This window comes from Olea europaea, chromosome 8 (genome assembly GCF_002742605.1).
Source record: "Olea europaea var. sylvestris chromosome 8, O_europaea_v1, whole genome shotgun sequence".
Lineage (NCBI taxonomy): Eukaryota > Viridiplantae > Streptophyta > Magnoliopsida > Lamiales > Oleaceae > Olea > Olea europaea.
Window position 1 is genome coordinate 13,818,115 of NC_036244.1, and position 72,089 is coordinate 13,890,203.

At 32.9% G+C, this 72,089-nt stretch overlaps 4 protein-coding genes across 6 annotated transcripts; 1 reads left to right on the forward strand and 3 right to left on the reverse strand.

Moving 5' to 3' along the window:
• Positions 1 to 15,230: 15,230 nt before the first annotated feature.
• Positions 15,231 to 17,642, reverse strand: LOC111398315 (pentatricopeptide repeat-containing protein At3g20730-like). Its single transcript, XM_023025233.1, has 4 exons — positions 15,781 to 17,642; positions 15,628 to 15,688; positions 15,338 to 15,427; positions 15,231 to 15,251 (listed from the first exon to the last, which is right to left on the reverse strand). The coding sequence occupies exons 1-4, from the start codon at positions 17,640 to 17,642 to the stop codon at positions 15,231 to 15,233; spliced, it is 2,034 nt and encodes a 677-aa protein (XP_022881001.1).
• A 5,924-nt stretch (positions 17,643 to 23,566) lies between these two features.
• Positions 23,567 to 29,912, reverse strand: LOC111398879 (E3 ubiquitin-protein ligase BOI-like). Of its 3 annotated transcripts, none has more exons than XM_023026026.1 (4): positions 29,374 to 29,912; positions 27,148 to 27,322; positions 24,372 to 24,709; positions 23,567 to 24,203 (listed from the first exon to the last, which is right to left on the reverse strand). In XM_023026026.1, the coding sequence occupies exons 2-4, from the start codon at positions 27,251 to 27,253 to the stop codon at positions 23,670 to 23,672; spliced, it is 978 nt and encodes a 325-aa protein (XP_022881794.1). In that variant the 5' UTR covers positions 27,254 to 27,322; positions 29,374 to 29,912; the 3' UTR covers positions 23,567 to 23,669. The 3 variants fall into 3 exon arrangements, with proteins under 3 accessions (XP_022881794.1, XP_022881792.1, XP_022881793.1); XM_023026024.1 differs by having other exon boundaries at positions 24,372 to 24,736; XM_023026025.1 differs by lacking the exon at positions 29,374 to 29,912 and adding an exon at positions 27,404 to 28,913 and having other exon boundaries at positions 24,372 to 24,736.
• A 23,343-nt stretch (positions 29,913 to 53,255) lies between these two features.
• On the forward strand, positions 53,256 to 54,386 carry LOC111398316 (S-protein homolog 5-like). The gene is made up of 3 exons (XM_023025234.1): positions 53,256 to 53,345; positions 53,495 to 53,552; positions 54,034 to 54,386. Exons 1-3 carry the CDS (start codon positions 53,256 to 53,258, stop codon positions 54,384 to 54,386), a joined length of 501 nt encoding a protein of 166 aa, XP_022881002.1.
• An 11,145-nt stretch (positions 54,387 to 65,531) lies between these two features.
• Positions 65,532 to 71,763, reverse strand: LOC111398880 (homeobox protein knotted-1-like 6). Its single transcript, XM_023026027.1, has 5 exons — positions 71,070 to 71,763; positions 70,620 to 70,739; positions 70,272 to 70,383; positions 66,328 to 66,563; positions 65,532 to 65,830 (listed from the first exon to the last, which is right to left on the reverse strand). Exons 1-5 carry the CDS (start codon positions 71,397 to 71,399, stop codon positions 65,669 to 65,671), a joined length of 960 nt encoding a protein of 319 aa, XP_022881795.1. The 5' UTR covers positions 71,400 to 71,763; the 3' UTR covers positions 65,532 to 65,668.
• Positions 71,764 to 72,089: the final 326 nt, after the last annotated feature.

Consider the following 72,089-nt stretch of genomic DNA (forward strand, 5'->3'; position numbering starts at 1 on the left):
ACTAAATTGATGGAAAGATTTTTTTTTTTTTAACTAAAAGAGATAGAAAAAAATAAAAATGAAATCTTTATTTTTTTTTTTTTAACTAAAAGAGATAGAAAAAAATAAAAATGAAATCTTTATTTTTTTTTTTTTAAAATAGATAAAATATAAACCCTCCTCCTTTATCTGGGCTTGGGACCGGCTGTTTAAATTTTCAGTAAACAGAGTTAAAAATTGTACACAAACAATTTATTATAGCGTGTACAATTTTTAAAAAAAAATTAAAAGTAACGATAAGAAAATAAAATTTTCATCAATATAATTAAATCAAATATCACTTACTTGACGACATGCAATTTCGACATATTTATCTTGTAGTCGAAAATGAGCATCTTGCCAATCCTTAACGCATATTAACGCTTCTAAAATATTTTCTTTCAGTCGGCTCCTGATCTCGTTCAAAACTCTTTTATCTGCACTAAAAGCAGACTCCGAAGCAACAGTGCTAATCGGAATGTCAGCAGATCTTTTGCAATCGCAGATATAACTGGCCAACGTCGTTCATTCCTTCGACTGAATTCAATTATTTCGTTTGAACTTTTTTTAATTGTTTTATCAGTTGGCATATTTGGTTTGAAATAATCAATTAATTCAGCAGACAATGTATTATGGCTTGAGCCCGTAGATGTTTGATGAGAATGAGATACAGATATAGACGACACGGCAGTGGCAGTAGATGAACACATTGCAAATGAATCATCTCTATATGAATTAATGCCTTGAAATAAATTAAATATTTCCGCATCTTCTTCTTCAATTTCAGCGGAAGGAGTAGGTGCAGATGGTACCCGACTAATATTGGTACCCATTCGGTTCACATATAATTCATACATTTCACATAATGTTTGCTCTAAATTTCTATATGTGATAGGTGTATTAAATGTTAAGGTGTTTGAAATTTGATCAATTATATATTTAGTTCCCGATAAATTATATCAGGGGTCTATCACGCATGCTAAAGGAAGTAACATAGGCAAGTCTTCTCAATATTTTCTAAATTTTAATTCCATAGCAATTATAATTTCACTAAAATCAGAATCATTTTTGTATTTATGAAATGTTCTTGCAATTATATAAAGACGTTCAAGCACTATACAACTGGTGGGATAGTAAACGCCCGATAAAATCTTAGTGGTTTATAAAAAGATGTAAAAAAAATTTTAACTTTCAAAACTATTTGCCAATCACGTTCAGTCAACATATCCTCGTCATCACTTCTAACATGTCTATTGTTATAAAAGTCAGTTATTAAATGTTCAAAACCTTCACATGACTTTAATAACAAGTAAGTAGAGTTCCACCTATGACCTACGTCGCTAACAAATGTTTTAGCATTTTGCACTCCTATTTCGGTACAATAATTCTCAAATGCTTTTTTTCTACTTGAGGAAATTGTGATATATATTAGTGCGCTCCTGATATTTTGAAGTACATCCTTTATATGTTTTAAACCATTTTGAACAATTAAATTCAAAATATGACATACACAACAAATATGAAACAAATACCCACCAAAATCAGGTTGTAATACCCTATGCAATTTATCGACAACTACTCTATTAACACTAGTATTATCAAAAGTAAATGAACGAATTTTACTTTCGCAATGATATTCTCTAACAATATTAATAATAGCATTAAATATATTATTAGCGTTGTGAGGTAACTCAATAATTCTAAAAGCAATAATTTTTTATGCATGTACCAAAGTGGGTCTATATAATGTGCAGTTATAACTATAAATGCTCTTTTATTAATCTCTTCCCATATATCCGAAGTTAAAGATATGACACCCCCATATTTTTGCAAATCCATAATTAATTGTTGTTTTGTTTCAGTAAAATATTGTATTGTATCGGAACGAAGAGTGTTTCAACTTACCCCAACGTACCTTGGCTACAGATATTCTTTCACATACGAGACGTAGTGTTGGTTGTCAATTAATGCTAAAGGCAACACAGCACCAGCAACAAGTTTCACCATTCCGGTTCGAGTTCTCTCCTCCGAATACACCCATATGGATAGGGGTGCAGCAGAACCATCGGTGTCTGGACTACCAAATTGTAATTGTGTTTGACAGCTTGGAATAAGTCCGTGTTTGGCCGCACATACTTTATAATGGCGGTTGAGATATGTGGTACCAATTTCTTTTTGTCATGTTAATTTTTGTTGGCAGTATTTACATACTGCTTTGGATTCTGGGACTCCATTGACGATTTTTCCCGTTGAAATCAACTTAAATTGATCCCAACATTTTGCTTGTTTTTTCCCCTTTTGCTTTTCCCTCGCATCAGGAATGTTTAATTCAACTTCTTCTTCCTGATCGTGTTCCGCTTCGGGAACGTCAATATCATCCAAATTAATTAGATAATTTGGATTGTCGCTTACATGATAATGAAAATCCAAATCTGAAATATTTTCAGGTAGGGGTACGTCATTTAGACCTTCAAATTGATTCCGAAAGTGACTTTGCGATGTCATAGGCGATTCGTTTCCTCCCACACCGAAAAAGTTTTCGACAAATGTTCGTGAATTTATTTGTTTAATTGTAATAAGTAATAACTAGTAAAAGAATAATTATATAAATGTAGTGAGAAATGAAAATTGGATGAAATTTCAATAAATATAGTGAGAACTGATAAATGAGAATTGGATATTGTATAAATTGTATATAAAAATTACACAACTATCAACACAACACAAGAGAGTTGAGAGAAAGAGAATTGAGAGTTGAGAGTGAATTGTAGAAAATTTTGTGGCTAAATGACACTATTTATAGAAGAAGAAAAGGGAAAAAATAAAATAAAAATTAAAGGACCGAAACGATCATAAATTAAAAAAAAAATTTCAAGGACCGAAACGATCACTTTATAAACGAGCCCACGAGCTGGGCTCGTGGCTAGTTAAAAACGAGCCGCTCGCGAGCTCGTCGCGAGCAGCTCGTTTAATTTGCTTGGCTCGCCCACCGAACCGGCCTGCTCGGCTCGCGCTCGGGCTCGTGTTTTTACGAGCTCGAGCCGCCCACGAGCTCCGTTTTCGTGAGCTGAGCTGCCCATTTGCCACCCCTACATGCATGTAAATAAATAATTGTCAAATTCATTCATGAATATGGAATTTAATTAATTTGAATCAATGAATATAAAAAAAGAATTATTTATATACATTTAGATAAAGGGTGTGTACATGAACCAAAGTGAAATTTAAATGAATATAGAAAAAGAATAATTTATATACATTTAGACAAAGGATGCATGCATGAACCAACATGGAATTTAATTAATTTGAATTAATAGATATAGAAAATAATGATTTATATACATTTAGACAAAGTGCGTAATATCATAGATTAAATGAATAATATCGAAAATTAATAAGTATATATGAACTTGAATAATTTATCTACTCTTGTGGTAATTGATGAATAATTTATTTACTCCTAGTATAATTGAATAGCCCGCAAAACATATAAAGTGTACATGAACTTGAAGACTTGATGTGATATTTAATATATCTATCTATAAATAAATGTTAATTACTATGCATACACATACATAAATAATTGAATTATAGTACTTCTAGGTTAATTATATAGCCCCAAAACATATAAAGTTTACATGAATTTGAAGAATTAATTGATTGAATTATAGTAAGGTATACATAAATAAATGTTAATTATTATACATGCACGTAAATAAATAATTGAACTGTATAAAATGTTCATTTCATGTAAACAATTTTTAACTATTTTTTATTTAATACATCATCAAATATTAATTTTACGGTATTTATAAAGTATTTTAAAATTACGTGCAACGTACGTCCACCCGTGACTAGTATAGCTAAAAGTATTATCAAAATAAATGATGAAAATTGAGTTGGCAGTTAGGTAGTTAAATGTCAACATTTGTGAACCCCATTTGGACATTTGGAGAGAGGAGAAAATGTGTAGCCGTCTTCTTTTGTTAACATGCTCGTGAACTTTTACTTTCCTTCTCGTGATGTAGGGATAATTAGGGTTCCTTCTATTCTTTTTCAAAAATTGGACATCACAATTTTTATTGTAGCATATTCAACAATATCTACATGAGTATGACATTTTGTTCATGTCTAAAATATTGGCCTTTTTATACAATAGAGAAGTGAAGTGGTGGAGAGGATTTGAGTTCTAAACGAGCGAAATGAAATGTCAAGAATAGAGATATAAGAAAAATGGATACAAAATGACAAAGGAGCTTTGACTAAGAAAGATTTCACTTACTCTGGCAAGAAAATTTTGAAAGCTATTTATAAAAGCAAGGCGAGAAAACAAAATATCTTCAAATTTTGATCGTGCTCATTCCCATCCATTAGTTGATGTGATGGGTGATCAACCTATCAACCACCTATCCAAAGTGTGTGGTTTGACAAAGGGTTGCTTTCGTCCGAACTATTAGCAACCATTCCCCTAATAACCATTGTCAAGTGACGAGACCCTCCTCATCATATCATGCTATATTGTTTTTTGAAGTTTTATCAACTAATTCTGTGGGCATCGGCAGTTGATCAAACTATGTTTAACTTCTTTTTTCCCCATTTATGTTTTGTTAATTCAATTGAGATATTTTTTTTCCAACACCCAAACAAGCTCTTAGTTGTCCTATCAATCAATAGAGATAAACTTTATCAGATGTAAAGTTATAAGTTCACAATAATTTATTATATATATTAATTTTCTTATTTGTCCTTCAAATACCTTCTATTTATTCTGTTCATCATTATATATATATCACATTTATACTTCTCCCATACTTGAGGACATATACAATCTTTTAACACAGAATTAAAAATCGTTACTGGTTTTAGTATATTCAGTCAATATTCTTCAATATATAATTAAAAGTATTATTAAAATAAATAATTAAAGTTGAGCTGCCAGTTGGTAGTTGATATGTCTACATTTGTGACCCCATTTGGACATTTGGAGAGAGTATAAAATTTGGTAGCCGCCTTCTTTCGTTAACATGCCCGTGAACTTTTGCTTTCTACCTTGTGAAGTAGGGATAATTAGGATTTCGTTTGTTCTTTTTCAAAAATTCGTTTATTCGTTCGTTTTCGGATAATTTTTGTTGTAGCATATTCAACATTATCTACATGAATATGACATTTTGGTCATGTCTAAAATATTGGTGTCTTGATTATATGATATGGAAGTGAAGTTGTGGATAGGCGTTTGATTCTAAATGAAATGAAATGTGAAGAATAGAGATATATAAGATTATAAGAACAATTTAAAGTCGAGCCTTGAAATATCTGATAGGTAGCGCTCTAAGGTTCAAGAAAAGTTAGTCTGATTTGTCGAGTATTTATATCTTAAATGTCAATCTTGTTAAGCTCAAATCTAGTCTTTATCCGTAAATTTTTGTTTTTGATTTTCTCGAACATATTCGTGATATACAAAGGACAAAATCGGTGAATGTCTTAATTACAATATATATATATATATATATATATATATATATATATATAAATAAAAATGAGCAATTAATTACCATGTCAAATTCAATTGATTAATCCTACAAAATGATCTAAAATAGACACAAAACTTTGCTTGTGTTCTTATAGTTTCAAAACCCCGATAAGAAGGGCTGTGGTATGTTGACAAATAATGTGATGCGTACATTTTACAGAGACATCGCCTATTAACTATGCGCAGAGTTAAATTCTAGTAAAAATAGTGATAAATCGAAGGGAACGACGAAAATTTATTGAACAATAAAGAGTGGAACTTCTTGTATCTATTATGTGTATATATCATCTTAAAACAATTTTGTTGGAAATTATGTTGGTGGAATGATACCGAATTTACGGGTACCAAATATGCATTTTAGATATCGAAATTGCACTTACCGTATATGCAATAGACCGTGTATGTAGCTTATCATATTTCCAGGCAGCTCGCCGTATATGCAACATATCGTATATACAGGTTGTATACCGAATTTGCACAAACTTGATTTAAAGCATACAATAAGATTAAATATTGAGTTTTCTCATGCCGATTTATAATATTCGTTAATTACACAATAAATTAAATTATCATAAATCACAATATATTAATCTAATTTAGAACTAAATTATATTAAGTTATGTAAAACACGTTAATTTAATAAATCTAAACGGGAAAGTTGAAAATTAACAGAAATTTCAGAGAACAAACTTCATATAAACTTTTAACCTGAAGCCTGTGTAAACACAGTGTTCTTAAAACAGATTCGTCCTCTCATCGTACGTGCTTGAGTTTTAATCCGAGCGTCTATTTCCCAGAATACAACGGTATATAGTAGAATCTGAGCACCGTAGATACTACTCTGACGAACTGATCTAGTATCCGAACAATATCACCACAAGAACAAGACCTTACTGGACAAGGAATGCAGAAAAGAAGAAACTGTGTATGCAGGAATGTAGGTGAGATTTTCGAGTGTGTTAGATTGCTGGAGAATGAGTCTATTTATAGGCATACTGCCCATTAACATTGTGACCATTGGGAGTCCATTGAAGTTACTGCTCATTAACACTGTGACCATTGGGAATCCATTAGAGTTTTTGCAGTTTCATAAACTCAAAAGTCATTGGAGAAAGCAAAAAAAATTGCAAAACGTGGGCTCTCCGAAGGGGCGAATTTTGCCTTGTTCGGTCTGAAATTCGTGTGCGCAGGTCACGCCCGCACCCAAGTTTAAGGTTTGAAGGCTATTTCGGTCCGAGATTTGCACCCCCTGCGGGCGCACGTGGAGAGAGCCTCTATGCTACACATGATTACACCATTTCAAAGTGTAGGCATATATAAAGTGGTTTATGCTTTCTTCATTTTCTTATGTGGGACAAATGTCACTTTTCCCACATAAACCATCTTCCAATGGCCAACTTTGAACTCTAATTTCTCATTCATCTGTTAATCAATTTTGGCAAGTAAATAAATGGTTTCGATGCTCTCACGGAGGATAACACAAATCAACTTTGATCTTCCAAATCAGACCAACGGGTCCCACTCAAAAATTTTTTGTTTGTATCTATCAGTATATAAAAACTGTGTGGCCAATAGAAACCCATAAGCATTCACGGATTGGCTTTGCTTTTAGGACCAAAAGATTTTATGTTTTTGCAAATATTATTGTTTTTGGAGATGACATGAAATTTTGATACTTCCCTTTTCTTTGTTAGCCCATAATGCAAGCTATATTTTTTGCCCTATACCCACCGTGGGAGTTGGAACATATGAACTCTAATATGAGGTATTGTCAATTTGTCATAAATAGTGACAATGGCCCTTGTAGCCAATATTGGGCAGGGTATGCGTGTTAAGTACACGTACATACCTACATAATGCATAATTGAAGAAAAATGTCTGGCAAGCAACGTATATGGGGTTCTCCGATATATATATATATATATTTTTTTTTAATATCCAGGTATCCCAACTTACACCAAACTAAATACTGGACCCCCAAAACTCTTGTCCCTAGAACCTTGGAAGGGGTTCTCCGATATTTTATATGTACTTAGGGATGACAATTTGGCTAGTAGGCTCGAACCGCCCGTGACCCAGCTCGAAAAAGGCTCGAGCCCCCCGACTCGAGGCTCGAGAGAACCGAGCCGAAGCTCGGGTCGAGCCCCATGTTGGGTTGCCAAGCAAAGCCGAAGCCGGCCCGTGTGGCTCGCCGGCTCGAGCTCACGAGCCTATACTTATAAATAAAATAAAAAAATAAAAAATTTAAAGGCAAGCTGTCTTTTAATAATAAAAAAAATACCAAAATCAAGCTGCCCCGACTCGACTCAAAAAGGTCAGAGCCGAAAGTTCATGTTGAGTCTAATTTTTTTGGCTCCGGAAAAAAGCTCGATCATTTTAACAAAGCCAAGCTCGAGTCTTGAATTTCGACTAGCGAGCCGACTTGGCTCGACTCGTTGACATCCCTATATATATAGTTTAGGTTGGGTTCACATGTCTTTTTCTGTCAAAATATTTTAGAATTGTCACTCACTTGACTTTCAATTTGTCTAGTAATCTCAAGTGCTATTTAATCTTTTTCCATCATAACATGTTTTCATTGTTATGCTTGCAGTTTAAATTGAATGATTGTGTAAAAATAACTACGAAAGAACAAAGATACGAAGGTTGTGAGGAGGGAGCGTTAGCCACATATAAAGAGTTCTATGGGGTTGTTTAGCCTTTTTTTTTATTACGTACTTCAATTATGCTACACATTCATGCTCAAATTTAGATGGGACGTATCAACGCATGATTAGACAGTTTGAAAAATTAAAACAAAAACATCAAATCATTTTCTGACACATCAATCTATCTCTTTACTATCTGTTTTTAAGTCTGACTAAGTGATTTTATTCAAGGCTTAGTATCCCCATGGCCCCACGCAATTATGGATAGTTTAAAATAAAATAAAACAAAATGTTGTAGACTCTTTAGATTACCAATTTATGAGAGAGAGGAACAGAAAAAGCCCAGTAGTGAAAAAATAAAATAAAATAAAATAAAATAAAAAATAATTAATTATATTCAAATATTCTTCAAAAATAACTAAATATCATGTATTCCATTAAATTCAAAATGTCCGCATACTAACTTCATGTATCTCTTGAATTCAAAACCAAGAAAAAAACTTGCATTGTAATTTGTTTCTTTTTCACAGGGATCTCTATAGAAATAACTTGTTTTTGGAGTTTACTGCAATGAATTCTGATACATAATACACTTTTGGACATTCACATGTTGGACTTGTGCACAAGTAAATGTGACGATTTTGAAAGGAATCGATGAATGTAAGAGATGTATTTCTGAAGTTCGACTTGTGAGTTTTTATGTGAATATTAAGATATATAACAAGAACAAAACATGTATCCACTTAGAATTCTCGTCAACTCAACTCAATCCGATCAAATTAAGGGTCAAATTGAGGATCAATTCGATCATGGCGTCCTTTCGTTTTTTTGGCAATGTATTGTTAAGAAAATTTGTCGTTTTGTGAATTCTCAAGTAAAGAACACTACTTTTACAAAATGCTTAAAGAGAATGCCATTTTTTCCAACAAAACAAAAATGTTCATTTAAAAATAATTCATCATCACTTTCCAGAAACGGTGTAATAAACTATGAAAGATGTACTGAATAGTGCACCATCTACAATGGTAGATTCCACTTAATATGACAAAATCTTAATTATAATATTTAGTCCCCTAACTATATTTGTATCATTCTCTACATAAACTAACCAAAATTTAATCTTATTCAGCTATCAGCAACCAAGAAATATAATAAAATACCTTTGCTTTCATAGTAATACAGACAGAACTTAAAATCTTCCTGCCTATGAGGAAGATTTTGCGCGACGGAAAGGATGATTCATTTGGATCGATTTGAGAGTCCAACTACATATCATAGCTAGAATTCATGTTGTATATTAGGAAAAGGATTGACCTCATTGCTTTTCTCACGCATGCGCCGAGCCCCTTTTCTCTTTAATCCCATGAACGAAATGTAAAACCAGTGCCAACAAGTCACCATAAAGTAGTGGAAAATTCGGGATCACTAATTAATCCAAATGATTAACTAATACTAATCTAATACAATTTTTCTGTATGCTTTTTCAAATTATGTTGTTATTGCAGGCTTACGCAATCGATAACTTAACATAGGTCACCGAATTCAAGAGAAGAGATTCGATTCAGATCCCAGGAAAACTCATTCAAACTTTTCAATTGTCTTTCTTAATACTTCCATGCTAATCCAGCTGCAGAACTAATGCAACAGGATTGGCCTCTACATCCTAATCCAGGTGTCATTAATGCTTAATCCAGTAAATTCATAATATATAAGCAAATATTCTCTGAACATTATTACAAGGATTAGTTGGCACCCCTGATTTGAATCATAATATATTCCTAGATTTCACAAATCTAATTGAACAGATAGTCTGTTGGTGGTATTCAATCATGGATTTATATCATTTCAATTTATTACTAGGTGAGTACTAAAATCGTCCCCATTCTTTTACGTATATATTACATAATAGTTGAGAACAAGTACAGGTGGTGTACTATTCTTTGTTGTTTATCATAAACAACACATAATCAGTTATAATGTACAATTAAAATACCACATGTCCAGCAGGCACACAAGATTTCTGAACTAAACTACTACCTATTGTGTACAAGTAACTACAAAATGACAAGCAATCAAAGCAGAAAATGACTTATTTTGCTTATTTTACGGGCTCATGTTTTGGATACAATGAAGATGCCAACAACAACAGGACAATATTAGAACAGAGAAGATCTTGAATGACTTAACTAAGAGAAAAGATTAATAGTACTTTGTTGTCTGTAGCAAAATACATCTCACAAGTATAATTGATCGGGTCTGATTGATTTGTGCCGGCATAAGATACTGCTTTGTTCAGTATGAATGCTGCTCGCTAGTTGCCAAAAGAGGTAGGCCAACATTTTGTACTGCTTCTCGGTGTATCCTACTCGGAAGTTGATTATACAAACAAAACAAAAAATCATTGTTAATTATGTAGGACAATTTTATTATAAGTAGAATAGAAGTTTGTTATTAGTATAGTAGGATTTTTTTTTTTTTTTAATTATTATTTTTTTCCCTTTTAGATAAGTATTTTGTTTCATTTTAGGATTTTAGATTTTTTTTTCTCCTTTTTAGTAACGTTGTTCAGTTTCCTTGTATTGGTAAGATTAAGGAATTTCCAATTAAATTATTATCTTACAAAATTCAAGAATTGATTCCGCTTCCGCACTGGTTGCATTACAACAAAATGTGAAATCAAATTTTAACTAATTCATTTAATTTTTGAGCAAAGAAAGATGGACTCTTTAATGCCACAGATTATTGATGCTGTGATATAATGGAAAATGCTTTTTCCGCAGCATTTTATTTATTATGCGCAGAAGCACAAGAAAATATGAGGCAATAGTATTAAGGTGATTGCCTAAAATAAATCTGACAATTTTAAGTGCAATGTATTGTTAAGATGGAGGTATTCAAAGTTGAATAGTTATGTTAATACTCACAAGTTCAACCATCGATGTCCAGTAGCTTTGATAGTACTGGCTGGATCTGCCACTACCTTGTCCATCACTGATATCAAGAAGTTGCCTTGGAGCGATACTCTTTCCATTCAGTAAGTCCTATTGTCCACCTAGAAAATGAAACAGAGGACTACATTCCAATAGCAGAGAATGAAATTCTCTCTTTGACGTTCCTAATATTTGTAGGTATAATTACTATAAGATGCTGTTCATCAGATGTCAAATCTTTCAGCCACTTCTTTAAATCAAGAATGATATGATTACCAGCCAATTCTTGATCCTCAGGCTGTTTTAATTGTACCTCAAAGGAGGGCGAAATTCAGCTACTGGCTTTCAAGATATTCATGCAGAGTTCTTCTTCATTAGACTAAACTTGAGCTGCTGTAAACATGTAAAAAGAACAGAATTAAGCACTTAAGAGTTTAAATCTGTGTTCTATCAGTTCTGGTTTCCCACTAGCGGAGTCTGAATTTCAAATTTAATTACTAACAATAGCAAAAGCATCAATTCTTCCAGTTCAAAATCACATTCTTCTTTGAGAAGTTGTCTGACAATGCCAGATGCTATAGTATTCTGTATTTCCAGGTATTCTTTGTACCAGATTTTGTCGATCACCTATTATATATGGTGCATGTTTACCGGTGACCATGCACCTCAATCAAACTATGACCTATATCTCTTCTAATCTTTCTTGCCACAGCAACCTCCTGGAATCGTGTTGCAGAAATTCCATAATATTCAAATTTTGACCTATTTGAAAAGGTAAAAATCCTATATATATATATATATATATATATGAAAATTAAAATGAGCATTTAATTACCATGTCAAATTCAATTGATTAATTCCACAAAATGATCTAAAATAGACACAAAACTTTGCTTGTGTTCTTATCTAGTTTCAAAACCCCGATAAGGAGGGTTGTGGTAGGTTGACAAATAATGTGATGCGTACATTTCACAGAGACATCACCTATTAACTACGTTCAGAGTCAAATTCTAGTAAAAATAGTGATAAATTGAAGGGAACGATGAAAATTTATCGAAAAATAAAGAGTGGAACTTCTTGTATCCATTATGTGTATATATCATCTTAAAACAATTTTTTCCCCTTTTTTGTCATTTTTTGTTTGTATCTATCAGTCAATAAAAAATGTGTGGCCAATAGAAACCCATAAGCATTCACGGATTGGCTTTGCTTTTAGGACCAAAAGATTTTATGTTTTTGCAAATATTATTGTTTTCAAGAAACTGTGTATGCAGGAATGTAGGTGAGATTTTCGAGTGTGTTAGATTGCTGGAGAATGAGTCTATTTATAGGCATACTGCCCATTAACATTGTGACCATTGGGAGTCCATTGAAGTTACTGCTCATTAACACTGTGACCATTGGGAATCCATTAGAGTTTTTGCAGTTTCATAAACTCAAAAGTCATTGGAGAAAGCAAAAAAAATTGCAAAACGTGGGCTCTCCGAAGGGGCGAATTTTGCCTTGTTCGGTCTGAAATTCGTGTGCGCAGGTCACGCCCGCACCCAAGTTTAAGGTTTGAAGGCTATTTCGGTCCGAGATTTGCACCCCCTGCGGGCGCGTGGAGAAAGCCTCTATACTACACATGATATTACACCATTCCAAAGTGTAGGCATATATAAAGTGGTTCATGCTTTCTTCATTTTTCTATGTGGGACAAATGTCACTTTTTCCACATAAACTATTTTCCAATGGCCAATTTTGAGCTCCAATTTCTCATTCATCCGTTAATCAATTTCGGTAAGTAAATATATGGTTTCGATACTCTCACGGAGGAGAACACAGATCAACTTTGATCTTCCAAATCGGACCAACGGGTTCCACTCAAATTTATGCCAAAAGTGACCCATTTACTTATTTTTCCAACATATATTGAAGGACAATAGTATTGAGTTGCTTACGTCGAGGATTTGAAACATAATTTTTATCTATGATAAAATCTAGGTGCATGTTTGGTATTGATTTCTCACTCCAAAAAATCAATTTTTTAATCGTTATTTCACTTTCAAGCCGTCATATTTTTTACTTCTTTTCTCATAGTAACACCCGTTTTTCTCTCTAACGATCAAAAAATTAATTCTCAAAATAACTATCAAACAAACCCAAAATCTATTTGTCCAGCAAGCTCTCTTCATAAAGTGTTGCACGGTAGAAATTAAATGTTCATTTTTCATTTATTCCGTAATGAATTGTACTTTCACTAGATTGAACTGTCTTTCTAAAAAATGAAAACAATGTCTTTCCTTTCCTGGCAGAAGGTTGACCTTTCATTTGTAAAATTTAAAAATGACATAAATTTAAAAAAATAAATAAATAAATAAATGAAGAAGAAGAAGAAGAGGGGACGAAGCAACAACAATACACATTATTCAATAAAAAGATGATCTAGTAACAATAATCTCAGTATAGATAAGTCGATAAGACAACAACCATACAATAATAAAAGATTAGACAACAACAATTCAACATTATATATATGTATATAACAAATAAGTGCATACTATGTGAGGGTATTTCAAGAGTGAAGTAACATTAACTGTGAAAGTCGAGCAACTAGAAATGAGCAACCACGTTTGAAATTTATCAAAACAAATAGAGTTAGAATTTGTGTTAAATTAGAGTTAAGAAATCTATGGATAAATTAACTTGGTAATTTCACTAATCATGCATATGATCCAATATGGCTTTGCAACGGATGCAAATCAATAATCTTTTAAGCATAATCCAGTAAATTCATAATATATAAGCAAATATTCTCTGAACATTATTACAAGGATTAGTTGGCACCCCTGATTTGAATCATAATACATTCCTAGATTTCACAAATCTAATTGAACAGCTAGTCTGTTGGTGGTATTCAATCATGGATTTATATCATTTCAATTTATTACTAGGTGAGTACTAAAATCGTCCCCATTCTTTTACGTATATATTACATAATAGTTGAGAACAAGTACAGGTGGTGTACTATTCTTTGTTGTTTATCATAAACAACACATAATCAGTTATAATGTACAATTAAAATACCACATGTCCAGCAGGCACACAAGATTTCTGAACTAAACTACTACCTATTGTGTACAAGTAACTACAAAATGACAAGCAATCAAAGCAGAAAATGACTTATTTTGCTTATTTTACGGGCTCATGTTTTGGATACAATGAAGATGCCAACAACAACAGGACAATATTAGAACAGAGAAGATCTTGAATGACTTAACTAAGAGAAAAGATTAATAGTACTTTGTTGTCTGTAGCAAAATACATCTCACAAGTATAATTGATCGGGTCTGATTGATTTGTGCCGGCATAAGATACTGCTTTGTTCAGTATGAATGCTGCTCGCTAGTTGCCAAAAGAGGTAGGCCAACATTTTGTACTGCTTCTCGGTGTATCCTACTCGGAAGTTGATTATACAAACAAAACAAAAAATCATTGTTAATTATGTAGGACAATTTTATTATAAGTAGAATAGAAGTTTGTTATTAGTATAGTAGGATTTTTTTTTTTTTTTAATTATTATTTTTTTCCCTTTTAGATAAGTATTTTGTTTCATTTTAGGATTTTAGATTTTTTTTTCTCCTTTTTAGTAACGTTGTTCAGTTTCCTTGTATTGGTAAGATTAAGGAATTTCCAATTAAATTATTATCTTACAAAATTCAAGAATTGATTCCGCTTCCGCACTGGTTGCATTACAACAAAATGTGAAATCAAATTTTAACTAATTCATTTAATTTTTGAGCAAAGAAAGATGGACTCTTTAATGCCACAGATTATTGATGCTGTGATATAATGGAAAATGCTTTTTCCGCAGCATTTTATTTATTATGCGCAGAAGCACAAGAAAATATGAGGCAATAGTATTAAGGTGATTGCCTAAAATAAATCTGACAATTTTAAGTGCAATGTATTGTTAAGATGGAGGTATTCAAAGTTGAATAGTTATGTTAATACTCACAAGTTCAACCATCGATGTCCAGTAGCTTTGATAGTACTGGCTGGATCTGCCACTACCTTGTCCATCACTGATATCAAGAAGTTGCCTTGGAGCGATACTCTTTCCATTCAGTAAGTCCTATTGTCCACCTAGAAAATGAAACAGAGGACTACATTCCAATAGCAGAGAATGAAATTCTCTCTTTGACGTTCCTAATATTTGTAGGTATAATTACTATAAGATGCTGTTCATCAGATGTCAAATCTTTCAGCCACTTCTTTAAATCAAGAATGATATGATTACCAGCCAATTCTTGATCCTCAGGCTGTTTTAATTGTACCTCAAAGGAGGGCGAAATTCAGCTACTGGCTTTCAAGATATTCATGCAGAGTTCTTCTTCATTAGACTAAACTTGAGCTGCTGTAAACATGTAAAAAGAACAGAATTAAGCACTTAAGAGTTTAAATCTGTGTTCTATCAGTTCTGGTTTCCCACTAGCGGAGTCTGAATTTCAAATTTAATTACTAACAATAGCAAAAGCATCAATTCTTCCAGTTCAAAATCACATTCTTCTTTGAGAAGTTGTCTGACAATGCCAGATGCTATAGTATTCTGTATTTCCAGGTATTCTTTGTACCAGATTTTGTCGATCACCTATTATATATGGTGCATGTTTACCGGTGACCATGCACCTCAATCAAACTATGACCTATATCTCTTCTAATCTTTCTTGCCACAGCAACCTCCTGGAATCGTGTTGCAGAGTCAAAATCCCCAATTTCAGAATAGAAACTTGAAGCTTGTAGCCAAGCAGCAGGATGCTCCGGCTCAAGATCCATTAGTGTTGCAGCAGCTCTCTTTCCCACTTGTTCATTTTGGTGAATTCTGCAACTCCTTAACATTGAGCTCCATATCGCAGATTTTCCATCCCTTGGTGCTTCTTTCAGCAACTGCTCTGCTTCATCTAGTAAACCTACACGACCCAAAAGATCAATCATACATGAATAATGCCTCCTATCTGGGAGTATCCCATAATCATTTTGCATCAAATAGAAGAGCGATTTTCCCTCTTCTACTAGTCCTGAATGGTTGCACCCCATTAGAATACACAAAAATGTTATTTCATCAGGTTTTAGACCATTTTGGATCATTGCATGAAACATCACCAGACATTCCATTCCCATTCCATTTCGCGCCAGTGCACTGATAATAGATGTGAAACAAATGGAATTTGGTAAGGAAAGCTGATTGAAAACCTGGCGGGAAAATCTAACTTCACCAGATCTAGAATATGCATCAATCAAAGAACAAGAGACTGCATTATCAGATTCATAACCAGATTTTATTGCATGACAATGCAGCAACATGCAGCTGGTGGAACTAGCAAAAGTAGACATCGCCAGTGCTTTCAGAGTTGAGGAGAGGCTTACTTCATCATATCCAATCTGTTCATCAATCATCAGACCAAACAACTCAATCACATCATCGATTAGACCACATCGAAGCAAAGATGTCATAAGTGAGTTACAACACTCGAGAGCTCTCTTTGGAACATTCTCAAAAATATCCACCGAGCTCTCGATGTCTCCACATTTTCCATACATGTCAATCAATGCAGACAGAACAAGGACACTGTCGATGTCTAAACCCAATTTCAAAACGCAACAATGAATTTGATTCCCAAGTATTATATTCTTTGTTGCACCAGCTAACTTTAAGAATCCTAAGAATGAACAAGCTGACGGCTTCTTGCCCCAAAAATGCATTCTTTCAAAGAACTCAAGAGCATCAATCAGAAAACCATTGGATGCACACACCGAAATCATTGAATTCCAAGAAATGACATCCTCTGGTGGAATAACTTGAAAAGATTTCCAAGCATCGACCACACTCCCACAAGCAGAGTAAAAATCCACCAAAGCATTGGCTACAAACAAATTTGATTCAACCAATCCTTTCTTAGTGACACAACAATGCAGCTGCATTCCTTCGTCTAAACACCTCTCATAACTGCTACCCCGAATGAAATAACAAAAACTAAGACCATTAGGCTCCACAGCCTCCAATACCATATTTCTAAGCAACCTTAACATCTCTCTCGTTCGACCCATATCACAAAACCCACGTAAAATCACATTCCATGTAGCCAAATTTCTCTCGGGCAAATTATTAAACAATTTTAAAGCAATATCAAGAACTCCCATTTTCATATATAGATCAGCAAGTACAGAACTTATGTAAATATTCATGCTTAAGCCCAAAATAATCGCTCTACAATGAACTACAAGTCCTTCTCTATACAGCCCTGCATTACAACACACGCTCAAAACAGATGAAAAAGTTGACGGATTCTCAACAATTCCCTCCGAAACCATCTGATTATAAAAATATAAAGATTTTATAGGAAGCCCATTTCTATAATGTCCCGAAACCATAATGTTCCATGTAACAACATCGCGTTTGGGCATTTCGTAGAACAGTTTGAGGGCAGAAACAAAAGATCCAGCTTTTATTAAATTATCAATGGCTTTGTTATGCATGTAAATATTTTTACTAGCATGACGATGTTCGCATAACGAGTGTAACGGTAAAACAGAATGTGGTAAAACTAGGAGCGTGTGTTTCTGAGTAAAAGATGTTATGGTGCTTGCAAAGGATAAAATTTTCTGGGTTTTCATTGGTTATACATTGTTAGGAAGGTAAAAACAGAATGATATCCCAAAGTACAACTGAATATCAAATTTGTTCTTGTTGGAAAGCAGGATCAGTTTTCTGGTCAGCACAGAGCAGAAATGTCAATTAATATGCAGAGGGTTTGCAGTCTAATTTTTTGTTTACAGGTAGCAATTTCATGTAAATTATATCATTGGAAGCTTTTTATATATTTTTATCATATTTTAATAAAAGTTAAAATTGAAGTATAATCCGTTAAAAAGTTGAATAGTAACAATTAACAAATATTTGTTAAGTCCTTGTTTGATTTTGTTAAAAATAAAATTTTTAGTGAATTTTAATACAAATTAATGAAATATATATAATTGAGAGGTTGATAAAGTGATGATCATTAAATATATGATTAAAAATAATTAATTACTTTGGCTGGAATTTTTAGCTAAGTCAGTCTAACAAGCCTTGAAATTCGAAATTGGAAAAGAAACTTTTTGAAAAAAATAAAGCCCTGTTTGGCACCCATTTTTATCAAAATGCATTTTTCTCTCTTCTTTTCAACCACACATTCTTTATTAAAATAATATTACACGTAAATCAAAAACTTTTTCTTATTTTTCAACCACACATTTCCCATCAATTTACTATTCAAAAATTCATTTTCACATAAAAATTCCTACCAAACACCCTCTAAATAAAATGGATCTAAGTTGATCAAATCAACCTAGTCAAAACCGATAAAAAAAAAAGTACTTGACAAAGTTTGACTTTATTATGTAGATTAAAAATTAGATTTTTAGTAGATTTTAATAAAAGTTGATAAAATGTGTAATTAAAATTAATTGTTGATTTTAAGTTGAAATAAAACCTTCTACCAAATATGTTTTTTCACCACTATAACTTGATTGTTTAGATTGCACACTTTCCAAGCTTTTATTTCTCGTTGGATTGAGCTAGACGTATAGCTCTAGCTCTTACAGACCCCTTATAGGGGTCTTACATGGGGTGGCGTCGATTTTATTTTATTTTTTCATTTTTATTGCATTGGGGTCCGCGTGTGAATATTTGCCCTGTACACAGGATTTTATTCTTTCTCGTCCGTTAAATTGACAAATTGTGAGGTTGTCTCAAAATGTGTGTAGAGTTGTACTAAAAGAATCTTTTTGCATTAATATTGAAAGTTTAAGGATAATAATTTAACTATTTACGATGAAATTAATCCCATGCTTGGAGCCGATTTTTTTGACAAAAAATGATTTTTATTTCCGTTAGTTTCGAAAAGTAGCCATCATTTTCTACTGCACCTCTAACAAGTGGGGCCAAACTGCTCTATTTTACTTAAAATTCGTTGAAGAAGTAGCTCCAGATCGGTGCTAGAACACAAACTATCACAACAAACATGTGAACTAAATTCTAGTAAGTTTGTTCCCATATAGTCATAACTTTTAACCATTTTTGTCTTTAAATAGATTTGAAATTAGGAATAACCTAAAGTTTTTCATCATATGAGACTTTATTTCGCGAAACTAAAGTACTCAAAGGATATTCTCGGAGCATTTTCCCCAAGAAACATAAGCTTCTTAAACATCATCCTTATATTCAGAATGTTACGTTGACAATGTCCAGTGAAGTTTTGATTTTGACCTCAAAAATTCTTGAGGCCATGCACATGACAAAAAAATAAAGCCATAAGTACATGAAATATTTAACAACTTGTATCGATACTGACGTGACAAAATGTAAGTGGACCTTTTTTTTTCCTTTTTTTTCTCTTCTTCCAATGATATCGCACCATGATTGTCTGTAAGGATTTTGGGTCAAATTTTTTTTTACTTATAGTATGATTCTGAGAAAAAAAGACTCTTGCACATTTTCAAGATATGATTAAGTCGACATCCTCTTGACAAGCTATCCACGTTTCTTTCGAATGCTGGAATTTTTTGCACGAGTCCTTCAATTTATTGGATCAAATTGGGGAATTATTACTGTGTAATTCCAAATTGACTGAAACCTAGAAGAGAAACGATGATATTATAGATGAAAGGTGATCATTTATCCATGACATTTTTAATACCAATAGATTTGGGACATCTATTTTGACCTCAACCAATGCTTCACATTCAAACTAGCGAAAATAATGAAGCTTTTGCGAAGTAATGAGCAAATTTTGAAAATAAAAAATTCTCCAACGTTAAGTTTTCTAGGAGTGGACTTTCAAGAAATAAATCTTGCAAGTTGCAACATGGAATGTGTCACACAGGCTTTTATTAGTGTCAATGATCACAAATTTCCGATCTTATATTGTTCCATTCTTTTCCCTTTGAAAATTTCAAGATTTGGTTCCAATATCAAGTTACTTACTGTAATGTATCTTGAAACAAGTTCTTGAAGCGTAGGCAGCCTCATAAAAACCTAAATTTGGTTAAAAAAAATAAAAATAAAAAATGGCAATCTTCCATTAGTGATTGATTTTGAAGTATGGAAAGCATCATTCAATGTCAAAAAGATCATAAAGAGTAATTCTATTTGCAGTCGTTCACTGTCATAGTCGTCTTACGTGGCATCAATAATTAAACGCTACATGTATGTCACGTAAAATGACTTATTCACAATAATATCAACCTCGATGTAATTGTAGCAAAACTGAATAAAAAAGGGACCTGATTGATTGAGGCCAAATTCATTGACATACGGTGTATGAACTATTTCAGCTAGGTCAGATGTAGAATTACCATTGTCTAGCAGAAATAAATTTTAGGGTAATTATAGTTTTAAAAAATTATTAGGATAATTATATTGGTACCACATTTTTTAAAAATAAATAACTATATTTCAATTACATTAAAGGTTCCTCACCTTTCCTTCTTGTCTCAATTATGTCCCCAAGTATATAAGGGCCCTTTGCAGTGCTTTTGTAAAGCTAAAAATTGTTTTTGAAAATATTTAAATAATTTTCTTAAAAGTATTTTATCTAATTAGAAGAGCTTTTAATGGAAGTACACCCACTATGGCTCCCTCAGAAAGCTTTTTACAAAGCCCTGCCAAACAAACCATTAAAATAAGGAACAATTACTTAGTCGCGCATGTGTGTTGGTTGTTTAAAAATATGAGCACAAATAAACAATTTTAGCTCTCTAAATAGAATTTTTAGATGAAGACCTTCACCTCGAATAAGATGTACTGATCAATGAAATGTTGAAGATAAGAATGAAATGAAAAAAATAATTAAAAAAAAAATCAAGAATACAAGTATAAGAATTAGTAAATGTTAATGACTTTTAAAACATTTAAAATGAGGTATACTTATAAGAAAGTATGATTCGATAGGAGTTATTAGTTAGTAGAACAAGAACAAAGTCCTAATGAAACATGACTTCATCTTTGGTAGGATTCTCACAGCACTGCGATCATTCGCAATTAGGAATCCAACCAAGGCTTACGGCTCGATCACTCATAGTTATGGTTGAGTGATTACCTATTCATATTTCCCTTTGGGTCGATCGCTGGACATAACAAAAATAAATAAATAAATAGAAGCATTAAAGTTTAAATAGAAAAAATTGAAGTCGTAAACCTTCAATAAAGAGAAAATTATCATAAGTTTCAGTAAAACTAAATTCAATCTAATAAAAAAAAATCTAGGCCATCATTTATTAACTGGAAAATGTTAACAATTGTGCTATGTTCAAGGGATTTTGCCACTAATTTTGTCAGACTCGTAGGCTTGACAGAATTTCATTGGCAGTTGGACACAAAATAATTTTAACACGTCCAAACATATAAAAGTTACGGGTTGAATCGAAGTCTACATAGGTCCAACCTTGTCAGCTCCAAAACTTCAGTAGTCATCCACTCGAACTATGTTGCCATAGTAGAAAATTTTTCTTGAATTTTTTTTACGTACATATACCCTAATAAGGGTTTGCACAAAAAGGGAAGCTACAAAAGGTCAAAACATGGAGAAAGATGATCAAGAACTCTCTATAAACAATGTTGACAGGATTTCAGAATTACCAGATCCAATCTGTCATCATATTATGTCGTTTCTCCGGCGAAAGATGCTAGAACTACTACTTTTCTTGCCAGAAGATGGAGATCCTTGTGGTACTCATCCCCGGTGTACAATTTTGATCAGGATTTCTTTCCCAACGATCAAATAATATGGAAATTCTTGGAAGAGACTTTGGTACGTCGTAAAAGGAACTTCAACGATTTAAGCATCGAAAAATTTAGGGTCTGCGTGCTTATGAGCGATAATATCGACTTCAGAAATATTGTTTGGAACTGGATAGGATTGGCCCTGAGAAGAAATGTGAAAGAATTGAGCATTATTAACTCGAAAGGACACTATCCTATTACCTATAGTCCCTCCTGCAGAGTGTTGCCGCCTTTACTGCAAAATCAATCACAAAATTGGAGATTGGCCACTTCTGTTTCATTGAAATTTCAGTTTCTTTGGGTCTGCCTTCACTTCGAGAACTAGTTTTAAGAAATACACTGATGGGTTGCATGACATTGGAAAAGATAATTTCCGGTTGCCCCGTACTTGAAAAATTACATCTTCAATCATGGAAGGGAGGGCTGGAACTTAAAATTTCCAAGGAGGCACTCACTGAATTGCATATTTATCAGTGACAAATTGTTAAGCTCATCATCAATGCGCCGAAACTTCAATATTTTGCCTATGAAGGGTGAAGAATGGGGCGATTTGAGATTGAGATTTGGTCCTTCGGAAATTTGAGATGTTTGGGATGATTGAAAATCTGCTGCGAGGAACTCTGGGTGATGAACATTTTTCTTCTTCTTCTTCTTCTTCTTCTCCTTCTTCTCCTTCTTCTTAGCATGTTAGGCTAAACGATTTTTATACTAGAATTGCGATGAAACTTGTATCATGAACCGATTTCTTAAGCCTTTTTAACCTACCCCATAGGCGTCCAGAATATATCTTGAAGCTATAATCTCATATTCTCTCAACCGACTTCTAGCAAAATTGCAAGACATACAAGATCACTGTTACGATGGAAGGAGCGTTATTTTGGCACGTAGGGGATGGAAATTCTACGTGATACGGGATCATATGGTCATAATTCTACGCAATGGTACGCCAAATTGGAAGACGTGTGAAAAATACCAGAATTCAAAAGAAACGTGTCTGGCTTGTCAAGAGGATGTAGACTTAAATCATACCTCGAAAATCATGAAAGAGTCTCCTTCATCGAGTCCACAGCCTCAATGATCTGGAGGTCAAAATCGAAACTTCGTCAGAGAATAATGGTCAGAAGCCGGAGAAAGCTCTGGGTTGGATTTTTCCAGGTCTAAGGAAGCTTGACATGGTGTCACTTGACTGTGTCAAATGGCTTGGAAGAACATTATGAATACAAGAAAGATTCTTCAACTAAAGATTCTTCAACTTCTTGGAGGCATTTCTGGGATTTCATTAGAGGAAGATTAAGTTAGAGGCAACAGTTCGTGAAAAGAAGATGGATTTTCACTGAGGTATTTATAGGCATTGATTCCAAGTTGGAAGAATTGTTCATGTTTTTTTCATTCATTGAGCATGGTCTTGTGCAAAAATTCTACACATTGCTGTCTCTGATGAACAAATGAATTCTATTACTCCCGAGAAGCATAATCGATTTTCCTTTTAAACACAATAGATTCATGACCGTTCCTTTAAGATGCAATGCAGAGAACTTAACATGGAAACTAACTTCATAAATCTTCCCCGAGCTTCATGTTCACAAGCTAGTTTAATTATCATCAATCCAGCGTACCAAACATATTATTAGCATTTGGCTTCATCCAAATAACAAACCCACCAATCCATTTGCACACTTATAAAATTTGATAACATACATTTAGCATATGAGAAGTGAAATGCCAAATCAAAACATAATTCTTTACAACAAGTACACCTCGATATGAGCAGTGGTTATCAACCGGCACACAGGACACAGATGAACAGAACCTTCACAATCTTTACACAGACAGAGGTGTCTACAAGGCATTAACAATATACGCGCATCCTTCATTTTACATAATTTACATAAAAAATTATTCTTATCTGATTTAGGCTTGCCCGATCCACCTGGTAAGCCGAGGTATTTGTTTGGATCAACGAAAGATGCAGCATCATCCATGTCACTATCTCCGAATCCTTCTTTCCCTTGGTTAGAGTCTTGCATTGCCTGTTGGAGATTGGTTTTTAGTATGTCACACATTGACTCATTATTCTTAGCCATATAGCACCAACTCTGGGCTTCAGCTGTAACTTTCTTCATACTCTCAACAAGTTCCCGGTTTTTACGAGTTATGCTCTCGAACTCAAGGTTTTTCTCCTGCAACTTCTTACCGACTCGATTCTCTAGAGCAATCAACAAAGAAGTCGTGTGTCTTTGTTTCATGTCACTTACCCCTTTTGCTATATGTTCTTCCTGTTCAAAAGAAACTAAAATTAGTGAGCAGAAAATCAGGATACAGCAAGTAGTAAGAAAAATTAAATTATGTAGATTAAACTCGAATGAGGAACTTCATTTGGATAGAGAAAGATGGTTGGCCGTATAACTAAACAGTTCATTAAAAAATGAAATAGCGAAAAGTACCTGAATTCTGATATAGTTTTTGAGTTCTTCATTCTGCTGGTCGAATTCTGTTTTGATGTCATTTATGAGAGACGAAATAATTGACGATGAAGCCATCATACTTCCACTTGCAGAAGTAATAGAGGAGGAGTTATGCTCATCGTCATCATAAGACAACCTCAATCCAGTCGAAACAGGATTCTGGTTCGAAATGCTTCTCAGTCTATTAGCTTCATCATGACAAGTGTCGTTATTCAAGTAAATTTGAAGGTTCTGGCACCTCAAGATAGCTTCTGTGTCCCAGCCACATTCATTATGTGGGAGACCTGGACTGCCATGCTTATTTTGGAGAAAATTTACTGATTCGACATGAAAATCAATCAGCACTGTGAAACAAATAGAACAGAACACATCAAAGAGTTCTCATTTATATTAAAAGGCAATCAAGATTCAAAAGATGAGGCGATTAATTATTTTTATTCCAAAACCCAAGTAGTACAAATATCATCCCTTATACAGATTATATTGCTACACATGGAATGAATACCCTCTTGGAGACAACCCTCCTTGAATAAGCGTCCCAACTCTTAACCCACATTATCTAAAATATATTAAAAAAAAGCTTATTATGCCTGATTTGGGAAGGATACTTCCTATGCAGCCACATCATGCCTGATCGAAATAGATGTGGACCAACAACAACTACTAGAAGCTAAGCAGTAAGCAATGAAAATTATGATAGATATTTGGGTCAAATGTTTTTCAATTGTCATTGAACTTACCCCAAATATTTTCCAGTTGCCATTGAACTTTCAAAAATTTTTCGAGTTGCCAAACGTTATCCCATCCACTACTCACCGTTTTGAAAATGCACACCACTAGCGATTTTGGTGGTCTGGCATACACTAACGTCAAAAGCATGCCACATTGCCACGTGTAAAAAATTGTCTAATAATCATCAAGTCTGTTAACTTTTGAAACGGAAAATGGTGGGAAGACAGATGGGTTAAAAATTTGGTAAACTCCATGACAACTCAAAAAACTTTTAAATTCAATGGTAACTCAGATTCATTTTGGAAAGAATAATGCTAAGCGTACATTGTTTGATTGACATCTTTGTGTACAATCACATTGGAATTCAAAAATTGTTTGACAGGAAACCCTTTTTTTTCCCGCTCCAAAATTGTTCAATCATGTATCGCCACGTGGCACAATATAAAAAATGATGTAAAAAAGGATCTAAATTTAGCATGATTGATTTGAAAAAGTTCGATGCAAACTTGAAAATCATATAAAATTTAATGACAGCTCGAAAACATATGAGAAAATTCAATGAGAATTGAGATATTTGACCTAGATATATCAGACATATGAGTAGGAAGTAGGTTATGATTCATTCAGAATTATTTTCTCGTTGCTTCTAAGCTATCGAAGTTTTCTATTTTACTATTTTGGGAACTTTCCAATATTGTTATACATAATTATGTATACGACTAGCATTTCTCACTAATGTGGACCCCATCAAGGTTTGGCATCTCGATGTAAGCTCTTCACCTCGTAATGTTGTGTCTCTTCTGAGATCAAGTCCATTATGTTTTAAACTATTCCCATGGTGAGTTCATAGCTATTGACCTAACCAACTAGCTCATCTGAGACATCCCTCCTCGGGTGTATTATTCTAAAAATGGAAAATTTGACACATTTGGCATTTTTGAAAATTTCAAGTAGATGAATAAGAATCTTGAGAAAAATTTTCATCTGTTAGATTTAATAGATCCAGTGACGTTAAAATTCTTGCTACATTTTTTTCTCTTAGTTCAATAATTTTTTTTTTTATTTTTTTATTTATTTATTTTTTTTTTTCCCCCCCTTCTACATCACCAACTCATCCAATAAACATGGGCTAACTACATCAATCCATTTTTGCCACTCCATTTAGTCTAATGCTATTCAAATGTCAATGACATCAAATGTTTTTTAACGCATCGACCCATACTAATGCTAGCATAGCTCTCAGAGAAATAGATGTGGTCACTGTTACTATTAACACCGTGGAAAAAGTAGAACAATCATAAGAGGGGGAAGATATCTTTAGCCATAAATTACAAGATGATGAAAGTAACTAAATTATATGAGACGTAGCTAATATAATAAACAGATTATCGGAGATGAAGAGATACATAGTAATGATCGGAAATATTTGCATGGAGAACTCAGTGGAGATGTTAAGAGTTCGGAGTACTCTGATTTCTGGCAAAACAAATAACTAATATTTCCACTATTATGCAGAGATAAGGATCAGGCTTCACGGTGCATGCTCCTACAGGAGTTTACCACTTATCCAATTAACCAGGGTGTCTTAATGGCCTTTTTGGTTGGATGGATTGAACAGGAAATTATTAAAAAGGAAAAAGAAAAAGAAACTAAATATTGTCGAGTCCAGACCAATCCAATCCTGCACACAAACTATCCCCTAAACGTTGACATGTCAAATTTAACATAAAAAATGTACATTTCAGAAGGTTTTGCAATCATGACCATCTTAAGCTCAGAAGATAGAACCATTTCCAGCATGTTTAACCTGATAATGTGTTTAACATGCAACTCTAGGTACTCAATCATCATCATTATTTATCCCATGTTCAGAGGGAAAATATCGAGTAAGCATGAACCAGAAAGCCAGTAACTTGTGTAATTGCAGTAAAAAGTGCATCCATATCATCACCTTATAGGCACAAATAGAGTAAAATCTTTGAACAAATGAATATCCCACTTATGTTAATATTGTACGACTTACAGTTTCCATATAACTGTGGCTGATTTGAGGCCTCAGCAGGACACTGGATATTTTTGCTGTCAAAAAAAGGAAGGACTGCAGAATTCTTCTTGTTACCTCCATACATTTCTAAAACTATTTAATTTACTAGGGAAGTCCTTCTGAAGAAGGAAGTGCGTAATCAACCATATTCCACCTGCAAAATAAGAGTTTTGGTTAAAATATACAGGGAGGATCAAGGTTATAAAACTCAACAGAATCGAATTACAAAACTGACTATGATATTTTTGGTGCTATTGTTGACCTTTATTCCAGCACATATCTCATTTATTTCTCTTCTTCCTTTCTTCCTTTTTTCACTTCAGATTAATTTGCTTTCTTCTCCATTCTTTTAATATTTCAAATTGATATTTTCCTTGTAGGAGAAGGCAGGAGCATGATAAAAATAATTGACCATTATAAGCATTTCTCAAGCCAAAGTTGGGGAGATATTAAATAGAAAGATTCGTGAAATTGTATGATATTACGCATTATGAATGAAATGGATGTTTAAGATTTAATAAAAACAAAAACACGGGAGAGACTGATTTCATTTCCCACCCTTCTTCATAGATGTAAAAAATACACTAAGGCATCTCATTACTATGCCATGATTTCTAAGAATGCAACACTCGAGTTGCTTGTACATGCCCTGCCTATTGCTTTATAGCCCAAAATGAGTTTTATTATCACTCGCCTTGCCTGCATATACACACCATTCACCAAATCTTCTTATACCACACTCAATTTTTTGTTATTAAAGCTATCTCCCCTGCAGTCTTTTTAAAGGAAACGAGTATTTTATTTCAGTTGCCACATTCTAATGCACACAAATCTTCTTAAAACCACGATCAATCTTGTGTTTTGAAGCTATTTCCCCTACTTTCCTTGTAAAGGATTTGAGGATTTTATTCCAGTTTCCACAATCTAGCACACAAATTCTAGAGACTAAAAGTCATTACATTTCTTCAGCTGCATGTGACCAACACATCCACTATTCATAGTAAGTTGGTTTACCAATGTTGGCCATAATTATGAATTATTTTTCTTTGCATGAAAAATGGAAAGGCCATCATAAAAATCACTTACTAGCATATAATGAACTGAAATACAACAATTTAATTTAAGGGAAATTATTACTCAGACAGCAATAGGAAATTGATTAGGAACTTTACAATTTATAAGCTAAATACGGTTTTTAGCATTTGATGAAAAATGCACATCTCATGTTTTATCAAGTAATTTTGAAATCTCCTATTTACCCCAATATATTTCTCTCTCCCTCCTACATATATATATTGTATAAACCATGCATTTCTTTGTTGAACTTGAAAATTTGCCGGAATTGTAAGTTAGCAATGGACCTAAAGGACCATATTATAGTGTCCAACCATATTATAGTGTTTTCAAGGAGGCAAAATGCTAAAACAAAATAGAAAGGGATGAGGATCAATCATAAAACTTATATGAAACAGTATAATCAAAAGGATTAAGTGCTAAATCATTGAAATCTATCAATGCAATCAACAATAAATTATGTAATGAAGCGAAATCTCCTCCATTCAACCAATACAAATCAAACGATCAAATTTGATGGAAAAATATATCAGATTTCAAATCCGACGAACTCCACACTGAAATGTAAAAGCACAAACATATTTTCCATCACATTGAGTAATAAATAGATACAATATTTGGCTAAATACTAACTGGATGGACAAATTATAAGTGTATTCAATATTGCACGAGAACAGAGCACCAGTAAAAAAATAATAATAATAAAAATAAAAGTATTAATAATAAAAGTTGATGGAATGAAAAAATCCAGAAATAAATTGGAAACGTCGTCATCTATAGATTCCTTGTGGCCTGTAATTTCAAGCCAAACAACACCAAGGAAAACTCCAATTAAGATCATCAAACTATATATACAAACTCTCCTTTTTCTTTCAAGATTCAATTGAAGCAGTGAAAAATATTAGCAAAAAATTTAAATAATCACGGAAGTCGAGACCTCAAAGAAACTAAATAATTTCAAGATTCGAGAAAAACTAAATCCCTCTTGATCCTGCAGTTGAAAAGCCTCTCCAACTATAAATAAATAAAAGCCGTAAAAAATAAAATGCTGATTTATACATGTTCACACAGAAACCAAGATACCCATGATTCTTGAAAGAACAAAATAGAACTTTCAACTTAATGCAATACCTTCAAGGGATCGTTGGCAAAAGGTCGATCAGATTATCAAAAACAGAAAAAAAATTGATCTTGGATTTGTACAAATGTCAAAAATGCTTTCTGGGTTTTGTTCAAAAATGCTGATATAGAAGGAAGATATTGATCAAATCATAAGAAACTGTTAAAAGAAAAGAAATTTTTGATTTTTGAATATGTACAAATATCAAAAACGCTTTCTGGGTTGTAAATGCTGATGTATAAGGTAGATATACAGATCAATTAGGTCGATCATAGACTGATTATGGTCCCGTTTGGTACGAGGGTGGACGATGTGCTGGGTGGGTGTTACAACAAAGAAACAGCCAAAAAAAATGATAATGTTTTCAAAAGAGTATTGAGTGAGGGCCACGCATAAATTACACACGCCAAGAGAGAGACGGGTGGAGAGAGGGAGCAGATTTTCTGGAAACCCGCTCCTCCGTTCGTTCTCAAATTCAATACTCATCCACTCGCCATCACCGCTCATCACATATTAATGATTCTGTCCCGTTCGTTTTTTCTTCTGTTCGATTTTCCAACCCCCAACAGTGCTAAGCTGGTTAGTAGTAGCTTTGTGCAATCAGCCCTGCTTGCGTTTTACTAAGCTTTCTTTTACTAATTTCTCTTGCTACATAACCAATTCTTATGGCATGGATCTACTTGTCATTAAAAGTTCGATAAAAATATTGTTTAAATATTTGGAGTTACACTAAATTAAGAAAAATGCACAATATTGAAAGTAAATATTTACGACAATATTTTTGATCAAGTATTAAAAAAAAAATGTACTTAAGTGACTCTTTTTCATAAATATGTTTGAACAACATACTTTAAAAAAAATAAAAAATAGTTACCTTCTAAATAATTTATACGTTAACTTATCATTTTATTTTTGAATTAAAAAGTTAATCATTTAAAACTTACTCATTTACTCACAAAAAAAAAAAATAATAAGTAACTTGCCTTTTTTTTAAACTTTAATTAATAAAAATATTAAAAAGCGAATTTTTCTTACATTCATCAACATGATGAATGAATGAATAGTCTGATACTTATCAATTGATATCTACAATATGAGATCGTCAAATATTCGGGAGTTATTCTATTCAATCACTAAGCGTATTAATCTAATTGAGTATCATTTACATCAAATACTAGATAAAATTAAAGTATTCCTTATTTAGCTCTATAACGCACCTAATGTGGGCTAAGTGTATTTCTTGGACTACGACTTGTTCACTAAAGGTCAACTTCGCTAAAGTAAATAATGGATTTTTTTTTTAATGACTTTTTTTGTTGTTCGCCTTCTAGGAAAATTAACAAAATAGCAAATTACATAAACTCCCCTTAAGGTCGATGATGATTACAAAGACAATCCATTTATAAAATAAACAAATGTTGTAAAATAATTTAATAAAGCTATGAAAATTCTAATAAAATCATTAAATTAAATGTTTTTTTTTAAATACAACTGAGAAATAATGATCAAATACATAAATATTATTTTTAAAGCTAGCTGAAAATTCATTAAATGTTTTATTTAGTAGCATTTTATCTAATTTTATACTCTTTACATTTATACTATACTAAGTTTGAAAAATTAAAGTAAAATTATCATGATTTAAAAAAAAAATGTGAAAGGAATTGGAATCTAAGGGAGTATATTCAATTGAAACTTTTAATGATTTTTTGAGACTTAAAAAGTTTAGGGATATTCGATGTAAATTTCTTGAGGCTCTTTAAAAGTATTAATGTATTCAATTGAAACTTTTATAGACTTTTAAGAAATATTTAAAAGTCACGGTATATTCAATTGAGATTTTTTAGAAGCCTCTATAAGTTTTCGGGTATTCAAATTTTAATGATTTTTAGAAACTTTTATAAAAATCTATAGAGTACTAACTTTTAAGTAAAAAGTACTCATATAAAATCTCAAAATTTGCTCTCATTAATCACGAGATTTTGGGAAACTTTCACAAAAAAAATATTTATTTTTTCAATCTTTCTTTTCTTTTTCCTTTTTTTTTATTGATAATAAATTGGATTCTTATAACTTTTTTTTTTCCCTTTTTATGTATTTTGTTGAAAAATATCTATTTTTCCTTAGATTCTTTTTCGTTAATATTATATTTAAATATTTTATATCAGTTTTAGTTTGCCCATTAGATGAGGAATAAATATTCACAAAAACAAGATTAAGATTAAATAACTTTATACAAAAAAAAAAAAAAAAAAACCTTTCAAGCTTAAGACATTCTATTTTTGTCACAACATAACTAAATATGGGGGAGTACGCGGTCGGTTCAGCAGGTGTGAACCGGTGTACCAACTGCATGTAACAGGTGTTGAACCTAATAGTAATAATTATAATAGTACATATGTGTTATGACTTATGAGCTCTTTTTTAATGATTATATTGACTAGAGGTTGAGGTTTTTGAATGATATTGCTCTTGTTTGAGCTCCATTTTTGTCAAGAAAATCTATTTTTGAATAGTGTAATGATGTGAAATGTATGATTAAAAAATGAGGAAAAATTTTAGATTTTCATGTAATATTATTTTATTGAACAATGTGTGGTTGAAATGATGTCAAAACACTGATGCAGAATGTATTTTTCAAAAAAATGGGGCTCAAACAAGGACAATATGTTTTGTGAAATTTTCTATAGTTTTTCAGAGAAATTCTAATATATTCAATTTGTATTTCTTTTTATTCGAGAGTTACATTGACCAGATACAAAGAGACAAAATGTATTATGACAAGTCGAGTTTCAGACTTGGAAATTCAAGTGCAACAACTAAATCATCCACAATAATTGAAGTGAATTTACTATTTACATTTTATATTTAGCCCCTCTTTGAGCCTCTTTTTGGAGGGAAAAAAAGGTATTCTAGAATAATATTTTTTGAAAATGTGTTGTTGACCCCAAAAAATGTTGTCAACAGAATCTCAATATCATCTTCTTCGTACCTGCACACGTGGCACTTCATTAAGAGGCAAAGGCTACAGGCCGTGAAAAGGGCCCAGCGACTGTTTGCACTTTGACGGTCAAGTCAGTGACCGGACGGAGATATAAATATGAAGTGCAATATTCGAGAGAGAAGGAACGTTGTTAAAATGTTTTAACGTGTTTAGGCATATCTGGAAATGAAAGGGATTCTCATATTTATAAATAAATGAAATGGGCTAAGTGATTCATTGGGCCTAGGTCTAAGCCTAGTATGAGGCGATTGTATTAGCATAGCAATGAATACCTCAGCAAGTGCTTCAGCTGGGCTTCTTGGGAACTTGGCAGCACCTTTGAAGGCACCTCGGTTAGACCACTTCTTGTGCCTTGGTTAGACCACTTCGAATGATCTTTAGATAGCTTCGGGTTGGGTTTAGGATGCACTTTGGCTGAGCCTTGGAGGGCCTCGGTGAACTACCTTGTCAGGCACTTTGGCCATCTTGGAAGGCACCTCGGTTAGCCCTTTAAGGTACCTCAGCTAACTCCTTGGAAGCACCTCAGCTGACCCTTTGGGAGCACCTCGGCTAGCCCTTTAAGGCATCTCGGATGACCGCCTTGAGAGCCTTAGCTTGGGCTTTTACTTGGTTGCCTCTTATGCCTATGTTGTCCAACTCTAATGGGCCTCGTCCAATAATAAGGTTTATGTGAAGTTATTTATGGGTATAACATGTGTAATAAAGAAATAAGCAAAAAAATTCGATTTACAGTAAAATTATTTTATTGGAGAGTGTCTGGTTAAAAATGAATTTTTGATAAAATGGAATTGAAACAAGGACTTAACTACATGGTAACAAAAAATAAATTATGCTAATTAATTTACAAAGTTTTGATTTAAATAGATCAAAAAATCAATAATCGAAAATAACGAATCATACTGATATTTCAACTCTTTATTTTCCCCCAAAAATTCAACTACTATTTCATTTTCATCTAACTAATTATTTTATTTCTCATTCATCTATCTCTTTATAAATTAATAATATTTATTTACTTTTATTGCGTCATTTGCATAAAATTTTTTCATTTACTTTTACACAAAATTATATATCTCTATTAGTTATGTTTTAAAAAATTTCTTTTATGAAGCTTTCTCATAAAAAAGATAACATCATTCACAAATAGATACTAATAAAATTATGCATACATTCTTAAAATTTAAGTTGCAAACCTATCCCATAGTTAAATGAATAAGAAATTCATTTTTATCTACAAAAATAATTTTAATTGGTGATTTTTTTATTCATTGAAATCATCCTTCAAAGACAAAAATATTTGTCCCCTATTTGGTTTTGATAAAAAAATTAGATTTTTTTGTAGATTTTGATAAAAGTAAATGAAACATTTCAGTAAAAAATGGATAAAAATTATAGGTTCCATAAAATGTATGATTAAAAACGAGTTTCATAAAATTTTAGTTTTAAGAAATAAAGGCGAAATAGAGGCTTAATGAAAATCCAATATTATAAAAAGGCAGGAAAACATTATAAAAGGTAATATATCAAGTGTGCTTTGTTATTTTAGTGAAGATATTTTTATCCGTTCTACAATTCATAATGACATATTTGTAAATTTTTTCAGCAAATGGTGCTTTTTGTAATCACTTGTTTCTGCCCGTGCGTCGTACGGGTAGCTTTACTTTGAATGTAATATTAGTGTCTTTAATGCTGAACCAAGTTCAGCAAGTAAACAAAAAAACAGTAAGTTACGAAGACAATTAAAAAGGTAATGTCGAGAAGCCTTATGAAAGTAAATTTCTATTTCTTTGGCCATAGTACATATTAAAAGTGCATAGTCTTTCAAGATAATTAAAACAAGAGAAGTACATTCATATTAGAAAATGGGAATTTATGCAATGAAATTATCAGTACGTATGGATGACTAAGAGTCTTATCCTGCATTAGGAAAGCTGAAGGAGGTAAAACCAATGACATATCGAATTTAAATTGCTTGCATAGATTTCAATAATAATGAACATGAAGTGAAGACAATAAAAGTACCTACCTGGAAAACATTATCATTTTGCCCTTATTCACTTCTAGTCAGTCTCTCCATCATAATTAAGCCATAGGATCTGTTTTCTTTGGAGTTTCTGTTTCCTTTGCAACAAATATAGCAATAACTTGAACAAATAAAACTAAAAATTCATATTGAAAAATTTAAAACTCACACGTACGACATACATAGATGCATATAGACATATGTACCTGGCAGATGTGGAGTAAGGAAACGTTGACGGAATTGCATACTACAGCATTGATCCAGAAGGATGAGCCAATGCTAAGATTGATGCATCCTAAGACTGACTTTTGTCAACTAAATCTTTACCATGCTTGCAGCCTTCTCTTAGCAATGCTTTCTTTTGTAATCACAATCATTTACATATAGCATTATACATCTGTGAGATGTATAATTTTTGAATTAACTCCACAAAACAGTATTTCCTAAAAACAGTATTTCCTAAAATTAGAAACAGTAGATAATATATGCCAATAATTAGTTCATATGAAAATTAAAGAATTTTGAACGAAGGCATTTCAAGATTACAAGAACTTTAACTACCTTCATTATCTCCTAAGAAAAGTAAGTACTTGGGTAAGAATCAACAACAATTTTGTATGCACGATTTGCATGGTAGTAGGAACTAACACTCTCACAAGATTACCAGTGGCAAAATCATTTGTAAAATTGACAATGTTAACTCTGTTGGAAACGTAATTTGCAATTATTATCTAGATTCATGAATTATAGTTATACATGCATTTGTCCATTAATGTACTAGAGGAGGAGAAACGTATCTATTCAATGTTGGTTCATGAGTGAGGCTAGATACATGTTAAATCTTATCTATAAATACCCATGTAACTCAAGCCATTAAAAGTATCGAAGTCACCAAAATTTACAGTATAATATCTTCTTTTCTACAATCATAAAAAAGTGCAGCAGCACTATATTACGTATAATTTCGAGCATTCGATATTCCTTCTTTTTCATTCGGTTTTTAATCATTTCCCAACAAATTTTTTGGTATCAGAGTTTAGTTCTCTATACGTATCTCAAATTTTATTTCCTCTCTCCAAAGCATGGCAGCAAATCATGTTTCTACATCCATGTTTTCCTATACTCCTAACCAAGTTCCCATATTTGAAGGAGAGCATTTTGATTATTGGAGTAGTCAAATGGAGACACTCTTCATTTCGCAAGATTTGTGGGAAGTTGTTGAAGATGGATTTTCGGAACCTGATGATAATGAAGAAGAAGAAGAAGAAGAAGAAGAAGAATGGACGGAGGCTCAACAAAAAGATCACAAGAAAAATTTACGGAGAGATGCAAGTGCTCTTAGATTTATACAATAAGGATTAAGCAAGACCATATATCCTCGAATTCACGGTGTCAAAAGAGCCAAGCAAGCTTGGAATATCTTAAATGAGGGATTTCATGGCAATGACAAGGTGACATCTCTAAAGCTTCAATCTCTTTGGAAGGAGTTCGACAATTTATCAAAAAAAGATAATGAAGTTATGCAATTCTATCTAACTCGAGTCTCCGAAATAGTAAATCAAATCAAAAGCCTTGGCGACACAATTGAAGAAAAAAAAGTTGTTCAAAAGGTCCTTCGAAGCCTTCCCGCGAAATATGATTATATTGTCGCCGCTATTGAAGAATCAAAAGATTTGTCTAAATATACTTTTAACGGTTTGATGAGTTCCCTGCAAGTACATGAAGAAAGAATTGGCAGGTTCTCAAATCAGCCACTTGAGTTACATGGGTATTTATAGATAAGATTTAACATGTATCTAGCCTAACTCATGAACCAACATTGAATAAATACGTTTCTCCTCCTCTAGTACATTAATGGACAAATGCATATATAATTATAATTCATGAATCTAGATAATAATTGCAAATTACGTTTCCAACATCCTCTCTTAATTTGCAATTTTGAGGATGAACTCGGTCATGTTAGACCACCTCAAAGTCCAAATCCTCGCCCACCAAGATCGTCGGTTCGAGATGAAAGTTCAAGTTCCGATTCACCGATTAAAAAGACTCGATCCTTGAGAGAAATTCTTGAGACATCTGAATTTGCTCTCTTTACCTGTGAACCTCAAAGTTTTGAAGTCGCAGTGAAGGAAGAAACATGGAGAAAAGCTATGCAAGAGGAGATTGCCATGATAGAAAAAAATAAAACTTGGGGATTAGTGGATATGCCGAAACACAAAGATGTTATAGGACTGAAATGGATTTTCAAAACAAAGTATAATGAAGATGGAAGCATACAAAAACACAAGGCTAGGCTTGTAGCGAAGGGATATTCTCAACAACCGGGAATTGATTTCAATGAGACGTTCTCACCGGTTGTTAGAATGGAAACTATCAGGGTTGTTCTTACTCTTGCAGCGCAGTTGGAGCTTCAGGTATTCCAACTTGATGTCAAATCAGCTTTCCTTAATGGAGAGCTTGAAGAAGAAGTTTATGTACAACAACCTGAAGGATTTGGAGTGAAAGGGAAAGAAGATAAAGTGTATCGCCTCAAGAAAGCACTTTACGGACTGAAGCAAGCTCCAAGAACTTGGAATAGCAAGATTGATGGCTATTTTCTCAAGAATGGATTTCATCGAAGTCCTAATGAGCCCTCTCTCTATGTGAAGAAGCAAGATCATGATTTCTTGATTGTGTGCATCTACGTAGATGATCTTATCTACACTGGCACCAATATAAGGTTAGTCGAGGATTTCAAGCGAAAAATGATGAATGAATTTGAGATGACTGATTTAGGAGTCATGAAGTATTTTCTTGGAATACAAGTGAAGTAGTCCAAAGGAGAAATCTTTATTTCTCAAGAGAAATACACAGAAGATCTTCTGAAGAAATTTTATATGGAGAATTGCAAATCAATTTCAACTCCTATGGCAGCGAATGATAAGTTGAGAAAAGATGGCGGAGCAAAAAAATAGATGCAAAACTGTTTAAGAGTCTTGTTGGTTCACTGATTTATCTCACAAACACAAGGCCGGATATCGTTCAAGCCGTGAGCATGATCTCAAGGTTCATGAATGAACCAAGTCAACTTCATTTTGCAGCAGCTAAAAGAGTTGTGAGATACTTGCAAGGAATAAAGAAAATAGGCATCAAATATGTAAAAGAAAATGAGAGCAAGTTGATTGGATATAGCGACAGTGATTGGGGAGGTTCGTTGGATGATAGGAAAAGCACTTCAAGTTAATTATTTTGTCTCGGAACTAATGTTGTTTCATGGAGTTCAAAGAAGCAAAAAACAGTAGCGTTATCATCCGCGGAAGCTGAGTATATTGCTGTTACAGATACAACTTGCGAAGCTATTTGGTTGAGACGATTACTAGCAGATTTGAAACAAGTTCAAAAACAGCTCACGGTAATTTATTGTGACAATATGTCTACGATAGCCATGACAAAAAATCTGGTGTTTCATTCAAGAACAAAACACATTGAGTTGCGACATCATTTCATCCGAGATATGGTGAGTAATTGTGAAATCAGCTTGGAATTCATTGGAACGAATGAGCAACCCGCAGACTTTCTAACCAAGGCGATCTATGTCGAGAAATTTCAAAAAGCAAGAGACATTCTCAAAATTGCAAATTAAGAGGGGGTGTTGGAAACATAATTTGCAATTATTATCTAGATTCATGAATTATAATTATACATACATTTGTCCATTAATGTACTAGAGGAGGAGAAACGTATCTATTCAATGTTGGTTCATGAGTTAGGCTAGATACATGTTAAATCTTATCTATAAATACCCATGTAACTCAAGCCATTAAAAGTATCGAAGTCACAAAAATTTACAATATAATATCTTCTCTTCTACAATCATAAAAAAGTGCAGCAGCACTATATTACGTATAATTTCGAGCATTCGATATTCCTTCTTTTTCATTCGGTTTTTAATCAATCCCCAACAAACTCCATATTCAATTTGAAAGACTGAGTTATAGCACTTATTTGTCATAGTGCCATCAAGACAAATCATAATATTTTGAACGGCTTTCAATATGTTTTTGTACATGAGTATGTTCATTATATTTTTGTGACATATTACAAATAAACAAATAGTAAAGAACTAAAAGCATCAAATAATGTATGCATTAAATTATATTTAAGAGATCATTGTAATCAGATATAAAGTCAAATGACTTCGTACGACAAAAATGGAACACATTTAAAATTGACAGTTTGTTCGACAGAGAGAAAATAAACAATGCTGAATACAACACAAAAGAAGATGAAGAAGTTCGAGTGTACATTCACAGTGGCTACAGTTTTCAAATGGTTGCACGGAGAGAGAAAATCGAAATATAGATATTCAGTATACATGAAGGCCAACTATAATGTTAGTAACCAACATAGAGCAAATACACTTCATTAAGTTGATAGCATCAATAAATTAATAATATCAAATCCTAATAATCGGAAGATAAAGAATCTAAACCTCAATTTATAGCAAGATGTCGCACGTCAATAAAAAATCATCGAAAAATTTGGAAATCATTAATTTGTCTCTATTTGTATTTTGAAAAGAATTTACATGTGGAGAAAGATCAGAGTCTAAAAATGAAAAAGCCAAGAAAAAAGATAAGATTATAAAGAAAAATTAAAATTAATTGAAGAGAGGAGGAAATATTTGGCAAATTTGAGTCTTACTTGAGTAAGAAGTCATCAATTTTCTTAGGACAGAAGGCTTTTTCATACAAATGACCCAATCATTTATTCTAGTTGAATTTTGGAGCTTGTCAGCATAAACTAAAGTTAAATAGAATTATGGAAATTATTTTTTGGAAACCCCCCTGACACACGCAAACAACAGAAAGTACAAATGTTTGGACTCAGGGATACCCTTTTTTTTTTTTTTTTGAGTCAGTAAGTTCAACAATGGATATTAAGAAATCCTATTATGCAAGTATTGACACACATTTTATTAAATAAAACTTTCAATGGCTACCGACTAAAATTAACTAATTAATGAATGAAGGTTAAGGAATATAATCAAATTCCAGATGCACATTTTGTGCCATGGTTGAGTTTTATGAATTAATAAGTCAGTCATTATAGTAGCTAAAAATGTAAGCATCCTATGTCTAAATGTATGTATGTATGTATGTATGTATGTATGTATGACTAACTGTAAACATGATCAAACGCGAAAGTTTGGACTATCGAATTACCTCCAGCCATTGTTGACATGAAAACGTTTTGGAACCGAAAACGTAGCCGTTGTTCTACGAGTTTGAGAGCTTCCAATGCCTAATGCCTCCTTCCAGCCTCTGAATGATGGTGTAATATAAATGAGTAGACGGAATGGCATTAGGGACCCAAACAATGTTTCTTTTATAAGCTCGGTCCATCACCAATTCTTTTCCATAATTGTAGGCATTATAAACTATTCACAGCAACTTCCAAATTGGTCAGACTTATTATTGGAAGCGCAAATCATTGATTAATGGAAGATTTAGGCCACACACACGATTTTCCTTTATTAGAAATGGAAAATTTCCACAAACAATACATATAGAAAGAGCGAAAGAGAGATGAATGCATTGTCCAAAGGAAGTACAAGTTCAAATAATTTCATTTTCTTACCTTTTGCCAAGCTTTAAGCTATTTTCCACATAAATAGAGCTAGTATCAACATAAAGAACAAGATGAGAAAAAATCCAAATGAGGAACCCAGCTGCATCTTATACGCATTACTGCCTCAAAGCTTGGATATTCCTCCAAAGATCATTGCAAAGTTTAGCAGGGCCCATCCCATTGCCATAATGTAATGACAAGAAAACATAAAATGTTACGTGCCAATTTCTGAATCTCAAACTATCTCAGATAAATTTGACCTCTATATATTGTTTTAATAGTTAGGACATGAGAAAATCTGAAAAAGAAGTTACAGTCATAAAATATAAGGGGTTTAGAATGAAATAAGTCCCAATGTGATCTCAAACAAAATAATCCACCAAGCTGTAATTAAATTTTTCAGGACGTCCACTGAGAAAATAATCAAGTGAGGCTCGAGTACATAAAGTTCATGGAAGAACACAAACATGATATACGTTGCTAGAGAATGGTTTTGCAAATAAAAAACATATTTTGCAATATTTCACCAGATCATTCCAAGCTTTCAACCAAGTAGTTGTGACATGATCTTAGAATGCAACCTAACCATAGAAATAGTATGTATTTAGATATAAAAAATTGGCAAATCAAAAACCATATTTTGCAATATCTAACCATGTTTTTTTAACTATCGAGGACATCATACAATCTTTGAATGAGAAACCAATTTCTTGAATATAAATATAAATTATAAGAAAGGGTTTGGTGTCACTGATTGTACATGGTATGGAGTTGTCTTCTTATCATAACGTGCTCCCTCCTAAGTCCTAAACCTTTTTCACGTCTTTGAGGTGTAGTTGACTCCCAACCTTAATTTCTTGGCTCAACAACCAATATATCGGCAAGAAGAAAAAAGAAAAAAGCGATAGGGAATGTGATTTGTCAAAATGGTGATGTAGCGTTTGTTCAAACAGAGATAAAGCTACTATTTACCCTATTAGAGGTAGGAATTATCTAGCATTATAATGCATTACACCATTTTCACTAATTGATAGTTTCCTAACTATTATTTTCTAAAAACAGATATACGACTGCCCTTTATGGGTATATTGTATATTTTCATAATCTTATTTATTAGAGGAAAAGAAAAGAGAAACAATTGACAAATTAAACAAAATTGAAATAAGTGAAAGCATAGACGAGCAAAATGGGGGATAGCAGAAATAGTTTTACCGCGTAGCTCCTACCAATTTATTAATTCAAGATTTGTCCTTTGTATAAGTTTCATCATAAAACTTCGAAAAGATTGTTTGCTTTAGAAATGCTTGTAATACTAATAGCCAACTGTTGGAAAATATGGATAATAGGTCGCCCATATGGGGTGACTCGACCTGCAGGATTTTATAAGGATTGAAGAGAGTGATTTGAATTTAGAATTCAAACCCACAACTCCCAAGTAACCATTTGAAACTTTCATATAAAAGTTACGAAAAAGAAGGGAAAAATTCAAGATGTGAAAAAAATGGTGAAAAATTCGTATGAAAATTCACCTCAAAATTGGAAAGTCCCTAAAATCACATTTTTGACATGAAATCTCACAAGAAATGGCACTTAGATTGTGGACAATAATCCCCTTCCATTGTGATCGGGATTTGAATCATTGGAGTGCAAGAAAATACAAATTTTGGAGATTTGAAAGTAAGGTGATTCAATCACACAAAGATCTTGAAATTCATTATTTCAAATAAGTTTGTTGACCCGAAATTCATATCAAAGCATGCTACGATTTTCCTACACCAACATTACAATATCGTCAGTATAGTGGACTGCACTAATCATGTATCCACTAGGATCACTGAAGTAATTCATATGATCAAGCGATATGTTGGTTCCATAAAAAATCAGATTTCTACCTTAAAAACATCAAAAGAAAATTCACTGTACGGATATATGACTTTTACTTCCGAAATGTTGAACAATTTTTTTGAGGCTTCTGCATTTGGTGGCTTAAACTAGGCTTCAAAATTGGAACTATATAATTTTCCATCCAATCTCATTTTAACCTTTTACAAATTCTAATTCCTAATGGTTCAGTTTAACTGTTCTACAAAATGGGAGCAAATTCAAACAAGTGTGACCTTTATTAGCTAACAATATTTCACAAATGCATTATATATGCAAGCTAGACACTATTTTAACACATCTAAATTGGTTTATCTTTTATTTAGAGGAATCTTTTTTAAAGAAACTCACATTTTACTTATATGACGTGAAATTTGATTCTAAAAATGCAATAAATGGGCAAAAACTTAAAATTTTAGTTCACTAAACTTAGTCATCAATAAAGTCAGCAACAAGTATCAACAAAAAATTGATTATGCTAATTTGTATTGAACCCTATGAGAGAACTAAACGATCTTGATGCAGGAGGATCGGAGTCGAGTGATATTGATTTGTCAGATAACACGATGATGGCGCTGAAATGCCATGAGATGGCGGATCGACGCAAAGATGGAAAGTGAATCGCAATTATTTCCTTAATTGGGGGAATTTGACGCGTCTTTGGTAATTTGGCCATAACTTTGGCTACGATTATCGGAATCGCTATTATGACTCCAATCCGGAAATCTCTTTTCAGTGCGCGTCAATTTCGAGCCCAAAATCCGCTGTTTTCCATTCCAAAATTCAATTTTAAGTTATTTTTTGTTATTTATAGTAATATTTCGTTTCCCTTTTTCCATATGTTAGAAAACTTGAATTGAGCTAAATTTTTGGCAACCTACTTCTTTTACTTAATATTTTATTCTGATATAATTTCGGGATTTTGCCATTTTTGGTAATTTTCCCATAATTTCATATTTCGCAGCTATTTAACCCGACTTGTGGGTTAATTTTGGTCATTCGGCATTATTAATAATATTGAGTTGATTTCATAATATTTTTTCTATTTTTTGGGCATTTTCTGTCGTTTCTTTCTTGTGAATCATCTGCTACAACAAGCCAATAGGATAATCACTATCCTACCCGGCGTCAAATCTTAGCCTTCTTGTATAGTTTCGGCCATGAGAAACTCTACATCTCCAAAAGAGGCAAAAAGTGAAATTTAATTGTATTCCACCATGAAGAACGAGAACGTGATTTCTTCAGCAGCATCACAAAAAAAAAAAAAAAAAAAAAAAAAAAAAAAAAAAGAAAGAAAGAAAGAAAGAAGGCCCTTCAATTAATTTTGGCTTTTAAGTTCACAAACATCAACATCCCGGCTTCTTCTTCATCCAATGATCCCGCATCAGATATTGATTTCCCCGAACCCATCATCCTTTCTGAAGATCACCACCGACTTAGAGAGATTTCCAAAATTTTGTGGAATCATCAAAGCCCATTCAACCGCCATGCTAGAAGCTTCGACCACAAACTTCCTGCATCGATATATACTGTTGTAATGTAAAGTATGTGCATGAATGATGAATTATAGAGACAGGATATACAAATGTGTGTGTCTGTTGCGTGAGAGAGGAGAAGTGTGAGCAGAGAGATATAGAAAGAGAGGCACACATATATGAGTGGTGTGTGTGAGAGAGATTAATCAAGTGAGTGAGTGGAGTTGATGAATGAGAAAAATAAACAATGTACTACTTAAATTAGTGGAGAAATCTTTGATATGTTTGTTTCATAGAATAATTTGTCAAGTGTTGCTCCATAATAAAAATAATATTTTTGGGGTTTATACTCAACAATTTGGTATCAAAGCGAGGCGGCTGGAGAAGGGTTTTTTGAGTTTCTTGAGTTCGTACACAAAAAAAGATTGTGAAGCTTTCATAAAGCTTGCTTGATTACAGTGATGTAAATCAAGTCTCAATGAGCGACTTACAAATGATAGATGAAGTGAAGAAGCTCAATAATCAAAACTAAACCACCTAGCAAGCGTGTATGGAGTCATATTTCCAAGGGCAAGATTTGTGGAAAGTTGTTGGCGGAAGTGACATGATACAACCAGATGACTCTGAAGCTCTAAAGAAGTTGAGAATCAAAGTGGGTAAGACTTTTTTCTTAATAAAGACAACAGTTGAAGAAGAATTACTGGAGCACATAATAGATAAGAACACATCAAAGGAAACATGGGACACTTTGGCCTCATTGTTCTCTAAGAAAAATGACATGAAGTTGCATTTGTTGCAAAATGAGCTACTCTTGATCACTCAAGATGCCTTGAAGATAAGATAATATTTCGACAAAGTTAAATCTCTTTGTCGCGAAATTTCAGAATTAGATTTTTCAAGTAAAATTTCAGATTCTAGAATGAAAAGAATACTCATACGTGGTTTGAGACCCAAATTTAGAGGTTTCATTGTCGCACTACAAGATTGGACAAAACAACCTTCATTAGTTAATTTTGAAAATTTGTTAGCTGACCAAGCAAATGTTAGGGGTTTCAATAAAGAAAGGTGAGGAAGAAGCATTATTTAACTATAAAAAAAGCGATCAATTTCGTCAACAGAATAATAAATAATTTAAAGAAAATAAACATGAAGAAGGTTTTGTAACAAGGGGAGCCAAACAAAGTCACAAGAGAGATCAATCATCCAAGAGATTTTAACGAAATAATGGCTCATGTTTTGTAACATAGGAACCTCCAATAAGCAAGAAAAATACAATAGTGAAGAAGAATGAGATGTTGAGACATCCACAACAATAATTGAGCTGGCTCGAGGAAAGAAATTTTAATTCAAGTTTAAACGATGAATCAACATTAGTAGTGGTCTTTCTCGAACAAATGGATTATGAAGATGACTGGATTGATGACTCATGAGAAGATGATTGGAATTATGACACGAGAGAGGACATGATGGTTCGTGAAGAGTCTTCTTAATGGACTCCACAGAGGAAGGAATTACCAGACTTGGAATAAGGTTTGAAGAAGCATATGCTTAGCTAACACCTTAGAGGGTGGAACTGCTATATTCAAATTAAATGAATGACAAGTTGAAGGAAAAGGTGTTAGAGCAAATCAGTGAAGTAAGACGAAAGCTTGAGGAAATACAAAATGTGATGGAAATAATCAATGAACGAGAGCACGAAAAGATGAGTATGCATCAAATAACAACATCATCAGAGTAGATAAGGTAAGGTCAACAAGAAGAGATTGAGATACGTACAAACTTACAATCACATATAAAGAAGTCGAGTAGATATAAAAGATCAAGTATCAATCTAAAAATCGATGAAGAGGAAAGTATGGAAGAGTGAGGTATATTTGAAGTCACCAAAGCGCTGAATAAAGGATCAAGCACTTCAAAATTGGTTGAGTTTCATAGACACCTGGACTTCGGGAAAAAGAAAAAGGTACAAATGAAAAGCCGTTTTTGAAGAGGAGAATTGAAGATCCCCACCGACTTAGAGAAATTTCCAAAATTTTGTGGGCTTATCCATCTCATACTGGAACTATCCATAATTGCTGCAAATTGCAAGAATAATCTAGAATCATGAAAGCCCACTTCCACCGTCATGCTAGAAGTTTCAACCATCGACTTCTTGCCTCTGTATATACTGCTGTAATGTAAAGTATGTGCATGAATGATGAATTATAGAGACTGGATATACAAATGAAAGTGTGTGTGCGTGTGTTGGTTGTGTGGGAGAGGTGGAGTGTGAGCAAGAGAGATAGAGAAAGAGAGGCATATATATATATATATATATATATATATATATGTGTGTTGTGTGTGAGAGAGATTAATCAAGTGAGTTAATGGAATTAATTAGTGGAGAAATCTTTGGTGTGTTTGTTTCATACAATAATTTGTAAGGTGTTGCTCCATAATAAAATAATATTTTTGGGGTTTAGGTAAGGATTTTTAATCAATAGATGGGCTTGTATGTGTGAATAATTGTGTGTTAAATTATAGGCTATCGAATTCGGTTGAGCCTAATTAAAGTGATCTAATAAGGCTTTGGTTTTGGGTTTTAATGTATCCAATTAAAGTATGAGTTTATATATGTGTAGAGATCGGGCCCAAGTCCTAATTCTATGATGGGCCGAATTAGGTCAAAGGGCGTCCCAATATAAATAGGTTATGGTCCCAGATCACACGCACGTATTATTCATTCTCTACTGCATCCCATCACATAGAGGAAAAAGAGACTGCGTGTAGATTTGGAAGACTATACTGAGAAATTCATATTGCATTAATCATGTTTGATTCAGGTACGCTTTCGCTTTAATTCTTGTATTTCTTGATGATTTAACATGAAATATCCGGTAATTTAAAGCATTAAATTATTCAACAAGTGGTATCAAAGCCTCTTCATGTTGAATCATTGAGAATCAAATAATTTAATTTGGTTCTTGCAATATTTTATAAAATTTTCAGATTTGATGGTTTAAGATTTATATTTTGTTAAATTTGAAAACTTTTGCGGTATAATTTTTGTTATTTTCGTAATTCGGATTAATGGTTGAGAAAATTTAGATTTGGAATTTTATGGATTTTGAAATCAGATTTAGATTCAGTTTAAAAAAAAAATTTATGGGGCTGCTGCCGGCCAGCAGCTTCGCTACTGCACACAGCAGCGCAGCCGGAGCTGCTGCATTGCAGCCAAGAAGAAGAGAAGAAGAAATTTTTCCTAAGGTTTTTTCAGTTTTCGGTTATTTTGGGGACGGGGGCTTCCTCTGTAAATTAGATGATTTGAGGTCCTTAGTTGCAATTAGGGTTAGGGTTATAAAATTAAGGTTTCAGTCCCTAACCTTTAAGTTATATTAAGTTTTGGGCCTTTAAGTTTCGGATTTAATAATTCAGTCCCTAAGGTTTTAAAATTCATTAATTCGGGCCATTAAATTTCTGAATTTATAATTAAAGCCCTCAAACTTTAATTACTAGTCCAAATTGGCCCCCTAAGTACATAATTAATTCAAATTGACCCCTAAAGTTTCAAATTTTCAAAATTTGATCCATAAAGTTTTGAATTGGTCAATTTTGGCTCCTAAAGTCTTAAAATTTGTTCTAATTGATCCTCTAAAGTATTGAATTAATTAATTATGGTCTATAAAGTTTCAAGTTTATTAATTTCAACCCCTAAAGTTTGGAATTAATTAATTTTGCCCCCTTAAAGTTTTGAATTATTAATCCTAAGGTCCCTAAAGTTTAAAATTAATCAAAATATGCAAAACTGGTGATTCTCTTTCTGAAATTTTGGTATTAAAGACTCTTTTAAGAGATATAATATTCGAAAGTTGGTTAATTGAAGCAACATGTTGCTAAAACAACCTCTCTTGTGAAAATTGACTAATTTAGAATGTTAAAAAGTGTTTGTGCATGTGTTATTCATGGGAATATTGGTCAGCCCAAAGGAAGGTCAATATTTAGCTGAATACACGTACACCTGTGGTGATAAACATGTAACAATTATTTGGTTTAATGTGTGATCAATAAATCGGTCCAAAGAAAGGTTTATTGATTGACACGTTGTTTTATCATCAATGTTTGATCACTACGCCAAGAGTACCGCTTACAAGTCAATATCTCTGTCCAAAGACTAGATATTGATGTTGTGCTTGGTATCTTGTGATGGGCCCTACCACTATTTGAGATTATTATTATTTGCATATTAAAGATATTCAAAGTGAGATATTCATAATAATCGTTCTCTAATTCAGTTTCAGGTTCTGCTGCTAATATCTCTGCTCAATTCAATTCCAATGCTAAATGGCACAAGCTTCAGGGCTTGGCAAGAGAATGTGATGATTGTTCTCGGAGTCATGGACCTAGACCTTGCTTTACGAGTCGATTAACTTGCTGCACTTACTAATAATAGTACCTCTGATGACAAGAGGGAGATGGAAAAGTGGGAGCGATCGAACCGCATAAGTTTAATGGTCATGAATCATGCTATTCCAGAAGCATTCCGGGGCAGTATGTCCGATAAGGTGACTACGGCTAAGGGTTTCCTTGAGAAGAGGTTTGCCAAGAATGAAAATGCTGACACAAGTACACTTTTGGCAAATCTTGTCTCAATGAGGTATAAAGGGAAAGGAAATATTCGGAAGTACATTATGGAAATGTCTCACATTGCTTCAAAATTAAAGGTACTCAAGTTGGATTTATCTGAAGACTTGTTGGTGCACTTGGTTCTGATATCCCTTTTGGCACATTTCAATCAATTCAAGGTGAGCTCATGGTCCCTTAATGAGCTCATCTCACACTGTGTCCAAGAAGAGGAAAGACTGAAGCATGAGAAAATAGAAAGTTCTCATTTGGCCACCACCTCTAAGGACAAAAACAACAAGAAAAGGAAGATTAATAAGGAAGCAGCGGGTACGACACCGCAAAAGAAATAGCATAAGGAACCAACTGAAGGTAGTTGTTTCTTCTGTGGAGCTGCAGGTCATAAGAAGAAGAATTGCACCAATTACCACGCATGGCGTGTAAAGAAAGGTACTTCTCTTCATTTGGTTTGTTCTGAGGTTAATTTAACTTCGGTACCTAGACATACATGGTGGATAGATTCTGGTGCAACAACGCACATCAGTATGTCTATGCAGGGTTGCCTGAGTTGCCGAAAACCAAGTGATGGTGAAAGATACATCTATGCTGGTGATGACAAAAGAATGGAAGTAGAGGTAATAGGAAAATTTAGATTATTGTTAAAGACTGGATTTTATTTGGATTTTGTTGAGACATTTATTGTACCGTCTTTTAGACGAAATTTGATTTCTATTTCTGTTTTGGACAAATTTGGTTATACTTGTTCATTTGGAAATGGAAAATTTAGTTTGTTTCATGATTCAAAATTGGTTGGTTCCGATTCTTTATCAGGTTACGATAATATTTATTCAATTGATACAATTGCTTCTTATAATGAAACCTTGCATGTAAGTACTCGATGTGTAAAGCGAAAATTAAACGACGAGAATTGTATAAGGCTCGTCTTGTCGCAAAGGGCTTTACACAGAAAGAAGGCATCGATTATAAAGAGACTTTCTCTCTGATTTCTTCGAAAGACTCTTTCAGGACTATAAAGACATTGGTAGCGCATTTCGATCTTGAGCTACATCAGATGGATGTTAAGACAACGTTTCTCAATGGTGACATTGATGAAATAATTTATATGGTACAACCAGAAAACTTTGTATCGGACGATGCAAAGCAAATGGTTTGTAAATTAACGAAATCCATCTATAGACTCAAACAGGCGTCTCGTCAATGGTATTATAAGTTTCATCAGGTGATCATCTCATTTGGTTTTGAGATGAATTTGGTCGATGATTGTATATACCACAAGTTCAGTGGGAGCAAGTATATTTTTCTGGTTTTATATGTCGATGACATATTGCTTGCCAACAACGATATATGCTTATTGCACGAAACCAAGAGATTTCTAGCAAAGAATTTTGAGATGAAAGATCTTGGTAACACCTCTTTTGTATTAGGAATTCAGATACACCGAGATCGTTCTCAGGGTATTCTTGGATTATCACAAAAGAGTTATATTGAAAAGGTACTTAAAAGATATGACATGTAAGACTGTAAACCATGTGACACCCCTGTGGCTAAAGGAGACAAGTTCAGCTTAAGTCAGTACCCTAAAAATGACTTGGAAATTAAAGAAATGCAGAAGATTCCTTATTCCTCAGCTATAGGGAGTCTCATGTATGCTCAACTTTGTACGCGTCCGGATATAGCGTACATTGTTGGGATGCTAGGGAGATATTTAAGTAACTCGGGAATGGATCATTGGAAAGCAGCCAAACGGGTCATGCGGTATTTACAGAGAACAAAAGACTACATGCTCACATACAGGAGATCAGATCAGTTGGAGATCATCGGTTATTCTGATTTCGATTTTGCGGGATGCCAAGATAGTAGGAGATCCACTTCAGGCTATATTTACTTGCTTGCTGCAGATGTTATTTCATGGAAGAGTGCCAAGCAAACACTCATAACTACTTCCACCATGGCAGCAAAGTTTATAGCGTGTTATGAAGCATCAAATCATGGAATATGGCTGCATAATTTTGTCACTGGGCTGTGCATTATGGACAATATAGAAAGACAACTTAAGATATTTTGTGATAATAAATCAGCAGTGTTGTATTCTGATAACAACAGGAGCTCGACGAAGTTAAAACATATAGAGATCAAGTTCCTGGCTATTAAAGAAAGAGTTCAGAGTGGACAGGTGTCAATAGAGCATATTGGGACAAACTCCATGGTTGCGGATCCGCTTACTAAGGGATTGATACCCAAGGTCTTTCATGAGCACACTGCTCATATGGGTGTAATGTCTCTTAAGAATATGTAGTTTCAGTGAGAGTTTGTAGTTTTGCTTTTCATATTAGACACATGCACTGTTGTTTTGAATACGGTTTAAAGTTAAAGTTATTTTCAGTTATAAAGTTATTTGGTTAAATATCTCTGAACTTGTTTAAAATGATTTCACTAAGGTATTAAGGTGGACCAGTTGGAAATAGACATGTTACAGATCACATTATATGTAATTTCCATGCTACACATCCATGCTTGATCCTTGTCATTCGGTTATATTGATATACATGACCATTGATGGGTTTAGCTACGTGAAAGTAGCGAAAGTCACTTTGATCCTATGTTGATATGATTGATGGACGGGATTGTTTGGGGATACATTCGGTAATGATATCAAAATTCTGAGTACTCATAAGGTTATGTTTAATGCATAATTATAAGGTGACACATATAACCCAAGTGGGAGATTGTAAGAATTTTTAATCAATAGATGGGTTTGTATGTGTGAATAATTGTGTGTTAAATTATAGGCTATCGAATTCGGTTGATCCCAATTAAAGTGATCTAATAAGGCTTCAGTTTTGGGCTTCAATGTATCCAATTAAAGTATGGGTTTACATATGTGTAGAGACCGGGCCCAAGTCCTAATTCTATGATGGGCCGAATTAGGTCAAAGGGCGTCCCTATATAAATAGGTTATGGTCCACAGATCACACCCACGTATTATTCATTCTCTATGCATCCCATCACAGAGAGGAAAAGGAGACTACGTGTAGATTTGGAAGACTATACCGCAAAATTCATATTGCATTAACCATGTCTGATTCAGGTACGCTTCCGCTTTAATTCTTGTATTTCTTGATGATTTAACATGAAAGATCCGGTAATTTAAAGTATTTAATTATCCAACAGTTTATACTCAACACCTTACACTCCATCGTCTTCCCCCTCTTCAAAAATCAAAATGAACACATGTAAGAAAAGTGAAATTCAATCCATAAATCCAAGATTTGAATGATAGTAGTTAGAGTACGCAAATAACATATTATCATCTTGTAACTTAATTATGGCTAGATTTTATTAGTGAACATTTTTAATGTGTTTATTAGTGCTATTGTGTTGAAGTGGGGAAATGATGCAAACCATGGAAAGAAAGGAGAAAAAAATGATTATTGGCATGGATGGAAGAGAAAAAATGAACAAAAGAGATAAAAGAATCAAACCACGACATCAAGAGAAACAAGAATAGCACCCCAACGCCAAAAAGGTTTATGTGACAAAGGTGTGGCAACACCGCCCAATAATCTCTAGGGCGCATTTTTTTTCCTCTTTTTTTATCCATATTGAGCCCATAAAAATCCTACAACAGCCAAAGCTATGGAGGCGACTATAAATACAAGAAATGAGACAATTGAAAGGGGTTTCACACATTGAGAGATAGAGAATACAATTGGAGATTGAAGATCGCAAATCAAGGGAGAAAAACATTAAGAAATCCAAGTTTTTGAATTAAGTCTCGATTGGAAGAGGAAGAAGATTTTGGTGCAAGGTCGATCTTTTTTTTTTTCTCCACATCTTTACTCAAAATCCAGTGATGTATTCAATAACAACTTCTTGTTTTTCGTTTTGCATTATAAGTAACTAACTTTTATATTAGGGCGAACAATGTAATCTACTTGAGACCCTTTATTTCTTTTATTCAAGCTTCTTGTTATTTTATATTAAATGCATTGCTTTTGCTATAAGTTTAATGCGTCAAATTACTTGATCACTAATTTGATAATTTTGTAAATTTTTTACGAATCGAGAGATGCGTTTGAAATTTAAATCATATATTAAAATTCGATAAATTAGCATAACATATAGAGATGCCTATGCTTATTATTGCGGTTATTATATGAATTCTTCGAATTAATATCTCGTTTAGCTAAGGTTGATTCGCATAAAGATATGGGGATTGAATTAGTTAAATAGACTCAATAAGAAGTTGAGAGGGATAAATTGAATATAATAAGAGAATTTGATCAAATACTACATTAGATTTTTTAATCTTGAATTAAGACTTAAAGGTGATCAATGGGTAAAATTATTCTGCCCTAATATTCCTTCATTAGTTGAATTCTGAATCAATCTTTGTGTGCATTTTGAGTAACTTCAAGTGTTTAAACAAAATAATCACAACAACTTATAATTCTTTATTTGCCTTCATCAAACAGAACTTAGAAAGATTAGATTAAATCCTCATTTATAGTCCTTATGAGAACGATTTTCGGACTCATTGGTCTAGTATATTACTTGTTACGATCCGTACACTTATGAGATATAAAAAACACAACATAAACAGAGGAGTCGGTTGAAATAGCTATGGTGTGAATGAATGAAGTGAGAGAGAGCCAAAGACACTTTTATACCGAAGATATTTAGTGAACATCTGCAATAGCTACAGTAGATGGCTTGGGTAAATGGGCAGTGGAAAGTAATAAAGCAGCTACACTAATTTCATTTCATATAAATGAACAGTGGAAAGCATTAACAGCTTCTTTGAGTGAACAATCTAGAACTAGTCAAGTTGCCGTGTGGAACTAGCCAAGTGTGAAACCTTCGGCCCAAAAATGAACTGTAAAACTTCATCCTTTCTTTTAAAGTAAGTAGGATTGGGCAAACATAGTATGGTGAAAACCAAAATTACTAAGGAATGATAGTACTTTCACAGATATCACAATGACTAAGCTCCAAAAGTAAAGTAATTATACATAATTCTAGATAATTAGTTCTCATATACGATCTCAAAGGTATACATTTTTTTTGAAGGTTGGTTTTTCTTACAAGAGCTTCGCAATGCAGATCCTTTTTTCTCCCCCTTCCCTAACTACCAATGAAATTGTGCTAAGTGAAAGCTTGTGAAATTTTTGTGGAAGTTTTTCTGTACGTGTAACATTTTTTCCTCAAAAAGGAAACATTACAATCCAAATCAAGATTAGACCTTGACAACCGATGACTTGTGTGTGCATTTATGATATGGTATTCTACCTAACGTCTTTTGTGCGTGCTTATGTTTTGCTTGTTGTTCGTGTCAATAGAAGGCTAGCTAAGAGCCCCTGTGTTTGGGTGTATTGGTTACCTTAGGCGCCTCACGGATGGTCCATGTCAAGCGATTTTTCAACATATATTCTTCTAAGTCATTTTTGGTGGTGTAGTCCTAAAATAAATAGTTCTCAAGACATAGAGCAATTAATAACTAGTATAATGTCATGCAGCATCAAATATTATGGAACAAGAAAAATGATATTAAGTTGGAGCGAAGAACTAATATAAGTGAGACTATATTTTTGTTATTTGCGTGGCATAATTACTTGTCATTTTAAAGATAAGATTTGAAGGGGTTGAAGGCAAGAATATCATGTGATTTGTGACTCTAATATCAATAATTCAGCTATCATTCACGGAATTAAGAGCAATATCTTTAAAATTAGTTAGAGGATCATTACTATTTCGTCGTAGGATTACTATAATTTGATTATATTGTTCCTGTATAATGCTATATAGCATTACTCGACTAGAGTAGCTCTTCAATTAATATGATTGTTATAATCCAATGAAATCATTCTCATAATCTTATAATAGATTTATTGCTCCAGTCAATAGTCATGCAAAGTTATTGCCCAATATAAATGTTTAGTTTCTTATCATCACATTACACAGTATTTGTTAGCCAAAATGAGTTACACCACAATGAAAACACTTGTTTTATCTCTCATTCTCTTCGCTAACCTTCTCTACACAATGAGTTCGTCAGAGGAAGGCGTTTGTTTCTTGAGTAAAAGATATCAGGTTCATGTCGTTAATAATCTCCCTGGAGACATTCCAACATTGACAATACACTGCGCATCAAAGGACAATAATCTTGGATTCCATCAACTCCCATTAAATTATGATTTTCATTGGAGTTTTTGTGAGAATGTAGAAGAGGTTACATTGTTTTTCTGTCATTTTTGGTGGGGTCAAAAAAACATAGCTTTTGATGTTTTTAGTAACGTCTTTAGTTTGTCTGATTGTAAGAATGCGTGCTATTGGTCAGTACAGAGTGATGGATTTTATTTTTCTGGTCATTACCCTCCACAGAATTTCGTGAAAAAATATGTTTGGTAGTAAGAAATTGGTATGATATTATGCCTTTAACTATGTATTCTAGAGAATGAAGGGAAAAAAATATAAAATAATATGCAAATATGAAATACTCTCTCTCTCTCTCTCTCTCTCTCTCTCTCTCTCTAAGTTTAAAATAAAGTGAAATTAAAAACAAAAGTAGACGAAGAAACAGTGGTTAATGACTTTGAGGGGTAGGTCAGTGATCAGATTTTAGATTTGTTCATCAATGGTCACCAGTTCAAGTTTTCTCAGGATCACCGATGTGAGTAACCGACTATAAACTTCAGGTTTCGTGAGATTAGTCGATGTGCGAGTAAATTAGTCCGAAAACCCACGTTCATAAAAAAATAAAAATTAAAAAAAGGCAGTGGTTAATAGTTTGAATTTTGAACTAGATTTCATTAGTTGCTCAAACGACAGCAAAAATCACAAATTCGAGAATGAGAAGAAGCTTCTAAAAAAATTATTGTTGAAGAATTAGCCATGAAAAAAAATTACAAATTAGAGTGTTAGCAATGATATCATATCATAAATCAAGAATTAAAAATAATATTTCTTTTAATACATGTGTTTATTTGGATAAAATTGTAATGTACAGTAGATTTCATAAAATATATGAATAATAAATGACTAGTAATTGTGAATGTGAGATTAAAATTAATGCTTAATGTTAACTAGAAATCATAATGAGCTTATAATACTACCCCACACAAATTAATTTTTGTTCTATATAGAAAAGAAAAAAAAACATTTCTACAGTGTGCGTTTGATTGTCAATATATCATTTTTCCACCTAAATTCATATTTTTGTGCTGTTTGATTGATTTTTTCCATGAAAAATATTTACTTACTTTGGGTTACATGACTATATTTTCCTTAAAAACAAGAAAAATATTTTCTTTATGAAAATTAGATTTTTATGTTCCAAATAATTTTCTCTCTTTCTCTCTCATTTACCTCATCTCTCTCTTATTTATCCACCGTTAAAAAGTGGACGAGTATAATATTTTCTAATTTGAAAATTAAATCAATTAAACACATTTAATTGAGTCCCTCTTTGGTGATTAAAATAAAAAATTTAGTAAACTTTGATAAAAGATGATGAAATGTATGATTGAAAAGTTGTGAATCCTATAAAATATATGATTACAATGAATTGTAGACTTTGACTTAAATAAAATTTTGGATTTTAAATTGTATCAAATAAGAGCTAAGTATAGATGGGCATAAGGATTACCCACAGTTAATGTTTGACTCTTGGGGGACTGGGAAATCTACGAGCAATAATGATATGTCACATCATTGAATAGATGTATATATTATTGTTGGATCTCAATCAAATTCATTGAATTCATGTATTATGTCACAATTGCTTAACACACACACACACACACACACACACATATATATATATATATATATATATATATCTCCTAATTCACCAATTAAATGGTGTTTCATGTCACTGGTGCTCAACATAAGTTAAGCACCGGTGCTTAAGAGATCATTTTCGTATATATATGTATATTCTACATGTATATCGTGGTTTACATCCTGATAGTGACAGAGTGAAGATTTTTTTTGGGTAGACAAAAATTATGTAGCAAAAATAATTATAAATAGTATAACTATAATTATTCCCAACGAAACATCATATATATAACATTATCAATTTCGTTTAATATATGTTTTCCAACAAACAAGATACCTATTTGTTCTATTAAATCTTTTCAAAAAACTACTAATTAAAATCTTCCAAGTAGTAGTTGGAGATTGCAAGTAGACCAAAGATGAAAATTGAATTCCCAATTCCTTTAATCACTGCTCCCTGAGCCCTAAACTTTCCCTAGACAAATAGTTAGAGAAATAAACCAAATACATGCAGATTAAAAATGCAATGAGCAAGTTCTAGAATTTAAAATTATTTCAATGTTTTGTTCTATATTTGACGGAAGATATATAACTTTAGGCAAGAGGTTTAACTTTTATGGAGCCAACAAGTGTTATTTGATAAAAACCATGTCCTACATCAAGATAGTTCGACGATAGCAACCTTCAGCTCTTTAGTATATTTGTCAAATCGTTAATAATTGAGGGTTAAATCGAATTATCTTAATAAACATGTTCACAAAATCTTGATTTTTCCTATTGTCCCGATATTTATTCAAGAGAAAAAACACAGACACACATACAATAAGCATCTAATATTTTACTATGAGAATTAAAGCAGGTAAACTCTAATTCCCATCCATAAATAAGAGTGGAAATAATAAGATGTTAATAAGTACAAAATAGGGTAGAAATGAATAACCTTTTGATTTCCATTCTTTTTATTAAAAAAAATAAAATGTTTTAAATGTTCAATGGACCACCCTTTCCCTGGTGTACGTAGTTCCGCCCCTGCACCCTAATGTACATAATATCCAAATGGCATTTCATCATTAGTTAATTAAAAAAAAGCCATTTTTCTACCCGCCAATGATGAAATGTCACTTGGCAATTATGTACATCGGGGTGTAAACCTATCAGTTCATAGTCATGGATTGCAATAGTCATTTTATGTGATAACTTGTTATTTGAGATATTAATTTTCTATAATTCTGTTACTTCAAATAACAAGCTAATATTTCAAATAATAAACTGTAACACAGGATGACAACTACAGTCGCTGATTATGAATAACATTACTCATTTTCCAATAAACAACATCATTATATTGATAACTTTATGAAAATTCTCGTACATCCACTAACCCTCTTGACACAATAGAACGTTCTTGAGAAAAATGCGATTATTTCTTGACATAATAATTTTTATCAAGACTTTAAGGGTGCGTTTGATTGCAAACATGAAATTTTCATAGAAAAAAATAAATTATGGGTAATTCAATTGCCTAGAATTTATTTGTATGAGTTGCCTAGAATTTATTTGCATGAAAATTATTAGTTAAATGTGTTTGATTGATTTAATTTTCAACTTAGAAAATATTGTGCTTTTCCTTTTTTATTGATAGATAAATGAAAGAGAGTGGATACATGAGAGAGAGAGAGAGAGAGAGAGAGAGAGAGAGTAAATTTCCTAGAAAATAAAATCGTACTCATCTTAAAAAAAATATTTTCCTTGATTTTGAAGAAAATATGGTCACATGACTAAAAATAAGACAATATTTTTCATGAAAAAAAGACAATCAAACAGTACAAAAGTATGCATTTGAGTAGAAAAATGCATTTTTCATGAAATATATTGACAATCAAAAGTAGATTTAAATTGTGATTTATATTTTCAAAGTAGTCAAAAACCCCTCCAATAGAGAGGTGCAAAGGGAATACAAATGGCATTTTTATATCCACAAGAGGCTAAAAAAAAAAAAGGATTTAAATCATCCCATGGAAGAAAATTTTGAATTTAAATTCATTGGAATGTAAATGAGAATGCAAAAGTAATTTTGAAAATACCAATATACACCCAATTTACACAACTATTGAAGATGTTCTAAATCGCTAGGGTTACACTTGTGCATCTTGTTGGGGAAAAAATATTGCACGAAATAAAAATGCAAAAATTAAATATTGTTCGACGAATCGTCGATGGCAATAAGAGAAAAAAAGACCATTAGCTGAGAAAATCTCACAATACGATACTTTCTTAACTCTTTCATCTTCGTCTTATACAAAATTAGAGCACTTAACATATGTTGCTAACACGGCGTACCATTTCTCTAAATTTTCTCCCTCTCACAATTTCTGATGCTAGTGTCAAATACAATTATTCTCAGTGCAATGCCACGAGTCCCTTCGGTAAAAGTTTCCTTCTCCCTAATATTATTTCATCCTAAATATATTTTTCCCTTAATCTTCTTCTTCTTCTTCTTCTTTTTTTTCTCTCTTTTTATTGTCAAACAAGGATTCTATTTTCATTTTCATAATAGAAATTTTTATTAAAATATTTGAGTTAAACCCAGCACAAAGAAAATAATCTTGCGACTCTTAACACTTTACACTCGTATAAAATGTGGTTTCGTTGGACATTTATTGTTGAAAATAATTCTTTATTTTTTTGTTATTTTTTATGGAATACTAAAAACAAATGTTTTTAATATAGGTCTGTCTGATTATGATGGGGTGTGTGAAAAAATATGATTAATTGTAAGTTGGATACGATCTTATGGCGTAAATTAAGGGTCAACTTTATCTCAAAATTTTAAAGTAAATTATTATTGCTCGACGAGGGATCAGAATGTGATAAATTTGAAAAAATAATAATACCCCAAAAATATATTTTTAAAAACTTTCTAAATGTCCTTTGCCTCGGTTTTTTCCATGCAATCTCCTAGACCCATATCTTCCATGTCGCTTTGAATATGTGCATTCACCTTAGCCGGACTCAGAATCGTAATGATAGGAATAGGTAAAGATATAGAAGTAGGAGTTCCATTGGAGTTGGACTTAGATTTCTCACCAACTAGATTGGAAATCAAGTCCTCAATGACATATCTCATGGTACGTAGCTCCAACCTTTATACTAAGCCTCTTGTAAAGTGATCTATCAATACATAAGCTTGATGACCGACTAATCTGTGCCGGTGTCGTCCACCGCCACTTTGCAAGGGCTTGGGATAGTGTCCATGTATCAATAAGTGTGAAATTAGTTAGATGCAAGATGAAAAATTAAGTTGATTTTAAGATATGTGGATTAGACCTCTAGGGAAATTGATACAAATATCACTAAATGGAATTAAAAAAAGAACAGTAACGCTCTTTTTTAAAATTTCAGTACTAGCACCATCTGAAAAGTCATTTACAAGAGGAAATACACGAAAATGGCTCTTCCACTGTAGCAAAATTTGACATTGACCTTTGACCCATTAAATGAATTAAAAAAAAAATTAAGTTTAAAAAAAAAACTTCACAGTAAAAGGCGATTTTACCCTTCAGACTGTTTGAAAAATTCTGTCTAACCGACCGACAAAAAAGAAACCGACGCATAGTCGCGAGAAATTTGATCGATCAACCACCGGCAACTACACCAACGTTGCAGTCAACGACCTTCATCTACACCGGAAATAAAATAACCGGTTAGTTTTCATGATGACTTTTTGTTTCAGTAGAAAATTTATTGAATAAATAAATTTAGCATTTTCCTTATATTATTCGGTTTAATTAGATCCATGTGCATGAGTAGTTAGATTGTGGGCATGTTGAGACTGTGAAAAATGTGGATTTTTTGCAATTTTTGGAGCTCTGTCGCCGACAATGGCGATTTCTGGCTTAACCGACTGTTAACAGTCGGCCCAAACTGTTTATTTTGTAAAAAATATATATATTTAATTTTTATTTGTTTTTTATAATTTTTGTAATTAATTAAATTTTTTATTTGATTAAATAGTAATTATGTTATTTATTTATTTAATTTTTATCATTGTCAATATAATATAATAATTGAAATATTGTAAAATTAACAATGTTGATCTTTTTTTTATGAAATAATCTTTAATTTATTTTTTTAAATTTATTTAAATAATATAAATAGTGTCATTTTTTGAAAATGTAAATTAATTATTCATTAATTTTTATAATTGTCTTTTATATAATTTAATAATTGAAATATTCTAAAATTAATAATTTTATGCTGTTCCATTTTTTTTATGAAATTATCTTTAATTTATTTTTTCAAATTTATTTAAATAATATGAATAGTCTTTACATTTTAAAAAAAAGCCAAAGTAATTATTTATTTAATTATTATATTTGTCTTTTATATAATTTAATAATTGAAATATTCTAAAATTAACAATTTTGTGTTGTTCCTCATTTTTTTTGTTTTTATGAAATAATCTTTAATTTATTTTTTCAAATTTATTTAAATAATATAAGTAGTCTTTACATTTTTTGAAAATGTAAAGTAATTATTTATTTAATTTTTATATTTGTCTTTTATATAATTTAATAATTGAAATATTCTAAAATTAACAATTTTGTGTTGTTCCTTATTTTTTTTATGAAATAATCTTTAATTTATTTTTTCAAATTTATTTAAATAATATAAATAGTCTTTACATTTTTTGAAAATGTAAAGTAATTATTTATTTAATTTTTATATTTGTCTTTTATATAATTTAATAATTGAAATATTCTAAAATTAACAATTTTGTGTTGTTCCTTATTTTTTTTTATGAAATAATCTTTAATTTATTTTCTCAAATTTATTTAAATAATATAAATAGTCTTTATATTTTTTGAAAATGTAAAGTAATTATTTATTTAATTTTTATATTTGTCTTTTATATAATTTAATAATTGAAATATTCTAAAATTAACAATTTTGTGTTGTTCCTTATTTTTTTATGAAATAATCTTTAATTTATTTTTTCAAATTTATTTAAATAATATAAATAATCTTTACATTTTTCGAAAATGTATTTAATTTGAAATTTTTTGTTTGTAAATATATTTTTCAAAATAATAATTATTTTATTTAAATATTTAATTTTTATAATTGCCTTTTTGTATAATTTAATAATTGAATACATAATATTGTTCAAAATTAACAATTTGTTTTGTTCATTTTATTAGTCTTTTTATGAAAATCTTTGATTTTTTTCAATTTATTTAAATAATATTTATATTCTTTAATTTTTTTGACAATACATTTAATTTGATTTGTTGTTTTTTGTAAATATATTTTTCAAATGTAATATTTGTGATTGTATGGTAGTTAGAGTTTGGTTCTCTTGATTTTGTGAGATTATGCTTTCTTTTGTTATCTCTTGTTCAATGCTATAACATTTGAATTTTTGTAGGATGGAGTATCATTTAGATGCAGAGTTGAGACGGATGGCGGGGAAAGCTACTTGAAATAGTAGCTTTGAGAGTTTTACTGCTGTGTTGGAGCTGCTCGATGATCAGCACGGAGATATGCTATGACAGTCCTTCTTGTGGCCACTGTACCAGTTGCGAGAGGTGCAGTACTCAGGACAGATCATTGATGCACTTCTATGTTGGCTTCTGAGGCCAGTCGACGGCGATTCCCTCCAGTTCGACCTCAGGGGCAAGGTCGTCAGTTTCTCGATGTTTGAGTTTACATTGATCACTGGACTGAGGATTACGGACGACGATGCAGCCATGGAGAGAAGCAATAGGCTATACGAGACGTACTTCCAGGTACATGGGTCAGTGCTTCTACCCGACTTGATGGTCGCGATCAGGGGGTGCGATCATATGCTAGATAGATTGAAGATTGGGCTGGTCTGCATCCTCGAGAGTGTGATGAGGTGTCATCACAAGAAGACTGTCATCGACATTTTTCATTTGCAAGTTGTTGACGACATCGATGCGTTCAACAACTATCCATGGGGTCGGAGATGCTATGAAGACACCGTACATGTGTTCACCAGATCGCACTCGAGGCCCAAGGATATATATATATAACATTTCAATTGTAAATTTAATTATTTTTGTAATTATGAAATAATTGTAAATTTGTGTTCAATGTATATAACATTCAAATTGGAAATTTAATTATTTTTTGTTATTTTACACGTATGCCGAGTATGGAACTATTTTTTTTCATATGAATCATTATAAATACCATTTATCAAGAATAAATATTGAACATTGAAGATTTATAATGAACAAATATTGAATAGTTTAAAGTAAAAGGAAATATTATTCATTTTACGTACCTGTCTAGTTGTCATTTAGGGAAATTTGACTAGTACAAAATTGTCGAGTATGCCCTACGGCTCTGTACCAGCCACACCTACGCGATCAAGGAAACTCTCCGGTAGATGGTATTCTAGATGTACTTGGACGTCCAGGACCACGCGATTCAACTGCTGGTGGTAACAAATTATGAAATGGGAGAATGTGCTCGGGAACTTCCCACTCGGCTTCATTCGGCAGAGGAAATATAGTCTCGGCATATGCTGTTCTCCAAGACTCAGTCGTATAATACAAAGAGTATAACGTTCTCACAGTAAATTCTCGATACATGGCCACCGCAACTGCATACTCACATGGAAAACTCTCCAACTGAAATCTCGTACAAGTGCATATGTTATCAGGCAAGTCCACCATATATGTCGTATTACGTGCACATTGCACGGAGAAGCGAAACTCATCTAGTGCTTCCACATTCAACTTCCTCGCAACCTCTGCCGCCTTAAACAGTTTCTCCTCATGAGTTGGGGCCAACACGCTAGTGCAACTTTGTGATGCCGCACGTCAGTCATGAAACCACTGTTGTAGCTTGTTACGAATGTTCTCAATCATTGCGAGAATTGATAACTCTCGATCCTTCTTAAACAATGCATTGAGAGATTCCGCGTTATTCGACGTCATCATGTTGTGTCGACGTCCTGGAGAGTATGACCGCGCCCAATGTTCGATCCCCATCTTCGTCAGATACTCCAACGCCGGTAATGATTTACTTCCTATCTCGAGCATGAACTTATTACACTCTTCAACACTATAAGCTTCGGCTACTCTCCTGAACAATGAAATGATGCCTGTGCCCCAATACCTAGTCTTCAAATTACCTTGTATATGGTACATGCAATTCCCGTGATGTGCTCCGGGAAAAACTTCAGCGATACCGTTTATTATAGACTGTCCCGATCGGTTACAAACGCAAGGTTTTCGACTTTCCCGATCACTTCCCTTAGTTTAGAAAAGAACCAACGCATGGACAGATCATTCTCGCTGTCGACTATGCCGAATGCGATAGGGTAAATTTGGATGTTGACATCTTGACATGTAGCAATAATTAACTTACCTTGATATTTAGCTTTCAGAGTTGTACCATCAACTAGAATTACGGGTCGCATTGCATTTCGAAAACCCCGAATACATTGTCCGAGAGCCATGAAGAAATACTTAAAACAATTATTGCCCCCTGTCTCAATAAAAAATGTCGTGTCAGGATTACCTCATGTTATGGCAATACCTAGCCAATTTAGCATAGCTCTCTCAGCCGATCCCATTAAATCTTCCAACGCACATTCTTTGGCCTTCCACTCTTTCTGATAGCTCATGACCACTCCATATTCTCAACAGACGTCGTTAATGAGGTCCGAAGGTCTGTAGATCGTCCGTGGATCTTGATACTTGTGCATTATCTGTCGACCAATAAACCATGCTCGAGCTTGCCTGTGATCGTTTCGAAGAATTCTCACTTCGCAAGTATGTTACCGTGAATATTTGCGAATTACGAAGCACTCATTCGTGTCCATCTTAGTTGCTCTCAAGCACCAATTGCAACTGTCAACAATGACTTGTTTGATTTCTTTACGTTGAACTCAAAGTTATATTTTAATGCTAGCCGGTGCACAGCTTCTTGCAAATCTTTCTTGGTTTCAAACAGTTGCTCGACCTGCAAGTCCTCATCATCGGGAGCCACACGGGAAGAATTGGAGGACGGTCCACTTGTTCCAACCTGTGAGCTCCCACTCGGCTTGTGTCTCTGTCGGGATAAAGCAATCAAATTCTCATTTGTAAACTTGTTTATATTATCATTGTCTTCAACTGTCGACAGAATACTGCGCGTAACAGCGACATCACGATCAGAAGCAACTGTCTCAGGAATACCCACATCATCCGCATGAACTATCTCCACTGTCTCCCAAAAACCTCGATCATTCTTATCCGCCCTATCTGAATCTTCGCGTTCACCTTCGATAACATCCTTCGTAATTAAAGTCACACCAAGAACAGTCGGAGTCCGATGCATTTTATTCAATTCTAATAGATAATTCAATTCAGCATCATTAGTAACGAATACTGGTGGCATCGGAATGGATGAATCTCCATAACCGTTGAATAGATATCTTAATTGCATATCGTATTGAGATTGATCGACATTCAGCTTATTTTTCAAATTGTGGTACATTTCTAAGTATGGTGTACTCTCTGTTATAGGAATTGCAATACAATCACGTAAGTCACTCGTCCATCTTCATTCCCACCGATTATTTTCATTCAATTCGAAATTACCGAAATAACAGACGGGGATTATCATATCTGCATGAGGAAATGATTTTAATCAATTTCATTTATTAATTATAAGAAAAAATCAGTGCCAACAAAAATCAGTGCAGAGTCGACTAATTGGCTGTTTAACAGTCGACTGTTGGCTGTTTAACAGCCGACTGTTTGGCTTAACAGCCAAACAGTCGGAAACAGTCCAACTGCTTGGCTGTTAACAGCCAAAACAGCCGACTGTTTGGCTGTTTTTGCGCAGGAGAATACGGTTCTAAAGAAAAATATTATACATCTGTTCAATTTTTTTTGATAGGTAAGATCTATTAAAAAAAATTTATGCTAACTACTATGTCGACATAAAATTTCTCTATTCAAACGTATACTAATTTACTGAAAACGAAATTAAACATGCGTAAATATACTTATCGATTTGAAGTAATTGATATGAAAAAAATTTCCAACTTCAACGTTTCAAAATTTTTCTAGATTTTGAGGTTCAAACAGATGAAAAAATGAGAGTTTTTCCTCTGTTGGAAGCTCGTTTTGAAGTTTTTATAAGTGAACAAGTGTTTGGTTTTCAATTATTAACTAAAAGGGTAGTATAGTCATTTTAACAATATATAATTTTGTAATTGTACAAAACATTTAAAGGCATCTTTGTCTTTTACCATACAAGAGGCCAATGTCATAATATTCATGATTTTGAAAGTCAAAGTGGAATTTAGGTCCTTCGACTGGGTCAAACTTAAAAGTACCCCCCATTTACAAGGTATAAAAACAGAGGAAAAATTAGTCTTAGTAGATAAAATTAAATATAAAATGTCACACGAAAAATTATTTCTCGACGATTGTGAGTGTCAACCTATTTCATTTTAAATGTGCATTAAATTTGCCTTTAAATTTCCACCTTTTTTGGTGGCCATTTCTTTTTAAATGGTTACAAAATGACCCTTGAAGCAAATGGAAATAAACAAATCTCAACATCGAAATCTTATCAATGGGCTATTTTGAGCCATTGGATGCGGACAAACCTGTGAGACTCATTCGGACCGATAAGTAAGCACGGCTGATAGCTCTAATGGCCTAACTCGATTAAACCGATGTTGATGGGTTTTGATTCCCCTTTTCTCGAAGTACGAGAAAGACAAGGCATGTTTGGAAAATGGAATACTCTTCACAATCAGAATTTTCTTTAAATTGACAATTTAATGATGAAAATACACAATTTGTTCTAACTGATGAATCAATAGGTCTTTCTTTTCTTCCCTGAAATATACATCCAAGAGCCAAACATCAACATTGAATTTAATCTGCTTGGATGAAGAATTCACCCGAAATATTGTTCACTACACTAAATTGCATATTCTCTGACGGTTTCCAATGCCTTTTCCTTTGGTTTATAAACCAGTTGTTAATTTGTTTCTGATCCAATCCCGTTAACTCCGCCAGTGCGATTTTATCAGCTTCCTAGACATACGAACACGAACCAAAAATCATGTTTGGTAATACATGATTAAGGAAGACTACATTCCAAGGTATCAAACGGCCTGACTTTTCATCGAAGTAATGAAGCATTGTAAAGAGCATGTAAAAGATCAAGTAATGCAAACAAGGAATAATTCGTTATCGCAACACGTCTATTATAGTTTATACGCTTTTTGTACAGGCCCCTTTTGACACGACCATTTCAATTTCAAGAATGCATATTATGGGCACGATCATCACATGATTCAATATTTCAACATTATATGGGCCTGCTACTCATTGAATGTATTGACATGATCATTCTATGATGTGTAGCGTCATGTTTGTTACCTTATATTGGGACACAACTTAACAAGGTAACAAACAATTTTACATTATTCGCCCCTTAATTGAGCCCAATTCATCACATGAAACATGTAATATAATGATAACGAATCATACTCATTTCATCGTAAAAGTTCGGTGAAGAAAATACTAACCGATGGATAAGGCCATTTGTAGTGAGCATTCCACCATTCAAGCAATAATTTCTTTGCTCCGTTTGGCAGTTTTCCTTTCTTCTGCTTCTTCGAAAATTCTTGCTTTAGGTTATTTATGTGGCTACCATATCTTGACATGAGTTTGTCTTTAAGTTCACGGTCATCACTCTTGATTTGTACATCTTGTACTTCCGTCACTCCGCTGAACTCCTCATCCGAAGACAAGACTCCATCATCTAGACGAAGAATAAAGGTGGGTTTTCGACTTGAGATCTAAAGACATACAATCTATGGTAACAGATAATTAAAGCAAATTTCTCAAATTAATCAAGATATTTCACGTATCAAAACTACAACACTTATGTTTGATATAGAATATTGGATGAAATGGGACGATACAATTGACAATATTGTAACTTGAGTTTTTCTTTGTATATTGGTCATTCACATAAACAAATATATTTTTGCTTTATTTATTTAGCCTTTGTTTGAACCATATTATTTTGAAAATACATTTTTCTCTCTCTTTCAAACCAAAAAATTTTTCTTTACAGAAAATCGTACATTTTCCATCAACTTACCATCCAAAACGCATTTTTTAATAAAATTGGGGTTCATACATACTCTTACTAATAAAATAATGGGTCAGCAATTTCTTAGTCAAATAAAGATAGCTGGAGCAGAAGGTAGGGCTCAAAAATTTGGGGGTACCCACACAATGTCAGATATGGAGCACCATAAAGCCTATCACCTTATCTCATGGAATCCAAATCAAACCGTTCAAAATTCAAATTAGGTCAGATCGACGTGCACCAAAAAGAAAATAACATGACATTAAAACGATTTTTCTAAAAATAAATAATTAGTGAAATATCAAGAACTAATCTTCGCAGAAAACTCAAAATCACCAGTGATCAATCAAGGTAGGGGTGAATTTTTTTTATTTTTTTTAGTGATAATTACAATTTAATTCGATATATAATAGTCATTTTCTTTTTAAAAAAATATTTAGCCCATGTTTGAGCCTCATTCTTTTACATTCTTTCTTATTATTTTTTCTATAATATTCATTTTCAATCACACATTCTTCATTAAAATAATATTACGCGTAAATTAAAAACTTTTTCTTCTTTTTGAACCACACATTCTTCATCAATCACTATTCCATAATACATTACTTCAAATTAATGGGGCTCAAACATGGCCTTAACTACATGAATATTGGGTCGTGAATATAGAGAATATGAGTCGAAGATAACAAGGTGAACAAATGTTACACATTATATCCTATTACAACAACAATTAAACATGCACTAATCTTATAAAATTATTATTTATAGCTATAGCTTAAATTAAGAGCCATACAAAATAATTTAATTTAGCTTCACTTGTTTTTTGGACCTACATGAAATCCAACGCGAGATCCATGAAATGGAAAAAATTGTGAATAGGATTTGACGAGAAGCTCTTTGTTTCTGACAGTACAGTGTGTGCTCGTGTGTGTAATTCAAAGGACTGACCGGCAGCGTAAACCCCGGGCGTCCATGTGTTTTCCTACACCCTCCCTATATGGGCTTCCCACAATAAAGCTAGGCTTACCCTACCATTACCAACATCTTTTATATCGATGTCTATTCTTCACCTAGTTTAGTATTATTAAAATTCTACCAATTAAGTTATTTGTACAGATGATGACGTAGCATGCGTTTTGGCCCCTTAATGTGATTTGAATGTCAAAATGTCAAAATACATGTCACCTCTCATCTGTCAAACATTTTGTAAAACTAACAGTACATGTAGCATAACTAAAATTCTAAACTCCAATGACTCTATTTGGTCGAACCCCAATCACTAACGACTGAACGAAGTAAGATGGAATCAACAAGGGTAGAATGAAAGATAGTTCATTCATCATAAGGACAATCGTTAAAGGAAAAAAAGGTGTACAATCAATTGAGATTATTGATGCCAAGGTTAACTTAAAGAAAGAAGTTGAAGTGTGAGTCAAATTGTGCCCATTTCAAAAAACAAAAGAGGTAAGACCCACAATTTGTATCATTTAATGATTTAGTACATTTAGCATATTGTTTGAATGCTTGAATTAAAATTTAAGTGATTATGAGTTATGACTCTTACGAAATACAAATATAATAAGGAAGTATTAGTTGTAAATTTACGAAATGTATAGATTAAAAGTATCTTTGACACACTTATATTATAATTTAAATTTTGCTCCATATGCACATTACAAAGGTTAAAAGAAAAATATTGTATTCCTTAGCGTACCTTCGTCAAGAACAAAAATCATTCTTTTCGCTTGTGTTGAAACACAAAAACAATGTGCAAAAAAGAATATGTGATGTGTAAATTGACATCGAGATAAAGGTATAGAAAACAAGAAGACCAAGCCATCGTGAAGACAGCATTACATTTGATGCATACTATGAACACGCACGTGAAATTGTGCTAATACAACATTCAGGTGGATACCCATATCTTAAAAGAAACTGAATTAATTAGGTACACATTCATGTATAAATTAAGAATAAAAAGAGATCAGATAAAAGTTAATCTGTACTTTCAAACAGTTAAAGAACTAATCATATGCCTTAAATCAATCCCTTTTTATCTTAATCATGTATTTTAGTCGACAGCATATAAACATTCAACTTCAAAGCCTGTTACCAGATATCTAAATTAATGCTAATTGCACCAAGTTGATACTGTGTAAATTAAGATAAGATCAGCAGCTTTTCTGCATAAAATAATCTAACTTTGAGTTAATTTTGTAGATTTATAAATGATTTACAGGTTGAGTTGAGCAAACATTTGTACTGTGCACACTCGTGATGTACAGAGTTTACTCATTAATTAATAGCATAAAGATTTCCAGTTTCACTACACATCTTGCTTGACGTTTCATAATATGGCATACAATTTTGCCATTGATTTAAAAAATACTTAACACAATCAATGGCCTCAAAATTTACACATCATGATATGTCAACCATAATGTATAAATAGAATGTACAAGTAGCTTAATTTAAAGATTTCGAGGCTAAGAATGCCTAAAAGTGATGTGTCACTCAAGATGGAGCCCAAAACGTAAATAACGGTGATACTTGATTGCGGAATTTACGTAGAATTTAGGTAGAATCATTTTATCTAAAAGTTTAAATTATTCAAAAGTGACAAATAATTTATTTAATTTCTTTTCCGACAAAAGAAGAAACTGGATTCCAAGAAGCAAATAAAAAGATGGCAGAAACAGTATGAATCAGATGGACTGTTTTCCCTTGGTAACTAGAGGATTAGACACTTCCCAATGTTTATTTCCCATCTTTAGTTCACGCTTGAGGCCAACACATAATCTGTTGGAACTTGAAAACTTTTTAAAAGCAAGCAGGCAAGCATGATAGACGTATATTTTAAGTTGGATAATAACATAAATCGTACCATTGCAAGTAATGGAACATGTTGAAGACAGGATTCAGATAAAATCGACTGAAGTCTCCTCCCAACTCAACAAAGACTAATGGCAACCTTGTGAATGATTCTTCTAAGCAAAACATCCAAGAGAGAACTAACTATCTAAATAATGGAACACCCTAAAAATCCAATTATCCAAATCTTAAGGTGATGTAAAGTTAACAAGTAATAAATTGAGAAAGTTAAAAGGGAAAGGACTGTTACTGTTTGAAGAACCAGAGAAACTACTGTATTGTCATGGTCTTCCCTCTGATACGTCTAATCAGAATCTCTACTTATAAATGCCTTCATTTAAATACTACAGTAAGGTATGCTAGAGTTTTTTGCACAAACAGAAAAGAGAGATCACATGTAACATTTAAAAGACGATCTGAACCACACACATATGTAAGAGTAAAACCAGTTTTCTTTGAGTTTTAGGGTTTCTGTAAGGTATAAAATCTTGAGAGACACACCTTTGCAAAGATTGCCCAGTTGAGTTTCAATCTTATTGAGGAACGACGTTGCTTCGTCAAAAGGCCTTGACAGATCTGATTTGTACTTCACCAGTATGTCATAGTATGTCTCCTATAGATAGAGAGAGGGAAAAATAAAAAATAAAAATTTAATGAACTTTTTAGCTGAGACAAACAGGCGGATTAATACAGTGATAAATTAGTAAAGGGATTCGAATTTCAATGTGCAGTCACGAGATAATTATAAGGAAAATTTTCGAGATTTTAGTTTCAACTCTTCTGTCTTCACCCATAAGTCTTTGTAGACTCGTGTCTGTGTATGAGAGGAAGAGAGGAAGGAAGGAAGACCATGAAGTCGTCGAGCTCAGGATCGACTCCTAAGCAAACGGAAAGTTCATCTTGCTTACGAAACTCATATCCTCGCCTGATTTCATCTAGCAAAGATGTTATTTCTGGGGGTGCTCCGACCTGAAAATTGAAGAAATTACTCAAGAGAAATTCATATGAATTTGTACAAGAAAAGTAACAATTTGCTAGTAAAATCTAAAGTCAGTTGCCAATTTCAAGAATTATCTGATTTCTTTCCCGTGAGTAGCAAAACCCTACCTTTTTTTTTTTTTTTTTTTCCTTTTTTTAAAAATTTCCGAGGGTATATTACTCAAACTCAAGATTAGTTTCAAGCGTCGCTATCACTTATTTATTAAAAAAAAGAGTGTCAATCTTTTGATCGTGAAATGAATTAGGTCTGCAAGTGATAAGACTTATCGGTGAAGTCTATAACTTTCGATCAGTCTGAACCTTTTGGCAGTCGAGATAAGCATCGAGCAATTTTGGGTATGAAGGATGAGAAGCAATTTTTGCCTTGATCAAACTGGAAGCCTGTCCATGTTCATCTTCTGGTTTAACATTTTCTGTTTGTGGATGGATAGACTCCACTTCTGTTGCCACTGAACCCCGAAATCCAATATCGTCCGACAATCCCGATATAGGATACTGATGGTGATCGCCGGACGAAATCAGGGCATGGTAGTCGTTGTGGTACTCTGCCGGAATAATCAGATTCTCCGGTGACATCAAGGCCTTATCCAAGTAATCACTTGTTGAATAAAGTCCATACATTTCATCCATATGTATAATCTTGTACAATCACAGAAGTATATATAATCAAACAACCAGTTCTTTTTATGGATTAAATGACTAATCATGCACCATCAACTATCAGAAGTAATTAAAAAACCAGAGCAACGCACGTCTACTTGCTGTTACAGGATTTCACTGTAACGAAGAAGAAGAAATTACGGATATTTCAATTTTGGATTCTGAATGGAGGAGACAGAGTTTTTAGGGGTGTGATTGTTTTTTGAGAAGAAAACAAGAAAAGAGATGCTCAAGCTGCGGCTCAAGTGCAGAAGTTGAGTGAGGGGGAGGCCCTGTCTCCATTATTAATTCATCGACAAGTTTCAGTATATTACAACTAAATTTTTCCCAATTGCCTTTTTCCCCCTTTGCTTTTAATGTCCAATTGCAATTTACAAGCATTAAAATGAATTGAACCGACATTAAACATCTTCCAAGTTCCAATCTCACAGCTAAGTTGGAAGATATTACTCTTATTTATCCCTTGTTTGAGTCTCGTTTTGAGATAAAGAATGCATTTTTAAATAGTGATTGATGGAGAATGTGTGATTTAAAATTAAGGAAATATTTTAAATTCACGTATAATATTATTTTATTAAAGAATGTGTGGTTAAAAATGAATTTTAAAAAGATAAATTTTTAAAAGAATGATGCTCGAACAAGGGTTTAGAGGTGTAAAAT

Bases quoted from the DNA above. Each gene is read 5' to 3' on its own strand.
- LOC111398880 (XM_023026027.1), bottom strand. From the start codon at position 71,399: ATGGATGAAATGTATGGACTTTATTCAACAAGTGATTACTTGGATAAG. The intron at 70,384-70,619 runs GTCTTCCTTCCT...CTCTATCTATAG, and splicing joins CTGAGCTCGACGACTTCATG to GAGACATACTATGACATACT. The intron at 65,831-66,327 runs GTTAGTATTTTC...TCGTATGTCTAG, and splicing joins ACAAATGGCCTTATCCATCG to GAAGCTGATAAAATCGCACT.
- LOC111398879 (XM_023026024.1), bottom strand. From the start codon at position 27,253: ATGTATGGAGGTAACAAGAAGAATTCTGCAGTCCTTCCTTTTTTTGAC. The intron at 24,737-27,147 runs GTAAGTCGTACA...TTTGTTTCACAG, and splicing joins GCCACAGTTATATGGAAACT to TGCTGATTGATTTTCATGTC. The intron at 24,204-24,371 runs GTACTTTTCGCT...TCTTTTGAACAG, and splicing joins AAAACTATATCAGAATTCAG to GAAGAACATATAGCAAAAGG.
- LOC111398316 (XM_023025234.1), top strand. From the start codon at position 53,256: ATGGTATTCTACCTAACGTCTTTTGTGCGTGCTTATGTTTTGCTTGTT. The intron at 53,346-53,494 runs GTGTATTGGTTA...AATGTCATGCAG, and splicing joins CTAAGAGCCCCTGTGTTTGG to CATCAAATATTATGGAACAA. The intron at 53,553-54,033 runs GTGAGACTATAT...TGAGTTCGTCAG, and splicing joins GGAGCGAAGAACTAATATAA to AGGAAGGCGTTTGTTTCTTG.
- LOC111398315 (XM_023025233.1), bottom strand. From the start codon at position 17,642: ATGCATAACAAAGCCATTGATAATTTAATAAAAGCTGGATCTTTTGTT. The intron at 15,428-15,627 runs GTAATTAAATTT...CAATTAAAACAG, and splicing joins TGATGCTTTTGCTATTGTTA to CCTGAGGATCAAGAATTGGC. The intron at 15,252-15,337 runs GTAATTATACCT...TTCATTTTCTAG, and splicing joins CTGATGAACAGCATCTTATA to GTGGACAATAGGACTTACTG.